The sequence below is a fragment of the Chlamydotis macqueenii genome, chromosome 2 (assembly GCF_036417535.1).
Source record: "Chlamydotis macqueenii isolate bChlMac1 chromosome 2, bChlMac1.mat, whole genome shotgun sequence".
Taxonomy (NCBI): Eukaryota; Metazoa; Chordata; class Aves; order Otidiformes; family Otididae; genus Chlamydotis; species Chlamydotis macqueenii.
This window is the reverse complement of record NC_141557.1, coordinates 15,169,627-15,241,715: the sequence shown is the minus strand read 5'-3', so window position 1 is coordinate 15,241,715 and position 72,089 is coordinate 15,169,627. Positions and strand designations below refer to the sequence as shown.

The 72,089-nt window shown below is 39.7% G+C and overlaps 1 protein-coding gene across 2 annotated transcripts; it reads right to left on the bottom strand.

Moving 5' to 3' along the window:
* Positions 1 to 18,106: 18,106 nt before the first annotated feature.
* On the bottom strand, positions 18,107 to 53,629 carry KIF5B (kinesin family member 5B). 2 transcript variants are annotated; one of them, XM_086742021.1, is made up of 26 exons: positions 53,279 to 53,629; positions 44,023 to 44,110; positions 42,256 to 42,329; positions 41,682 to 41,786; positions 41,231 to 41,279; positions 40,851 to 40,906; positions 40,655 to 40,742; positions 40,088 to 40,212; positions 38,427 to 38,531; positions 37,843 to 37,988; positions 36,779 to 36,927; positions 35,252 to 35,445; positions 33,903 to 33,971; positions 32,593 to 32,799; positions 30,676 to 30,819; positions 29,727 to 29,915; positions 28,731 to 28,848; positions 28,317 to 28,378; positions 28,117 to 28,226; positions 27,824 to 27,925; positions 25,869 to 25,929; positions 25,684 to 25,755; positions 25,400 to 25,504; positions 24,662 to 24,878; positions 22,731 to 22,863; positions 18,107 to 20,676 (listed from the first exon to the last, which is right to left on the bottom strand). In XM_086742021.1, exons 1-26 carry the CDS (start codon positions 53,402 to 53,404, stop codon positions 20,670 to 20,672), a joined length of 2,901 nt encoding a protein of 966 aa, XP_086598147.1. In that variant the 5' UTR covers positions 53,405 to 53,629; the 3' UTR covers positions 18,107 to 20,669. The 2 variants fall into 2 exon arrangements, with proteins under 2 accessions (XP_086598147.1, XP_086598148.1); XM_086742022.1 differs by having other exon boundaries at positions 29,727 to 29,912.
* Positions 53,630 to 72,089: the final 18,460 nt, after the last annotated feature.

Here is a 72,089-nt window from a genome sequence, read left to right as displayed (position 1 = left end):
TCCATAGATTTATTCTTGTTAATTCACCATAAGATGCAGATTATTATTTTATTATCCACCTGTGTGCTGGAGAGTATACGATGAAGGAAGTGGAGTACTCAGAGTTGTTGGCATTTACAATCTCTACTGCTGTGAACAAATGATAGATACAACACAGGAAAAAGGTGGCTTCTGTGCTGAAGAACTAATATTAGATAAAAGAAAAAAGTGGTGTAGGGAGAGAAGAAGATGGTCTAGGAAGTGGGCAGCCTTGCTGCTGCAGCCATAGTGTGTGACAGAGAAACCTACAGCAAAGGGCTTGGAGCTGCAGGACAGCACTACGCTTCCCCACTCCCCTCTTCCCCTCAGGGAATCTATGGCTGATTGTGGGCACCACAAAAAATACTGCGGTTGAATGGCAGCGTTGGTCTTACTGCTTGATGTGGGGAATGCTTCACTGGAGTCTTTGATTGACTTTTAGCAAGAATTCATCAACTTATGTTCCAAAAGCACACCAAGCCTATCCTGCTAGTGGTCCATTTAGAGGGGTGATTTAACTTTTTTTTTTTATTTTGGAGTTACTGATTTCAGAAATGCTTTAGGGTAGGAAGTAAGGGAATGTAGCTGATTCTCACAATTTTATTTGTGTTCATCTGATGTAGGGGCTGGCTTGGCTGATGCAGAACTCTGTGGTACCATGGCTGTGCGCAGGTGGGTTTCTCCCTCTCTCCCTGCCCACCAGCCCACAGGGTGCCCTCCTTGGCCCCACTTACCATGTAAGGGAGTGGTTCTGTCCTCCCACGCAATGCCCAGGGCTGGGGGGCTGGCGAGTGCCCTTCAAGCCTCTTCCCAAACCCTAGAGGAGATCCCAGCAGGAAGCTGCCCAGAAGCCAGAGGAGGGGGTCCTCAAGCCCACTGCCCCGTGTTGCCCACACACAGGATGGTCTCAGAGAAAGGCTTGGCTGAGGACACCAGAGGAGGCTCAGCTGGGACCAGTTTCCCTGCAGCGAAGGAGAAGCAGCAGACGGAGCTGGTGGTCACCTCCTGTCAGGGGTTTCCTCTGCCTCTAACCCAGGAGACCACACAAGTTTCCATTCAATTCTAAACATGCAAGCCTTAGCAGCACGAGGCTGCTGTAGGACATGAGTTTAAGACAGTGAAGACCTTTTTTTTTTTTTACAGATTTACATTTCAAAACCTGAAAGGTTTTATATAGCAAGGTAGAGATTTTTCTGTCAAGTCTAATCCAGGCCAATGCCACGCCATAATCTCCTAATTATACTCTGCAGTAGGATCAGTCTCTCTAATCCCTAATTATATCTGTGCTTGGAAAATGTTTTGCCTCACTTCTGTCACTTCTACCCTCTCTCCACCTGCCCGGAGGATCCTCAAAGCTGCTAATAGTAATTAACAGGTAGATCTCAGCAGTTCCTTAGAAGGAAATTGCAAATTCTCTGCTGATAGTAATTCAGTCATCTCAAAACAGTTCATACATTTGACCCAAATAGTTGTTACTAGGAAAAAAACAAACAAACAAACAAAAACATTATTAATTGTTGGTAACAATTCTCCACACTACAAAGGGTGGATGCTGCAAGATGATCTTGGCCCGGCTCACTCGGAGGCTCTTCCAGTTTGCACCACTGAAAAATACTCACCCCTAGGCATGAGAGACTCGTATCTCCTCCAAATGAAACCTCACCCATTAGGGAGCGTTTAGCCAGTGAGCAGCGATTGCTCAGCTATTCAGGAAAGCGTCCCGAACAAGACATGATTTATTGGTCAATTGGACACAGCGGCAATGTTTTGGGTCAGCGTGACATCCTGGCAGAGCCCTGTCATTCACCCAGCACAATGGGGGCACAGCTGCTTTCTGAGGGAGGACTCGTCAGCATGACGCTGGCTGGCATCGTCCTCTCCAGCTTGTCTCCGTGACCCTCTCTCCTTTCTCCTTACAAAGGCTTTTATTCACAGGATTTCCTGGAAACCTGCTGGGGGGAGCACAAGAGCCGGAGGAACAACTGTCTCTCTCAAGGCATTCGGCCCCCAAATATATGTCTTTCCCCAACCCCTCTGGGCCAGCCCACTCCATGGAAGTCTTCACTGACATTAAATGGCAGAGAGGTGTTTAAATTTTCATTCTTTTCTCATCTTTTACCCCTGCTGTATGAGGTACTGTTGGTGGGGACAAATTTGGGTGTGTAGGAACAGATCTGTGTATGGAGCCTCTCTTTATTTTTATTTTTATAAATGCAAGGAAAGAAAATGTTTGCTTTGTGTCAGAGGGGATGGTTTATGTGGACAAACCTTTTTTAGCCTAAAAGAAACACCTGCAAATTTTACATACTGCTCACTCTGATCTGTTTCATTATTTCTTTTATTAATATTTTGGTTCAGCTGCTGAACTGAAAAAAAAATCAGTAATTTTCTCAAACCAGTTCATAATGCAGGGATGGGGCTGCCTCCCTGTTCAGAATAATAATGGCACTTGCAGGCATCGGTTTAGTGACCTGTGGAAAGTCTGCAGTGAAAATAATATTTGATTCTTCTTGAGTCTTGTACAACTTCCACAAAATGAAAGAATCAGTGGTCTGTGGATCAGGCCCTACCTCTGCAGCAGCTGGTAGAAGCTGCTGGATAATACTGCATCAGGATTCAGACATTTAATAACAATTACTATGTAAAAAAGATGCAGAATTACATTAATCTGCCATTATTCAAAGTGGGAGTAAATATTGTAAGAGGACCGTTAAGGGGCAGAAGGTTAAATAAGCTGATCCAGCAGTACTAGCAGGGCTTGGGGACAGGTTTGACAGCAGCATTTAGTTCAAAATGTCTGGGAAAAACAGTAACAGGCCATATGGAGTTTGGGGTATAGAGGTGGGAGGCATTTGGTGAAAAAAAACAAGTTTGCTTTCTTGAAAATCAAAAAGAAAGAGTGGTGCTAACAAGGATACTGAGGAGCTCACCGTCCCCCTTCCTCTCCTCCCTGACAGGCACGCGGCACTGCGCAGTCTGCACCAGTACCCAGGTCCCTGTTTATTAAGTGCCTTAGCATGTTAAAAGAGGCAGAGACCTGATAGCGGTCTTCCAGTACCTCAAGGGGGCCTACAAGAAAGATGGGGAAAGGCTGTTTAGTAGGGCCTGTTGCGATAGGACGAGAGGTAATGGTTTTAAAATAGAGGGGGGTAGATTTAGATTAGAAATTAGGAAAAAATTTTTTACGATGCGAGTTATAGAACACTGGAACAGGTTGCCCAGAAAGGTGGTGGAGGCCCCATCTCCAGAAACGTTTAAGGCCAGGCTGGATGAGGCTCTGAGCAACCTGACCTAGTCAGGGATGTCCCTGCTCCTTGCAGGGGGGTTGGACTAGATGACCTTTGAAGGTCCCTTCCAACCCTAACCATTCTATGATTCTAAATCCCAGGCTGGGTTCCCAAACCAAACAAGTCTGGCGGTGCCCCTGTGATGCCAGAAACCTTTGACAGGACCAGAGGATGACTGCAGTAGCATCAGTCAGGCAGTGCCGTCCTTCGGGATGTCATTTGCAATGATAAATATTATTGGTAGGTGAATCACAAACTTGGTGATGGCAAAGGTGCCTCAGATCCAGGACAGGTATTTTGGATGTGCACTAATGAAGGTAGGATACCCACGGACAAGCTGCGTGACCCGGTGGTTTCAGTGGACAGCATCGCTGAGCCATGGGTGCTGAGGCAGGCACAGGTCAGTTTTGTTCACACATCTCCAATGGCACAGGCAAGTCTGAGATCTGTTCCCCAGACTGGCAGGTGGCAGGTATGGGCTGCTGGCATTTGTAAACCTGGTGTGTTTGACTTTGAGAGCAAGAAAACATGGTTTTGTGAAGCTCTTAGGCTTCAAGCCCCTCCAGCACAGCAGAGCACAGGACCTGCGGGGCTCACCGTGCTCCATGTTTGTAGGACAAGTGAGGAGGTCTCTTCCCAGGTGCAGTCACGGAGAGAAACTCACCGTCAGTGTGTGCAATACTCACACAGCCTGGTGATAACTGTGGTGGAAGGAAGTGCTGCTTGGGCGCTGCTGTCACTGTCCCCCTGTTCTTGGATGGGTTGGTGGGCTGGAGCCCTGGGCCTCCTGTTGCACATCCGCTCTCTGTTCTCTGTGGAGGAGGAGAAGCTTGCAAGAGAGGGAGGAGGCTCTCGGAGGTTGCATAGGAGGCAATTTTAAGCAAGGAAAGCTGAGCATGAGGACCTTCAGTATCCACTGACTGTTTTTTGCAGGAAGAGAGCTGGCTCTTGTTTGGGCTCAGGGTTACTCTATCACCCAGTGATGTGCTCCAGGACAGAGGAACTGCAATGTCTTTGGAGATCAAGTTGCAAGAGAGTTGCTGCAAAATGCAGACAGCCCCTCTGCCTGGTGCTGCACGATGGATTAATACTGCCCAGGACAACTTGTACAAGCTGAGCAGGATTTTTGGCACAATAATTGCCCTGAAACTCTGTAATTCCTAATTGCCATCAAAACCCTCTCATTGCATGACTGATACTCAGCATGTGACACAGCATTAATTGTGCATTTCAATTTGGAAGTTGCAGCTAATCACTGTTGTCCTGATGAGTCCTTCTATACTTCCTCTTGTTCACATGCACAGGGTTGGTAGGAATACATCAAAGATTTGATCGATCCAAGCCAGTCATTCAAGCAGTATAAAATGACAATGAATTTTATCAGGCAAGTAGTGCCAGCAAAAGGCCAAGGGCCAGCTGGAGGTGCATACCCATGTCACGGTGTGAGAGGGAAATTCATACATGCATTCGTCAAGTAGGAAGAGCAGATTTTGATGCCCTGGCTTGTTAACCTCACGCCTTTCCTGGCATCACAGCCAACTTGGAAATTTATCTAGTGAAACATGACTATGAATAATACTTCGCCGAACAATGTAGTTTCATCGTTTTTAAGGAGGGACGGCGGCAGAGGCTCCTTCCAGGAAGGAGCGTGGCGGCTGGCGCGCACCCACGCGTGCCGCGGGGCAGCTCAGTGGCGGCCAGGCGCCTCGGGGCCGGCAGCACGCTCCACTGAGTCACTGCTCCTGGTAGCACCTGGTGCCACGGGCTCCTCCCGGCTTAACACCTCCTCCAGCACCTCTGGATAAACTGAAACACAGGGCAATGAAGGTTATGGTTCTCACACAGGTGACACCCTGGACACTGTCACACACAGCCAGGAGCACTCCAAAAGTGCCTGCAAAGCAAATGCAGTGTCCCTAAGCACCGGTGTTGAGTCTGGTACGTGCCTGTTTTGCGACAGGAATGGGGCAGCCATGTGCCAGAGCCCTGCTACCCAAGACTCAGCCCTCCCATTCAGTCTCAGCATGCCCAGGGCTGCCCGTGGCATCCATCAACATCCTGATTGAGCCTCATGCCATGGCTGCTGCTCACCGCCACCAAGGACATGAGTCACCCGGGAGCGGGTGAGCAGGCTGGCTCCCTCCAAAGCACCATGCACCTTCCTGAGGTTTGGGGGTTGGTTTTTCTTTTTCTTTTAAATTCCCTTTCCTGTGGGCAAAGGCCTGTTCTCCTTTGCAAGGGGAGATAGGAAGGGCCGGGACACAGCTCAGCTAGCACAGCGGAACCCTACAGGCAGAGGCAAGATTTTGTGTAAACTTGTTTCAGAGCAGTTTACAAGGCAGACTAAGAGCAAGGTGCTTTAGTTGGAACACGGCCCTACCACCCCATGCCCTTTGTCAGCATCTTAGTTATCAACATTAATGATTTAATGCCTATTTAATTGCAGATATTCCACCTCTGCTACGAACATACTACGAGACTTTCAGAAGATCATTCTGTATCCCCGTGTGCAATCTTTACACAGAAAAGAAGTCTGACCTCTGTCAAGTGTTTCAAAAACTAAGAGCAATAAAACCCTTTTTCCCCCAGGAGCTCTTTTCCCTGTCTCAAGCAAGACTTTCACAATAATTGTCTGCTTTTCCTTTTTTAAAGAGAGTTTAAAATGTTTAGCATTAAGAAATGTCATTACAGAAACAAACTGTACAGAGTCTTCAACGTGTGACACTGGGGTAATCTCAGTGACAGTGCTGCAAATGCATTAGCACACACATCAAATGAAAATAACATTTTAGAGGGGAACATATTCCACATCACTCCCCCACAAGAATATTTTAGAGGGTAGGAGAGACCTGCAGCTGTTTGGAAAGCATTAGTCTAATTGCAGAGTGAGTCAATATTTAGTGACATATCTTTTTCCAAGTAAATCAGAGTACAGGACAAGATCTCCTACTTTACTGATGCTCTGGGGATGCTTGTGCAGAAAGAGAGGCAGCAGCAAACAGCTTCCTACCATCATCCCACTCGGTGCAGAAGTGGCAGCAGCCACTGATGCTACCTGACAGCGAGGTGCCTGAATTGCTGGCTCCCCCCTCGGTCTGCCCTGGCAGGAGCAGCCGGCGCGTTGCTGCCAGCAGCAATGGCAGTATGGCCAGTCACGGCATTAGGAGGACATGCTGCGTTTTCAGGGTGCTGTGTGCTCCTTAGTGAACACTCACTGTGCTCCACGTTCACGGCAGGGAGCCCACAGTGCAGGACTGTTGCTAACGCAGGCTTTGCCTTGGAAGCAGCTATATTAAATAAAACGCAAGCTTTTCTAAAAATTGGCATGAGACCCAGTCTGTGCTGGGTTGGTTTATGCAGCTAATGCCCCGCTGGGGCAGGGTAGCTGCTCCCTTCCCGCAGGCTGGAGGGATGCTCAGCCATGGCAGCTCTGCTCCCTGGAGTGCGAGGATCTCTGGCTGCAGCCTTCCCGGGCACTGGTGGGGCTGCCAGTGACTTCAGGCTGCATGGGTTGGGGCTGCATGCGCAGTGGAGAGCAGCCCTCCCTAACTCCACACTCACGGCGAAAACTGGATTAGGTAATTTCGACCAGAGGCATTTCCACAAGGCTGTCTCTGTATCAAAGGACCAGCAGAACAGAACTATCTCGAGGAATAAGAAATCCAAACACACATATACATGCATACATTCACACACACACGTATGTACATACATATGTACTTAAAAAAATATTTATATACACGTGAATAAATACTATGCATACATTGTGTAGTGCTGTGAGTAGCCTGAGGTATTTGATGTATTAGACAGCAGTCAGCTTCTCTCTGACTTTAATGAGTATTTGTTAATGCGTGTGTATTAAATGAATGCTGACTGAGTCAAATACAAATGATGATATCAGTAATATACAGAGAAGATAAACTTGTCCTCCTCTCCTTCGCTGTCTGGCCTTTTCAGGCTCCAAGCCTAGAAAACAATCCTGCTACAATCATCACACACGACTAGCTACAAACAGGGACTGGAGTCACAGGGATGGTTTAGGCTGCAACAGCACCCTGTGACATTTAACTTTCCAGCTAGCATTCATAATATCCCAATTACCCTGTGTAACTGGGACACTGAAGAGGTAGGCACCTACTCGCAAGATGAAAAGCCAGTGCAGGGAGTGCAGCATGCCCCAGGCAGCTGCTGGAATATCTGCTGAGGAGGGCAGAGCCCAACCCCACTCCCCATGAGGGCTTAAACAGATCTGCGCAAATAATCTTTCTAACCCTATCTTTTAAAAATATGAAGGGGAGGTTTTTCAGTTCTTTGAAGGTATATAGGAAGTGGGAGTAGGGAATCCTCTCTGTAGACCCATGAATCATGACTTTCTTGTTTGGTTATTTAGGTGCTGGGTTTGGTTTCCATTGCTGCTACTTTCACCCACTGGTTTAGTGGTTAAAACAGTCAGCCAAGATGTGGGAAACCCTGGTCCAACCCCTTCCTCCACCCAAAGGCCGCTGCAGGCTCTTGCTGCTCTTGCAGGTTCTTGCTGCCCTCTCAGCTCCACCTGCTGAAGCTCTTGCTATCTTGTATGAAGTCCATAAAAAACCTCCAGCAGAGGTGGAAAAGCCCTTTCCCATCCTTGCTCCTATAATTATTGAATACCAATACTGAAACGTTTCCTGCAGCAGATTCCCTGCAACCAAGACTTCCTAATCTGGCTGTAAGAGAGGCCAGCACCTCCTTTCTCACTGGCTGCGGTGCCTGGGAGGCTCCAGCTGTGAGACAACCTGCCAGATGCGCCCCCACACCCACACAACGTCTGGCACAGGCTGTGGGGAGGCACCCGGCTTCACCCACATGCACGAGGGAGCTACACTACTGTGGTGACAGATATGTAGGGACTTCAGTGACTTCAGGTGTGGAAATGCAGGAGGTGACAGAATTAGATCCTTACAGGATTATGGGAGGTTGCTGGGAGTACACCTAAATGTTGGGTTATGAAGTTGTCTCAGACTCGTCTTAGATGTGTACAGTGTGTAGTGTGCACTGCTGTAAAGAGACAACAGGAATTAAAATAAGAGATGGTCTCATTAATATTTTCTAAAATATCCAAGGTCTGTACAAGTCCAAAACTTTCCCATGGACACTGGATTTTGTGTTGATTATCCTGCCAGTGATGCTCCGCATTGCTAGTAACAGCAGCAGGCAAACTCTTCCAGCTCTCCTCTGTTAGAGATGCTAAGGTATGCTAATACAATAAAATATTTGCTTCAGGTGAAAGGCTTTTCCTGGGATCATATTCAGGAAATGCAGGAGCAGGGGGAGAAATGAAATTGAGGAAAGAAAAGATCTATACATCTTTAATCCTTTCCAGCTCAGCATAACACTCATTTCTCTGAAGGCGTCCCCTTGACTTTCCCCCAACAACATGAGCTATTTTGTTTGAAATTCTCTCCAGCCACATTGTTTTTGTCTACTCTTACGGCTGCACTTTACTCTTCCATTGCTGCTCTCACCATATAAAATTGCAAAATCTTCACAGCGATGCACTCGACTGGCTGAACTCGAAGCAGGGCATCACAGAGCCCATCCTTAACCACGCGACAGACTGGTCCTTCCTGCTGGCGTTGTACCCACCACCTCACCTCCCCAGATTTCTAAGCATTAAAGCAGTGAGGGACCTGCCCCAGCAGGGAGGTGCACTTCAACCAGCAGAAACCGATAACGGCAGAAGTATTTTGCTGCGTCAAATCCCTTGCAGTGCTGTAGCTACATATTTTCCCGATGGTTATCTCCTTTCCTGGGGCGCTCTGTGGGTGCAGCACAGGGGAAACATGTTTCACCAAGTCAGCGCCAATCCGTGCCAACTCACTCTTTTATTCAGCAGCAACAAGGTCTTTGCATCTCTTCCAGCAACCAGCCCTTGGTATTACCCAGAGTGAAATGGAGACACAATTCACCCTCTGCTGCTGTCTGGGATGGGGCAGCACATATTCCCTTTCCCCTCCCCAAGCCTTGCATTCCCGCTTTCCTCCAGGCTCCGGAGGAACAATCCTCGCCTTGTTCCCGTTCAGTGACCTGGCGCTGGGATTAACACGCATGAGCGGCTGCGCCATCTGCACAGGGAAAAAATGCCAGCGCTGCAGTCGCGTGTAAGTGGCCGGGGCAAATGCATCCACTTTTGCCCCAGCCACTTACACCCAGCCACAGCTGTCTGCTGGGATGGATGGAGATTTAACATAACCCAGGAATGACATTGCCAAAAAAACCCCTAATCAACCCTGGGTTTTGAGCAGGATAAAAAGAAGAGGCTGATCTGTGAGGTTTCTTGGATGGAAAGGGCATCTGTAGGGAAAACCTGATGCTCCGTTGCTGGTGGGGTTGCAGGGAGAAGGACTGCACAGAAGTGGGTGTCAAATAAGTGACATTTAGAACGAAGAGCCCCTGGATGACTTGCCCTCCAGCTGCTAGCTTGATTTCAATAATAATAACAATAAATATAGGCCCTTTGTGGAGTGTTGCCAGGAATCTCAGCCCTGCCCAAGGCTGCCTGCCCCAGGGGGACCTCCCACGCCAGGAGTCGGGCTCAGGGAAGGCAAGCGCCAATTGGGGAAACATGTCAAGGCCACCAAAGCCTTTTTTTTGCACTGATCACCGACCCAGGAACTGATGGGAACAGTTTCCAGCCCCTACCCAGAGAGTGGTGAGGGGCCCCAGGGAAGGAGCCTGCCCTTCACTCTCTGCTATTTTCTCAGGGCTGTGCTCTCCAGCACTTTCAAAGAGCTATTTTTTTTCAGCTGCTGAAAAGATGATGTCAAGCGTTGAATCTCTAGAAATTTTTTCGAAATACCATTTATACCCTTACGTAGTTTTTTGCAGACCTGAAAAAGGCAGGCAGCCACAGCTGGATCTGACTTTCTGCTCTGGCTGGAGGCTGAGGGCGGTTCTCCACTTGCCTTTCTGGAAAGCCCAAAGGGAAAGCAAGGGAGGCAACAGCATCCACCCACTGCTTCATTTGACTGTCCCAGCATCACCATTTTCAAGTGCTAGCAGGATGCCGCTATTAGATAGCATGAAGAAACACTGCTCGGAATGCTCTCAGAGCCAAACATCAGAGATGGAAGCAGAGAGAAAAGCCATCCCGCAACGCAGGCCAGCTTACCTGCAGATCCCTTGGTTCAAAGGTGGCTTGTGCCTACAGAAAGGACTCTTGAGACACTATGTGCATCCATGTTATTCTTTTTCACGAGCTTCCACAGCAGATGTAGCTGTCAAAAGATTTTGTTCCTATCTGTTATTTACTGTATCAAATTAGAAAACTCTGAATTGGTTACAGGAAAAAAGAGTTATTAGCTTCTCAGTAATTTAAATTATCTGCTCCCCCTTACTCTGCTTTTTGTGGAGTTGTGTTGACATTTGGAAAAAAAAAAAAAGCTCTGTTGCTATAGCTACCAAGATGGGCTTCCAGTCATGAGATTATGATCAATAAAACATGCCAGATGTGGCTCCAAGAGCTTTCATTAATAAAAAAAAAAAAAAACAAGTGTGATGAGAATCTTTAGAATAATTCTAGCGGACACGAATGAGATGCTTTTAAATAACTAATCTGATGAAAAGAAAAAAACAACAAGCACCCGTAAGATTTAATCCCAAGCACTAACTGAAGCATAGCTCTCACTGAGAATACATACAGCAAACTAGCCTTTCAGAAACATGCAGCACATGCAGCTGAGCACAAGTGAAAGGGGAACCCCCGGTTCTAAGAGGCTGCTGCCCATCCTTCCCTTCCTGCAGAACTGCTGATGTGCAGAACAAAGCCCTGGGGCAATAATAAGGCTGAATTCCCTGTCATGCAAAATCTCTCCTTCTTTGCAAGTTGTCTCAACATCTCAGTATCTTGTTTCCTCTAGAGTACCTACCCATATTTATTATAAATTCAAAAGAAAGATGCATTCACTGTTGGGCCTAATGAAGACCCACCAGCTATGCATCCAGCAGGAGGGGGCAAAAGCAGCAGAGGAGAAGCAGAGAGAGGAGCCTCAGAGCCAGGCCTTGCCAGAGGGCCAGCAGCTCCCTTCCCAGCAGCATGGCAGGGTGCTGAAGGGCTCGGGTCACCATTCCCGTTTCAACGGCCCTTAGAGTCTCTCTGCTGTGCTCTTGTCTGTTGGAACTCTTTCATGCAACAGTTGCCAAACACCTCTGGGTCTGGTTCTCTACAGTCTTGCCATATCCTAGGTTGCCAAACTTTCACTGAAGAACACAACAAAGTCAAACTCCACCATTCACCAGGCGGGCAGCCCGATCTCTACTAGCTTCATCAACCAAAGATATGAACCAAGGATCCTCTTCTTCATCTCCACGCATACTTACACTCCTGCACTTAGATGTGGTACAGTTCTCCTCCCTCAACAGCTCCTGCACAGGTTCCAGTTACAGCTGGATTAAGAATAGAAGGAAAATCTAAATTTTTATTAAAGTTGACTCATGCTTTTATGCTTATTTTTATGCACTTTGGCTCTTTCTTAACGCACATTGTCTCATTTCCCAGTTCCCAGCTCATTTTCACCAGTGTGTCTCCAGGTTAATAAACTCACTCCAAGCTACACGGATGCTTTGAGTCCAATTTGAACGCTCTGCATCTCTGATTAGCCCATAACAGGCGAGGTACTTGTTTGCTGCCATATTGTCACTGAATTACCCTGCGCTGGAACTGGGTGCCACTGTTTGTCACTATGGGAATGAAACATTAATTTAATGCTATCTGCATTTATTAGAGAGCAAGCCCATTGTACAGGCTGCCAAGGGAAACTGACAGTGCTCTACAATAATGAGCGTGGGGGGAAAAAAATTCATTTCTCATCAGGGATGACTCTTCCCACCTCTCTCGTGCTGCTCATGTGCCTGTGGATCAATGGAGACAAGTCAGCTGGAAATGAAAGAAAAATACAAAAATGTCTCAGAGCTTCACCTATGAGTGGGTTTGACAATGATTCACCCACTGCACAGGTCTGACGTTCTGCATCTTACATTGCTATTTTGCAGTTCAAATAAAAGTACCAAATTTTGTGACATTTCCAAGTATCTTCCTGGAAAATAAATGGTTTAAATAAAGAGTGGAAAATGCCTGGGAGAATATTCTGTTACTTATTCAGAAATATAATATGCAGCTTTTCACAATATTTTAATGTCAAATTCAATTCTGTGCAGCTCTGTGGGATAGAAGGGTTTCACAGTCACCGCTTCACGTATCAGGATATAGAAAGCCACACACAGGATCTGCTCCTAGTGCATTTCTTTGTGATGAATGGCACTTGTTCTGCACGACAGCAGTATAGTTGGTTGGGTATTTAGCCTAAGTATGAATTCTACAGGTTTTATTTCAGTGACTTTATGAAGTTCACACATCAGGGGAGTCCGCAATGATACTGCACCTGAAGAAAGTCTGTAGGGCTTCTCCCCACACGTTGGTGGATGTGTCAGGAGGGGCTGGGAACCACGATGCTGGGGGACTTCCACAATGCGTGGAAAAGACAAATGCCCGCTGAGCTACACCGAGGAAGCGGGGGGCAGCAGGCCCCGAGGAGTGCGTGTTCTTGTAGGCCCAGCACCCAGGAGGCCAAAGGCAGTGCTTCTGCTACCTGGGGAAGCATCCCCTCTGAAATCAGAGATGGGGACGAGGTTTGTGGGATGGGAAAGACCTCTACAAAATATAAACACGGCTACAGAAAGAAAAACAACCGGCAACTTGAAGAAAGCCAGTAAAGCCTCAGCCGTCTGATGAGCCAGCCATGCCATGGCCTGCCGCTGCCGGTCTGCTGGCCAGCGCATGCGAGAAAACACAGCTTTTTGAAGGGAGAAAGAGCCACGGAAGTACAGGCGGGTGAGCAGTAGCGCACAAGAGCCCCGGGCTGTTCAACACCAACGATCCCAGCCGCCATTCCCGGTGACCAACGCCTGGAAGCCACAACAAACCCCCCTCCGCAAACGGCGAAGCCCCCGGCCCCTCCCCGCCCCGCCACCCGCCTCCGCGCCGGGCCCTGCGAGCCCCTGGCGCCCCCTAGCGGTGGCGGGGCGCCGAGCAACCCCCGGCTCTGGGGCCCTCCTCAGGTTCATCTCCCAAACAGATTCGGGGCCTGGCTGCCAAATGTAGGTTTCAGATTAAGGGCAGAAAAGAGGCCCAAGCCAAGGGAGAGAGCAGGGGTTTGGTAATCCGTCAGTTTCAGGAACCGGATCCCTCGACCGGTGCACGAGACTTCTCTCCCCTCTCCCCTCTCCCCTCTCCTCTCCTTTCTTGCTCACATCCTTGAGGTCTGTAGTTAGTAAAGTGTCTGCAGAAGGGGCTTGCATGGGGTAGTTAACATTTCTGGTTGTTAAGAACCAGCTCTGCGTAGCTGAAATTTTAACCCCAGCTGGGCAATTCTGTTTTTGCTGTCCCAAGTAGCGATGTGACAAGTGTGGCTCACACTTCACAGTGACCTTGTAGGCTCATGAACAAAATAGCCCTTTCCTGGGCAGCTGGAAAGACCTCAGCAACGACAGAGGAAGAACTCTTCAATTTTTTTTATTGTAAACTGAGCTTCCGACCTAGAAACTGTCACACACCAAACCTGAAACTCATACTACTCCACAGCCTGGCCTGTCCTTCTTCCACTTGAGGATGTGCGTTTCAGCTCCTCTCTTGCTACGTGGCCCTGTGGCACGGCCTCACAGAGGAGAAAACAGAGACCTGTAGGAGCAGAAATACAGATTTTATTTATTTTTTTTTTTTCCAGGCGGAGCAGGCAGCACGTCCCTTCCCTCACCACAGTGCCAAGTTGCTCGCTCTGGGGTCTCCAGGTGGGCAGGGGGAAGCCCGCCAGTCTGCAGGGGAAAGGTGGTGGGTGCTGAGGCTGGCGGAGGCAGGACCAGGACTGCTGTCTGACTGCTTGCGAGCGAAGGGAGCTGTGCTGCCTCTGCAAAATAACCCACCAGGATGTGGAAACACCATAAGGCACAGCTCTGTGAGCGCATATGAGAGGATACCCTTTCCCAAAGGAGCTTCCTTTAGGAGCGGGAGAGGGTCACCCTGCTGCAGTCCCCGCTACGCATCAGGCCCTGGAGACCACAGATGGTCACCGGGCTGCTGCATGCAGCGGACACTAAAAGCAGAAAGGCCCCGCCATAGGCTGTGGTTCAAACAAGCTTTCCTGGGCAGCAGACTGTGATCAGTCATGGTTTCTGCTGAAGGGTATTTCTTGCATTAGAAGCATTTAAAGAATCGTTTACACCTCCTCAGGAAAAGACCAGCACAAAACACCAACTTGTTAATGGGTCGAGGAATGATCCTGTAAAACATCTATCCTGGCAGCACACCACCTCCCCGGGCTGATCAGAAGTGGACCTGGCAATGGAGGCGATAAGCAGACAGGTTAACACTCACATTTACACTTTGCTGAACTAATTTACTTTTTAACACACTTTTTAACGCTGCTGCTGACGAAAGCCAAATCAAGCATCCACTGGAACAGCAAATGGCTTCACAGATTTCTCCAATATGGTGGTATCAGCTGTGAAGTGTATTCATCTCTGTTTGCAGGAGACAATTTGAGCTGACTTTCTGAACAGGACAGCTCCTCTACGTACTCGTTACTCACAGCAGACGCTGTGGAAGCAGCCCTCTGAAATGCACACCTGGGAGCACCTCCGAGTCATTTCCAAACCCAGTTTTGTGGGTTTAGGAATGTGGCGAATGTGGCTTATGCTGCTCTCCTTACTTGCTGGAGGTATGTATCAACACTTCCCTTGGTTCTTTAGGTGGAGGACACAGTTGATGAATCCATCAGCAATACTGGTAAGCCTATGCTGTGCAGGGCACAACAGATCCTATAGCAAGTATCCTGCTGAAACATACACCTACAAGGGATCCGGGGTGCAGATACGCCACGCCACATTATGCAACACCCCTTTCTTTCCCCTTTGTAGCCATTAGCCTCTTACTTTCGTTTTCAAAAGTAAATAGGATAAATATGGTCTATTACAATATTCTCATTGTATTTTCCTTCTTTTCTTTTGCATTATACTTTTCTTCTTCGGGTAACTCTTTCTCTCCCCATTACACTGGATAGCCTAGCTGACTGATAACTTCTGCACCTTCAACTTTCATAGTGAAACACTAAAAGAAGTTAGCTCAAATTATGAGGCTCAAAAAAATGAGTTAGCAGCTCTCCTTGCCCAGTCCCGCTTCACTTGTCCTTCCCCTCAGCAGGCACTGATTAAAGATAAAACGATGAACAGTCCTGTAGTGAGTGAGCTCAGGAAAATTAATCAGCTCAAAACTCCACAGGCAAAAATTCTGACATACCCATCAGTCTTCAGTAATCATCTTCCAGACATGCTTTCCGTGTTGTTTAGCAAGGTTATGTTATGTTATGTACTTAAGTGACTCGAGACAGTTTTGCACATAACACATATTAAATACAGTGATGCATTCTGATGCTTCCTAAATTGGTGTTACAACTTCTTGGTTCATACAAGAGAGAAGCCACTCCAAGCCAGTCAACAGAACAAACTTGTTCTGTCAATGAATTCCTTAGCAGTTTGTGGGTTACCAGTGCAGGTAACTGCTGTTTTTCCTTGTCAGAGATGTAATAATATTTTTTTCTTAATTTCAGAAGTAATATCAGGTCATGCCATTGCTCACAAGAAACTCCAGAGTGAAAGGAGATTTAATTTGCCTTTTTGAGCACCACTTAGTCCTTGTCTGCAATTAAAAGGGTTTGAGTTGGTCATTCCCCAGTAGAGATACAGATCCATTCAAATATGAGCACTCCACTGCTGTGACTGAACCAACTTCTGTTAATAAGATACACTACAAAATATTTTATAGTATCAGATTAGCTCATTATTGAGCAGTTTTACAGATGCAATTTCTTCCTCCCAAGATCTTTTCTTTTACATAACTGTACTGGCAGACTTATATATATATATATATATAAAAGACCTATCAATTTAGCTAAATCTTTGTCTGAGAAAATTATCTAGAAGATGATTGCAGCCTCACATAACTAGATTGCTCCATAAAACCCATCAGTTCAATAGCAATCAGAAAAAAAAAAAACAGAATCAAGTGTTACAGATTACTGGGAAAGAAAAATGAGTCTCAAGAAAGACAGAGGTCTATAAAAGTCTGGGTGGCACCAAAATGCTGGAAAGGGATTACTCTCTCTGAAACAAGAACAGAGGGTCACCAAGTCAGCAGTAGCCAAGTTAAAAAACAGAAGTTCATTAAGTAAGTGGTAACTCACAGGAATTTCTTTCCAGTAGAAACCAAGACAAGTTTACATGCACTTGAAAGAAGACTGTCCAAGCATGTGGATAAAAGGAGAACTTTGAGCATCTGAGCTGGCACTTTTAGAGATGACTATTGAAGGGAATCATCACATTTGGCTGATTTTCTGGGCAACCCATAGATATGGCACTGCTGGAGACAGATTTAGCTAGATGAGCCCTTGGTCTGAACCAAATCAACCATTTGTTCTGTCAAATGGTCCAGAACAGATGATCTCAATTTCATTTCCCTCCTTCACTGGCTAACCGGGAGTACATAAAGCACAAGCAGCTACAGCTTAAGCTGAAAATACAGTAGGCATCAGGTGCTACAGATGAATCGGCAGTTTTCGGAATTTGTAATCGGCAAGCAGGCACTCATTCTTCAAGCATCTCAATGCAGGTAAAGTGCATTGTCATCTTATGAAGTCTTTAAAATTGGACTTTTCAGGAATTAAATCAAATGCACATCATATGCCCAAACCCTTGAGCAGCTTCTACATTGTTTCCTTTCAAAGTTCCATTTAAAAAAAAAAAAGTAAAATAAAATCTAAGTGCATCTACAGTTCCTTGATTGCCAGTAGGCCCGAATTCAGGCCTAATCTCGAGTTCTTAAATTTCCTTCTCCTGGAAAGAAGAATGTATTGTTGTCTCTGACCTGACTTCAGCTTACCCTAGAATGCTTACTCATTAAAAAAAAAAAAAAAAAAAAAATCCCTTGATGAATAGGATGTATCAAGTCTTACATCTCTAACTCCCAATTGCAGCTAAGAAATAACTACATGTAGACATAGTTTAAGGAGAGTAGAGTTGGGTTTGCAAGTGAAGGTTTTGGGGCTTGTTTTTCAGGTCTGTTTTTGAAAAGCTAATACTAAAATAGATCGGTACACTGCAAACAAAACAGCTGCTTTGAGCGAAAGAGGAAACCTCTCCTTTGAGAGAAAGAATTCCGACATCTACACCCTATGCCAAGGCAGAATTTTTCCAAGTGTGTAACTTATTGTATCCAAGATAGATAGGGTGAAAGTCGATGTTTTAAAAAAAAAAAAAAAAAAAAAACAACAACGGAACAAAACATACACAACCAAGAGAAGCTATTAAAAATGGATACTAAAGTTGGCATATTTATAAGCTACATAGGGTGTATGCCTTTGGGAGAGGTCTAAGTAATCCCAGATTGAAGGGGTTCAAATTCTGATATACTGTGGCTATAATCAATATCTGAACATTTCCACACGCATCAAGTATTGGGGTTTTGTTGTTGTTCTTTTGTTTCCTCTGGGGATTTCTTGTTTGTTTGTTTTTTCTATCATGAACAGTCTTTTGAAAACTAAGACTTAAATATTCATATTTGTGTGGGGGAAAGCTTATTTGTATTAACAAACACTGGAATAAGAAGTTAGAGACATCAAGTGATCATGATTTACAGAGAGGTAACTGGTCAAGTGAAAAATATTATAGGGAGACAATTTAACAAAGAGGGGTAGAGACTGAATAAATGCACGAAGTTCAAAGATTTTTCTTCTCTTTATTTAAAGACAAATACATTTACAGCATGCAGGTAAGTTAAAACTATATGGCGTCTTCCCCAAACCAATTGTTTTAATGCATCTTAAGTGTACTGAAGTTAAACCATATTCCACAGGTAGACTTGTCCTCTCATGTCAAATTTAGAGTTACACACAGTAGTGAGTCAGCATTTAAGTTACGTAAATAATTTAGTTGTTCACCAGAAATAAATATTATTTCACCAAGTTCCTATCCTAAACCATCTTTTAAAAAATATGATCTAGAGGAACATAAAAAATAAGAACCATTCAAAGACTGCAAGTTGAAACAGCAGTGTTGAACATTCCCCATACAGACTTAATTTACAAAAACAGTAATTGTCCTGTCTGGCTGACCTATGACAGCCAAACAAGAAAACAAAAAGAGGTTGTGGTTTTGTTTTGTGTTTTTTTTTTTTTTTCTTTTTTTTTTTACATTTTAAGAGGCAGTTCTTGGTAAACTTCATAACAGGTTTAAAATAAAAAAAAAGTTTAAATATAAAAAGGTGATGTACACTGAGCTACAAGCTAGTTATCATCTAATGAATTTTTTTAAACACAGCAATTTTCAGCACCAAAACCCATGATAATTACCTACAGGAACGAAACTCCCATTCAAAGGCATGAGAAAAAAATCCTGCTTCATTTGAACGTAATTAAAATAAAGTGGTTTGTTTTTTATGATTGCATATTAACAAATGAAGGTCTGAAAACCTGTAGTTAACACTGAGGAAGATAACAGACAGTGTTGTTTCCACTATGAGAAATTTCAAAGTAGTTTGCTATTCCTTTATTTTTCTTTCCTCAGTGTGCTGTCTTTAACCATGCTCTAAAACAACTGCAAGTTTGGAGTGTTTGACAGCCTTAATGAACAAAACAGCCTTAAAAGCTGAAAACTCCAAAATAGTGAGATTTCCGACTGATACACTCCACCTTTAAATATCAAACTATTAAAAATTCAGACTACTGTAGATATAGAAAAAAGTGGTTTAAGGTCTAAAATCTGACTATACTCCATCATAATATAAATATTTTGTCTATTTATAATATAAAAGTTGAAAGTGATTTGCTGTCTGAACAATCGTAAGAGTCTCTGCTTCCACAAAAACTGATGAATACTCAGCAAAAAATTCAAACCAGCAAACAAAGTGGTACCAACTGGGCCTGGAGAGCTAACTGGATTCTTTCAGTAATACGAAGTTCCTTCTTTCTCAAAGACTTGGTAACTAATTTCTATCCAGAAGAAGGCTGTTCTAAAAATCATAGTGGCTAAACCCTATGAATAAGTTAGGCAAATTATGCTATAAAATTTTAAAACGCAGGTTCAGCTCAGTGGGAGTACTGGAGCTCAAAGACAAAAAACATGTTTCATTTTGTTAGCCACTTTACAGGACTTTATTGCAAAGAGAAGAAAAATATTCAACAACTACTACTTTGGACATTTCATATACCTACTTACAAACAGATTACAAATACAATTCAGGGTAGCACTTTATTTATTTTATTATTTTTTTAAACACGTCTCTGGGATTTCCAGATACATCAGTTTTAAAAAGTTGTATCCTTTATTAGTGTATCTGAATTCATTGGCCAGTTGCTGAAATTTCTTTTTAATTGAAAGTTAAAATTTTAGCCATAAATTCCAGTACTGTGTATGTAGTGGAATATCAAGTTAAATTTTAGATTGCGCTCATTTCACCATTTTAAAATAGCAAAAGTGAACCATCACAGATACAGACAAATGGATCCACAGGCTCATCGGAATGAAGCAGAATGTTTTCACTCCACCAGACTGCACTGTGTGTAGAATCATGAACAGGACAGATGGCATAATCCATTGCCAAAGTCTTTTTTGTAAACTTAGGTTTACTTTTATTACTGTACAATATTTAATTCTAAATTACCCGATAAACGGGCATGTAATCAGATAACAGTTAAACAGCCTTGTCCATATTGAACTCTTCAGTTGTGTGGTGTAGCGATCGCAGTGCCTTATGGCAGCTGTTGTAAGCACACTTCAGTATTCTTACACTGTACAAATAGATTTAGTTCCAATGCTTTATGTAGCATTCCAAAACAAAACTGTAGAGTGCTGTTTTAATTCAGTGGGACATGTAGTGTTTATGTGAAGTGATACAAATGAAAAGCATACTTAAACACTGTTGCACATTTCCTAAGACAGTAAGATGTACAGAAATTAAGCTAGAAAATTTGAACTAAGATTTTCTCAACATACATTCAGCTTGGCACAGTGCAGACTAAATTTAAGACATGAAAGACAAACTGTGTAATGAGCAGAGCTACACTTTAAGTAACATGTCATTTTTCAAGACGCCAAAATTGCACTCTAGTTTTTTTTTGGGAATCAGTTAGCAGAATTCGTAGAAGGGGGAAGAGCTGTACAGGCCAGGTATAATTTATACATTTTCAAAAAATAATCCTACAGTCCCCAAAGGGAGAGATTATTGTCATGGAATGACTCCCTCTACATGATATCCAATCCTCCTCACGCTGCATATATGTTTCAGCAACTGTAAATGGGAAAAATAACAGAGTTAAGCACATGTACCTCATAAGCCAAAAGAGTCAAGTTATTTACATTTACAGTAGATCTCATTCACTATTTACACAGCCTTTAAGAGCCAAATTCTTAGACCACTCAGACAAATGTTAATAAAACATCAGCTTTAGAATAAGAAGTTATGCAACACAAAACATTTAAGCAATGCTGTCTGTTACCAACAACTTTACAGCACAATAAACTGACTGGGTATCCAGTCTTGGTTGCCTTAACAGAGTTAACATTACAAACACAAACCAATTTACCATTTACCATGACTGGTGCTACTTTTACAGGCCAGTAAGAACTGTATGGATACCACCTACTCGCTTCTACAAAGTTTTGACTTTGCTATTTTTGGAAGATGAAATGGGAATGAAGAGATGATTTGGAATTAATCATCCTTAAAAAGTTTGACTTGCATAGGGAAATAAGAGTTTACTATCTCTGTATTTAATGGTCCCAGAATAATTTGTTAAACAGTGGTCTCCAAATGTAAAACAGTACATCATGTTCGTAGTGTATCAGAAATTTGGTTTGTTTGTTAAAAAGGTGTTCTAGCCAACACTTAGCAATTTTCCACTCCTTCGTGACTTAGCTATGCATAGTTCAAAAGTCAAAGTGCTAAGTCTCCTATTTCAATTGCCCAAGACCAACAATGAAAGCTCCTCTCTGAAGCAAGATGTAAGCTCAAAGTTCAGTTATTCATTGCTGATTATATCAACTATTAGAAATACTCTTAAAGAAGTATGAGACTAAACAGGCTTTCTTCAGTTAGAATTCTAGTCAACAGCAGAGCATGTGCAAACTCATGCTAAAGTAGGCATCTAAAATAAATTACGTCAATTATACCTCGAAATGTCTCTACATTAGACAGCTGAGCTAGCTACTTTGACTACAAAGGCAATCTATCTGAAGAATAATTTCACCATATCAACATAATATGATAATCAAGAATCCATGAATCCTTGGTCATTCAAGGTAAATGTTATTCAAGGTTAAAGTACATGTATCACTTCAACCTCTCATTTACTAAGAGACACTACAAACAGAATCAGGTACCCTAACTAGTACTACAGCCTGATTTTCTCTACATTGGAGAAAGCTTTGAAAAGTCAGTCAGCTAATAAAAAGAAACAAATGGAAACAAGATTAACATAAGCTGCTTTGGAGCCCTACAGAAGGGAAGCACCCAAGATTCAAGCACCACACAACCATTTTAGGAGTGTTTTCAAACTGAAGATGCAGATAGCCTTAACTAACGGAATGCCTAGAAGACAATTACACAAACGCTCAAAAGTGAAGATGACAAGAGAATGCAGTGCAGCATTATTCTTAGGTGACCCACAGACCAACCATAACATAGACATTAATTAAAAAGAGATGATTCTGTGAGCAACTTAAGCGTATTAAGTATCAGACTACATGTAATTACTTAGGAGATTACAAGTATTTTCAAATAAGTGCCTATATTAATTTCAATTACTGTAGGTGTATTTTTGCTAGGCTAACATTTTAAATTTACCCAATGAAGACATGAATTTTTCTATTAAATACTTCCAAATTACTGACACATGAAACAGTATGCAAATGTAGTAACAACAGCAAATAAACAACATACAAGAATACAGTCATTTTTTATTTAATCGCTGAATGTTTTCTGAAGAAAACCTTATTTAAAAAGATACTAGCAAGCCAAAAGAATTTAAACTGTCCACTCCTTTCCCAAACAGTAGCTATTGGCTGTGACTGGTAACTATCTCCAACTGACTGTTTTCACATTTTGTTCTACTCCAGCAGAACAATTTCAGAACTACCATTTTACAACAAACTCCAGTTTTGTAACAAAAGCAGCAGCAGCATTAGTCAGATGTACATGTATACTGTTCCTCTAACTACAAAATTCTGTAAAAGAATAAGTTAATTTGATTATTCAAATGATTTTATGCCACAGAATGAACTATAATAAAACTAATACAAAGTCATTTAATCACACATTTTAAAAACCCTACAAGACAAACTTACACTTTGTCTTGCCGTCCTCCACCTCCACGCAGTGCAACTGGCTGGCTGTTCTGAGTGAACGCACCTCCGCCACGAATCGCACTTGGATGAGTTGGAGAAGCTGCTGGATGCTGACCAGGACGGATAGGCTTAGCTGCATGAAAAGAAATATGACTTACAAATATATACATCACAATTTTACCTTTCATTACTCAAATTTACTAATGCTTTATTTTACAGTATCCCAAATGCAGTAATCAAAATTAAATGCACTCTGAGTAAGAAAATAAGTTTAGGAGATTGTATTCCGAGAACCTAACGGATTAGTCAGTTGTAACAAGCCCTGAAAAATAGACAAGAATTAAAACTAGCAAAACTTTTGATAACGATTACCTTCACACATATTATCTTCCCCACCTAATATATTTCCCTGTGAGAGTCCTATTTCTTGGCAGTAAGAATTCAAATAAGACAAATTGCTAGATAAAATCTCATGAGGGTTATGTTCCTGTAAGGAATCATTATACCCTGGTGTATTTCCCACATCCACTTCATTGATAAGCCACTAGTTATTCTGCTCTGCAAGTGGTTTTCCATACTAATTACCCCAGAGATAATACTGCTTCAGCAACTTCTTACCACTGTATAAAAATAAAACTTGCTCTATTACTGGATTAAAAAACAGTGATTCTGACAGGCAATTCAAAGCTGCATAGACTTTGATAAACAAACTGTATTTTCAACCAGATTTGCACTAGGTCTTAACAGGACATGCACAATAGTATGACTTTACAAAGTTCTGTAACATTAAACAGAAGCATTTAAAGTTTCAGCAGGTAAGAATGGATATAAAGTACCTACAGGTAGCAACTGCATCAGAGAAACACTTCCCAATTTCTACCTTATAGGAAGCTGATCTCCAGTAAGATATGACTAGTTCATCTAGACATTTAAGTACAAGAGGCTTTATACTTGTGGTAAGCTCAGTAAAGAATTCTGTTTATCTTCTTGGAGATCACTGGAGAGAAAGCACCTGTCTTCAAATTGCCACTTGAAGCAACTAAGAAAAAAATTATAGCTTTATTCTGCAACAGCTCTTTGCAGACCTACAGAATATGAGTGAAGCTTAACTACAATGCTCATTTCAGTTGCATTAGCATTTAAGAGAAGCGTATTGATGACTTTGTCAGGACAAGAGAAAGGCTGGAACACAGTTACTTCTATGACAATAATGTAATAGTCACAGTTAAGTCCTCCACAGGTCACACTCTCTTGGGCATCAGCACTTGACAGTGTAATGGCAGGAGGAAGTCCAAGGGAATACGACTGGTTTTCCACCACACAATAAGAAACACTACTAGCTACTATATCTTTCTTTTTTTTTTTTTTTTCCCATTCTTTTCCCCTACGGGGTACTATGGAGTACTGTATGTTTTGGAACAAAGAACCAAAAAGGTAAATAGGGATTCAGGATGTTAGTTGTGAGTTTCTGTCTGCCCCTCTCCCAACAAGATCAAGAGAGAGCAAGACAGTTTTGTTGTTCAAGATGATGGCTTAATCTCTCTCCTTGCTCTGGAATACCTACTTAGTCTTAGAAACTGGAATGCAGTTACAGACTTAAGATTCACATTCAGTGTATTGTTTTGTTCTAGGAAACAGAACACACATACAGGCTAGAATTCTAGGTTGGTAAGCCTTTTTCACCGTGTACAAAAATCCAGCTACCAGGAAGAGCTCTATTTAAAATAGATTAAAAAAAAAAAACCCCAAACAACCATACATCACCACTCTCAGACACTTACAGTCTATTAACCAAAATATAATTCATGGCAGAAAATACATCATGTTCACAAATGCAGTTCCAACTAGGGTTGAAATATGTGCACATGCACAAAGATCAAAAGAATCAGGAGACAGATGAAGCTTTAGGGGACAAGGGATTCTTTACTAACCAATTTGTGCAGAATGTCCTCTTCTGGCCATGTTCTTGGATCTTACAGCTTCCTTTATACGATCTACTTCTTGCTGATACCGCTTGCGATCACGAGAAGCATTCTCTTTGGCTTCCTTCAGTGCAGACTCCAAAGCTTTAACTCTTTCAGCTGTAGCTCTAAGTCGCTTCTCCAGTTTAGGAAGTTCACAGCGAAGATCTGCATTATCACGTACCAGCTACAAAGACAGAATCAATTATTTTCTTGGTATCTCTCTTCATAGTGAGAGCCAAACACACACCTTCCTTCCCCTAAACAGGCAAAGCAGTAGGTCTACTATATTATCTTTGCTTAAGCTTTTGGTAAATCTAGTAGTTCATCAGTAAGATTGCCATGTGAAAGTCAGTTACTGTGGAAGAACATGCTACTCAACATCAGCACTTAAAGTCTACATTTTTCTTCAGTCAGAGACAGGCAATCGTCCCCGAGACTGACAGACTAACTCCAAACACTAACTTGGATCTTCTTCAGTTTCACTGCAGCTATTTTGTTACACACCCACATGTACTTAAAATAGCTATAAATTTACTTTACAGGAAAACTTCAGTTTATTGTTTTATATCAAGAGACATGCCCAAGATGTAGAAGTATTTAACTATAACAGTTACTTTATGACCAATATGCATTCAGTAACTTCTATAATAATGCACCTTAAGTAGTTTGTTTTTAATTAAAACTTGAAATTAAGCCTCATTGTACCTGCTTGTGAACCTTTGTAAGCTGTTCAAGATTATTCTCAAGGAAGGAAATCTTCTGTTTTTGCGCAGCACTGCCTCCGGTATCATCCGAGTCAATCTCGGCACTCTGCAGTAACAAAGGAATGGGGAGGGAGAGAGGAAGCCGAGTACAAATCTGAACTTGCATATTAAGATCAAGCCAGAAAAATTACAACGCGTAAAGATCAATTCCTAATTTAGCTCTAAACTGAAATTTATGTAACATTTTCAGAAATACCAAGTTTCACTACGGCACCATGTTATTACCTTTTTCACTCTAGTAGCCAGATCTTGAACAAACAACTTCCGAAGATTGTGAAGAGTCTGAAGTTCTTTTGCCTACAGTTAAGGACAAGAAATTAAAAAAAAAACAAAAACAAAACACAAACCTTAGAAGGGTTAAAAAAAGCAAGTACTGACATTTGCTTTAGAATATATCCTGACTATCTTACCACAGTCTCTTCCAAACCCTTTAAATCTTGCCTTGCTTGTTCCCGTCTGTCCTGCATAACCCTAAAAGAAAACAAATTCATTCTGAAACATCCCAGCAAAAATGGAAATTTTAATGTTCTAGGAGACTAGAGTGATAAACACTATATGGAACAAATGAAAAATGTCTTTCAGAAATTGTCAATAAAGGATGTAACCAACAGATGACATCACACTCAGAAATTCGTCTGAGGTGGGGCAGGAGTAGGGGAGTTGCAACAGGAAAAGACAGAATTACTTTTAATATTGAAGGAATAGAATCAAATACATTCAGATGCATAAGTTTCTAGAATACGTAAAGAAAGACTCTCAGAGTCAGGTTCAGGATGAATACTTGGGGAGATCTTATCCTACAAATATTCTTAGCTCTGACCAGCTCAGATGATAAGTATCCCGTGACAGATTAAGGATTTTTTTCTTTGTTTTGTTCTACCACCTCGTTCCCAACACATGTGCCAAAGTTAGCAGCATAAACAACAATCTCAGTTTACAGGAATATAACCTAATTATTACCACTTTACAGAGCTTCTGTCTTCTTATTTAACAAGAAAGCCTTTACTGTACTGCTAATATTCTCTCTCAGAATTATAAGGCAGTGCAACTACTAAGATAACAGGATACAGGAAAGGTATGCAGATTTTCTGACTCCAGGTTGGAATAGGAAGGCCAGTGACTGCAAGAAAATGAAGTGTTCCCATTAAATAGCCAAAAATCTTTTTTTTCCTCTTGAAATTCTTCTCACTCTGCCAGTTCCACTATTATTTCACAGCTAAATGATTAAACACTTGAGGTAATAAAATATTCTAAAGAACATCTCAGCATCCTATCCATTTTTCAGACCTCAATGGAAAAGTAGTTCCAGGCATCTTACACAACTCTCTAAATAAAAAGAATAAAATGTGAATAATCTGCATTGTTTCTGGTCTGTTATTTGCCACGCGCATTTATGACACACGACGAAAAATAACTGTATTTAAAAAGGCTGGGGAAGGACACAGAACACCAAACTGATTTTTAATGCTTCTTTGCAAGTCTTTTGAAGAGGAAAGTTTCTAATATAGCAAGTGCCTTTAAGGGATCAATGCTATATACAGTTTAGCCAGCAAACTGAAATAAGAAGCAATAATGTAGATCAAATCTTACAAGACAAGAAAACCTACTGTAACTAATGTAACTTCTGTAATGACTGTGGCATATAAATAAATCAGAATAATATGGATTCACAAGTCACTGCATGCTTTTAAACATGGCCAAAAAGCATGCACTCCTGACAAAGGTGTAAAGTATAATATATTATACAGAATATATTATATTCTGTAAAGAAATTCATCTATGCCAGAAAGGGGTTGCTATTGATACCCTAGAAACATTTCCAGGAGATTACAGGCAGAATCCTAGAAGTTGAGATCTGTTTTTCAGCTTGACCCTTGGATACTTATTTGCCAGAAGAATTAAATTCTCATGCTTTTATTAACTTTTCAGTCTCTAGTTCACAAATACACTGTGTTTAGTTGCTCAATGAAATATGCAGCTGTTTAATCTCAAGAATAAGCCATTTAGAACCACCTAACTAGTTAAATCGCACAAGAACCAAGGGAAGGGTAAGAGAACCGTTATAAGCCTCTTCCAGTCTTACAATATGCAATACTTAGCTGCAAATTGAGAAGTTTATTACTCCAACCTTTAGCATATTAACAAAGAAAAACTTGTGGCCTTCAGATCTTTCATAATTTTACTTCCAATTTTAAATATTAAGGCAGTACAAAAGTTTTTTAAAAGGTTAAGTTCAGTAAGGTTCTGGAGCCTCTCTATTAGGCATATCATACAGCGAGAGCCATTTCATCACGTTACATCACTAGTTTTTAAAACTTAAGTGTTCCTACACACATTTGTTTTATGCACCATTATCATCACTTACGTAAGTTCATGCAGTTTTCTACTTTTCTCCTGATCAGTTGCTTTCAATTTCTCATACTCAACTCTAAGACGTTCCTGTTCAAGCATCATCTTCTGGTTTTGGCTGAACATAGAAAGTAAATATTATATCAACCCAACCTGTCAGACAGGACATTCAGACATTCAGTAAAGCAACACAAGTTAAAAAGACACTGCTGGAGGAAACTCTTGCCATTTCCTTCCCACCATACTGTGCTTCTATACTCACACAGTCCAGAGATATTTGGCGCTACTAAAATAATGACAATTACTTACTCTTGAAGTTCAGTGATAAGTTTCTCCTTTGCATCAACTTCATCTCTTAGGCTACTGATTTGTTTCTGATGCGTCTCACGATGGCTCTGAATTTGCTGTTCCACAGCTTGCTATTAGAAAAAACAGTATTTATTATACACTTTAAGAAGTTGCCATACTTTCCTTTTTTTTTTTTTTTAAAAACAATGAAATTAACTTACCTTGACTTCATTTGCAGTTTGAACCTTATTTAAGTGCTCTTTCTCCATCTCATGCACTTTTTCTAGAAGGGATAGATGACAGAAAATACATTTCAGCCAGGTAACTTGGCGATCATGGGGACAACGGAGTTAATTCCCTCTTCCCTACCCAATATATTCCCACCTTAGAATTTGGAAAGTGTTCCTTCCCACCACAAAGATAAATTAAATCAGTAACATCTTTAATTTAATCATATCCATAGCAGTTCTTTCAGCCAGCAACCATGCCTTCCCGTTCATTCTACACGTTCAGTAGCAAAAAGCCATTCTAAGGCTCTGCCCTTCAATCTAAATAGAACTGAACAATTTCCTGTTTATTGCTATATACTTTAAATGGTGGTGGTGGTGGGTGGGGTGTAGGGAGGCAATTCCTACCCTGTGCTCGGAGTTGAACTAATTCTTCATTAAGGGAATCCACAGACTCTTCCAGTTGTCTCTTTTTTTGTTCCACGTTCTGAAGATATTCAGTCAAGGACTTGATCTTGGCTTCATGCTTGTAGAATGGAAAGATTAATTTACTTTGGAACTAGCTATCACAGAATTACATCTCCATCAACAGTTTATACTTATACTTTTAAAACACGTAACCTGATCTCAAAACAAAAATGGTGCAAACTAAACTAAGAATAATATTAATATCTACTCAAGTAGTTCTGTAACATAGCCTGTAAGACAATGTCTTTATTCTGGATTGGAATGACATACATTTTTGCCTGGGAGAATAGATGTTTTGAATATTAAATACTATCAGAGGCAAGAGAGGCTCACTGCATTTAGAAGACTGCACTGAAATATGCACCTCCTGATGGAGGGGAAAAAAAAGAAAAAAGTTCATCACTATGTAAAACAAAATACAGAAAAACTAATTTGCGTATGTACATCACAATTTTCGTAAGTGCTAGAAGTCACACTACTGATATTTTCTAACAATTGCATTAAAATGGCCTTTCTCATATTAGAAGCAAATTTAACCTGCTATACAAGCCTACTGTAATTTTACTGTGCTATTGCTACCTCTCCCACTTCCAACATGCTGCACTAACAGGCAGAGCGCTCACTAGCCGCTGCTTCTGTAAGACTTGTATTTGTAAAGCATCCTGCGACAGAGAACGTATGGACCCCAGTATTTAACATAAGTGCTACAAAAGCATTATCAGGCTACAGACACTATTGCAGAAGTTTGATATCCTGTCACACAATTACACAGAAGCATCCAAACTGAAGAGAGTATTGAGTATACAGCTGAGTCTTGCAGCCGTTTGATCACAATGTACTTCATTGGGTGTCAAAAATAAAAAGCAACTTCCCTCCCCCCAGCAAGTTAATGAATTCAAAATAACATTTAGGAAGTTTCTGTAAAGAAACATTTACCTGTGAGATGCGGAGCTGGCAGGCAGCCAACTCCTTTTCATTTTCTTCCATTTTCTTATTGCTTTCAGCTTGCGTGCCTTCTAATTGTTTGCAACGTTTTACCATTGTTTTTACTTCTGATTTCATTTTACTAATGTACAGTCTCGCAACTGTGAATTCTTCATCAATCATGCCAGTTCCCTCAGGCTGCTGAAAAGTGTGGAATGACATATTTAGAAAGCTCAGATAACAAAACAGAACTAAAGATGAGCTGGAGCAACTTAGTGCCCAGCACACATCCCCCACCTCAACTGATAATAGTACTTAAACACCACAATATAACTTTTGGGTTTGGTTTGGTTTTTTTTTCCCTTGGGGTGTTTTTGTTTTGGTGAGGTTTTGTTTTTTTTTTTTTCTTCCTTGTTTTGTTGGGTTTTTTTGTTGTTGTTTTAGTCTTTTGTTTTGGTTTGGTTTTTAAGTTTTCGGATTATTTAGATGTTTGCGCAAAGGTAATGAGTCACTTGAAGAGGGAAATAACAGTTTGTTGCAGATTTCTAAGACTGCTTACATTCTTGTCCTACAGTAATCTTCTATATTTATCTTTTATTTCAGTTCCTCATTCCATTTTTAATATAAGTATCATCCTGATTGTCACTGCAGGTCAGCATTAGATTTCCAAGATGATGCTGTTGATTATGACCATTTTACAGAGCAGTTTAACAGTATGAATGAAAACACTATTTCAGGGGGGAAAAAAACATAATACCTGCTTTTCCTTGTCTTTGCATAATCAAATTTCGTTTGAGATCTAATTAAGTCACATAATAAGCAATGGATAAGCTTATGCCAAATTATTAATATACATGAGGCTTCCTATGGTGGTTATTTTTACCATACTAAGAAAACTGACCACACATATCCACAATATATGTAATACATGGCATTAAAAATTGCACTGACTAATCCTTACCTTGACATCATTATTTCCTACCGCAATTCCTATCTCTGCAAGATCTTTTAGTAGGGAGGCCATCATTTCTGTTGCTCGTTTCTTCTGATGGTTGGTCATTTCTTTAAGTTTCTGAAGCTCTGCATCTATACTGGCTAGAGTGACCTACAGTAAAAGAAATTACACTTTAATAAAAAAAAAAAACAAAACAACAAAACCACCACACTCTTGTTTTTAGAACTAGTCTAATACTATTTATTTAAATACAGCAACATGTTGTTGCCTACTGAAATATCCCATTTTTATGTCTAAAATCAGACTGGTATCAACCTATGTGAATATACCATAAAGTATAAATTTAGAAGTCCTAAAGTGACAGTGTTTATTCTGGAAGAAATGTAAAGTACTGGGGACAGAGGCCTTCAGCTCACAAAATACAATCTTATAACTCTGCAACAAAATTCAAGTCAACATTGTTAAACAGCATTCAGAGTTATATATAGTTAAGTATCACAGGAAAAAGGTACATGTATAGCAGGTCTAACACTTTTCACCATGTTTTGCTAAAGGAAAATAAATTTCAGCTTTGCCTGCAGAGCTCTTAACTCTTTCCTACTTGCAAACCAAAAAATGGCACCCAGTTCCGAGAGTTTGTAGGCACGACACTTACTCTAGAGCAGTTTTTCAGCTAGTTTTAGTAGCTGTGGTTGTAACGGCTGCAGCTCAGCAGCTTGCATACTCAAAAGTTGTCTGCAATTTGTTCTCCAGTCTTAAAAAATGCTGAAGTTTTACAGCAGGAAAGTTTCAGCCAGTGATGCCAAAGGTTGCTTACCGTATGGGTTAGCCATGACAGACTGAGAACACTGAAATGTCTAAGTTTTACTACATCTCAGAACAGTTGTTGCTTTCTTGTGGGTAAGTTACTCATGACACTCAATGGACATTAGTTATAATATCTAGAAACTTGACTATCTATAAACTAATTAAAACAACAAGGCAAACAAAACCCACCGAGAAAAACCCCAAATCACATGCTTCAGAATCATACAGACATACAGACAGCTGAACTTCAAGTGATATAAGTTACTAATAAGGATTACTTAGCTCAGAGTACTTGGAACACTGTCATCAAAACTGACGTTCACAACATCATGAAACTTCTCTTTAAATTTCTGTCCAGTCAAATCTTACCAACTGAAAACCACACTCACTTGAAGATCCATACCCACTCAGTTTTCGTCTTCAAGAACAGAGAAGAATGTGACAGACCATCGCATATTCTGTCTGCAACGCCAGCAAACATGCTCATCCTTTCCAGTACTTAGAATTTTAGGACAGTGAGTAGAGTATAAACTTTTAAAAACTGATTCAAGTCTGCCTAATAATTGGCTAACAAAACTGTCAGTCAGTTCAGAAACTATACGGGTATGTGACGATGCATATGGTATTAATCTTGTGGGACTGATGCTGCATTTGTGATCTTTTGGAATGTGTCATCACTGTTCAGAAAGTAAAATAAACTGCCTATTTTTGAAGGCATCAAGACAAGTTATATTTATGTGCTGTAAAAGAAAAGCTGCAGCACGCTCACTGCAGTTTCAAAATTGGAAGGAGCAGATTCTTAAGTGAGGATTACCACAACTGCATCAGCATGTAATGAAAGTATTAAACTTCTGACATCTAGTATTTTTCTAAATATTCTTCAGGTAGTAAAATGCCATAGGTACTAAAAAGATGAGAGCAATCACGGTCAATATTCACTGTGCATTTCTCTGAACCTTACTTGTTTTAGAAAATCATCCTTTGCTAGAAGTAAAGAAGTTCCAGACCTTCCCTTCTGAAAAAACTTCAAAAAACTTTAAATGACTTCAAGCAAGAAATACAGGTAAGAAAAGTTACACTGAAGACTGTCAGTAATTTCTTATCCCAATTTCGTACCGATTTTTGATTGAGTTCATCACTAAGCAGTTCGTACTCCTTTGCCTTATCTTCTACTTCCTGAGACTTCTGATCATAATTGACAGCTAATTCTTCAAGGGCTTGTAGCACCTCTTTCACTTCCTCTTTAGAGGCATCATTTTCAGCCTGAAGGCGATTCAGCTCTGCTTGCAGGTTGTCTTGGTCCCGCCTGGTCGATGCTAGAAGCTGCAACATTGACAGAGATTTATTAAAAATTACAACAACAAATAGTCATCAAGAAAATTCCACGTAGAAGTTGAATCTTATTAATGCTTTTAGCTACCCTCATAGCTTAGATCCACATTTTTAGTGTCCAGCATAATGCAATAAGGATGTCAAGGACAGGTACAGTGAGAGTCTAATGAACAATTAAATTTATCATCTGTATCCATAGGTCTTTAGCTTTTAAAGTATTTTCAAAATGGAACTGAATACAAATCAAGACACATACGGACAGCAACTGGAAATGCACACAGAATATTGCCAAGTTCTCAAAAAAGCCCCTAAACACTCACAAGTCTGAAATGGTTAACAGCCTAGGAACTAAACTTCCAGCACTTTAACACTGTTAGCTGCTGAAGAATAACTAGGCAAAGTGAAGAGCTACTAAAGAGGTAGTTATTTATTTAAATAAGATTAAACAGTAGCTCAAACTTCCCAAGTCCTCCACCCATTCCTTCTTGCCATGTACAGAAAGATTATATTTTTTTTCATCTTTGCGCTATACAGAATTATTTTTTCTAATCTCTTGGTTAAATGGAATTAACAATTTCATTATTAATAGGTTACTCATTTAATTAAGTTACATCACTGGTATCGTGTGCATACAAATAATGTGAATACTTTAGCAAGTATGGTCTTAAGTAGATACTTCATTTTTCATTATGGGCCATTACATTTCCCTCCTTACCCTTCTCTCTCTGTACAGCAACTGACTAAAAGTATACCTTAAAACAGATTTCTTACACTAAATCAAGATATCTTCAGTTTTGATAAACTGCTAACTGCATGAGGAAAAAAAACCTGCTAATATTTTCACATAAAATATTTAAATTCCTTCAATCTTCATAGAGACTTAAGGTTCATGTAAAGTTTAAGTTCAGCCACTGGCACAGTGTAAGTGGGTGGAATGAATACACAGAACATTGAAGATAAGGAATAAGAGAACTATTGTACAGTAGTAAGCCATCACTCTACTTCCTAGAATCTGTGACCTATTCAAAACATCTCCAATTTCTTTAAAGGAAAGACAAACAAAAATAGAATAAAGATGCAACAGCAAAACTCACCTCTTCCTGATCCAACATTTGTGTCTTCAGTTTTTCTACTAGTTGGCTCTGCTGATTAATTTCTTCATCCTGCAGTTGAAATAAGACTGTGTTCAATAAACTGACAACTGACAACTACCACTCAGGAAAAATAATCAAAAAGACAGTATATGTTAGGCATCTAACTTTTTCCATATTCTGAGACAATAGCGCAACTGAAAGCAATAAAAGTAAAAAAAAAAAAAAAATTATGTTAATTTAACTGGCTGATCCATTAGGCTCTTACACCTGGCATGTATGTGTAAAACACCCTGCTTCAAAGACAAAACTCTTACACCTGTGCTTTTGCAAGTCATCTCCAAGTTGTTCTAACTTCCAAGAAACAATTTAGATTTAATTCAAAGATCTTTTTTTCCTCTCCAAATTTAGTACTAATTTAAATTTAAAATTTAAAATTATGTTCAAATAAAATATGCATAACATGAAATGAAAAAAGTGCTGTCTTCAAATTTTTCTGCTTTCTCATTATTTTCCTTTTCCTGGTACAATGTTATTCCAAACAATCAGCTAGGAATGTTTTATACCTAGAAAGTAGAAACATTGTTCAAGATTCTCATTAACTTTTCCTTCCTAACTTTAATTTTAATCTTTTTTTCCTATGTACTGATACTTTAGTTTTCAGGACATTTTTCAGTAGTTTCAGCAAAGGAAGAAGAGCAACTGAGAAAAGATACTCATTTAGCATCAGATAAGGCAATTTCGATTTCTCTTAATTAGAGCTTTGGAATTAGAGTAGGCACTCCTGGAAAATACTTATCAAGCTGTACTAACAAGTTGTCGTAGTTCAGCCCCAACGGGGACCAGACTACGCAGTCTCTCTCTCACTCCCCCCCGACTCTCCGAGAGAATAGGAGGAGATTTGACAAACAAAAGAAAACCAGGAGAAAAAAAAACCAAACACGCAGGTTGAGATTGAACAAAAAGTAAATTTAACAGTAATGACAGAAGAAAACAATAGAGTGATGGAACACAAATACAGTATAATAGCTCACAACAGATCTCCACATCCAGTCTCTTCCAACTAGGAGGGCCTCCCTTCAGCACCCTCCTCACTTATATACTGAGCATGATGTCAGATGGGATGGAATAGCCCTTTGGCTAATTTGGGTAAATTAACCCCAGCTGTTAGCTAATTAGTTAACTATCCCAGCCATAGGGGCTACCAGCTTCAGTTCTCCACCCAGCTCAGGTAAATATTAACTCTATCCTGGCCAGAACCAGGACACAAGTGAAGACTGATAAATTAAATATTACATAATATAGTTCAAGATTATTTCCAACAGGTCTCACATTAAATAAGAATGGCATACCTTGTCATCCAGTTGTTTGTATAGTTTGGCAATTTCTTCCTCACATTTTCTTCTCTCAGCATCAGTGAAATTGCCAGTTACTCCAATTGTGGTAGCTGGTTTATCATTAATAACAGTAATATCCTTGTCCACTGCAAAAGCTTCTAAGTTGGCCTTCTCCTTATCAAACTGTTCATCAACTGGTACAGTCTCCCCTTAAATAATATACTTAGTTTTAGTACAGACATGAAGTATCTTCCACAAAGTTCACCTTGAGAAGCATTACATACTCCCTACTAACAGTACTGCTCCACCGTTACTAAGTAATTGAGTTCACATGATTACATGGTAAGAAAATGACCACTAGATCATCCATACTATCTCCTGCTTACCACAGAACATTATATTTCACCCTGTTACTCTGCTATGAGCTCCAAATCTCACATCAAACCTTATCTTCTAGAAAGGCACCTAACTTGTCCTGAAGATAGGAATTCCTTTCTTTTCCCTTGGCTGTCTGTTTTGCTAGGTAGCCGTATTTACTTTTAAATTTCTTTGCTTCTGGTTTAAAATATTTTTTTTCAGTTATACTTTTATCCTTTTACGTTCATTAAGCCTCTTCTGATGAGAACACTAAGTTCATACCGAAAAAATACCACATGCTAATCAACACACTTCTCTGGTAAATTAAATTCCTTAGCGTCTTACTACAAGAGATTTTATGCAGTCCTTGGAAGGTTCTTTCCAACATTCCAGTGTCTTGTGTCAATATTCTGGCAGAACTACACTTGGTATTTCAGGTGTGGCCTCATGCCATATCTATAAAAGACTTCTAAAAAATCATATCCTACTAAACTTATTTAAGGGAGTCCATTTTTCCTCAGATTTACATCAGGATACAGTGCAGTTGTCTACAAGATCGCAAAATCATCTTCTATAGCTGCCAAACTCCAGAATACATCTGTAAGTATAACCTATGTTCCTCCTTTCCTGAATTTAAGGCTTCATATTTAACTTACATTTTGCCAGACTCTTCAGTTGATAAGAAGTTAATTATGCAGGAAGAAAGAATGGGGACATATTCTGTACTGTCAGCAACTTTGGGTTTTGGGCAGGTTTTTTTGCCTATTAACATATGTTGGAGTTTTAAATGAGGACAAGATCTTGTGATATCTATTTGAATTAGAAAATCAAACCAGAGGAAATATTTTACTCCATTTCTGCATTTACAATTAAAACTATTCGTTCTCCCTCAAATTAAAATTTTTAGAATGTATGTAACTCTAGCTCTGCTAGTAAATCAAGTGTTGAAGAGCTTAACTCTAATATACTTTCAGACTTTTTTTGCTATTATGTGATTATTAGAAGTTGTTCCAGTTGCAATATAGTGAAAAATACGAAGTTACAAGGTCAACTTAGTAGCAAGAATATTAAAGCTAGGATATTGTCTTGCATAGTGCTCTTAGTTATTTTTGGTATCCTGAAGACAAATTCAATGTCTGTTGCCTTGCCTAAAGTTTGCAGAACAAAAATATAATTGCTTCTCACCGTTCCGCCATCTGTTCAGCTCATTTTCTAGCCACTGTATGGTGTTACGTAGAGTCTTGTTCTTCTCTTTTTCCTTCTCATACTTTTTCTTCCACTGTTCTGCAGTTAGCTCCACGTTGACGCAGACTGTGTTCTTAATGGTCTTTGCTCTACATAGAAAGAGTAAAAAACTCTGAAACTTCATTGTTAAATAAAGGAATTAAAGCCTATTAAATAAAATTTCTACATATCACTGGTGAAAGTATAAACACTCCCATCTCTTCCAAAAGCTTATTTCTACTCCCTGTCAACTTACTATTCTTTCAATTGGATTGATAGAAAAGTTAAAGGACAGAACAATGCAATAAACTTTGGGAAGGCTGGAAAATCTCAAGCTAGTCGAGTTGGAAAAGTTCAGCTGCATACTTTCACCTGAAAGAATCTGAGTCAGGATAGTAGTCACAGTTTTGAGCAAAGGGTAGCATTGACCACACCTAGCAAACATTTATCCAATGGAGGGCATAATACTTTTAGGGTGTAAACCATCCAACTTATTGAAAAAAAACCAGCTCATTTCAACCTAAAAATCCAGTTACTAGATCTCCATTAACCAGAGGAAAAGGCATACAAGCTATGAAGTTCAGATATGATTGTTTGCATTCATTCAGGCAAATCTCATCCAAAGACATGGACAGGCTCTCAGAGGAAGAGCTCTCCCAGCAAATAAAGGATTCAACTTAACAGAGGAGAACTCTTTCCTCCCTCCTTCCACTTTAGGGGGTGGGGGAGGGAAAGGAGTATTAATTACCCTCCAAGACTATAAGTTGTCACATTTTGAACCAAACTATACGCTGCCCTCCTGGAAATACAGAGTCTTCAGGATTCTGCCCACTTCAAGTTTTTTTTTTTTATATAATACGAGATAAAAGAGATTACAACACTTAGCCATGTGTGCATTGAAAAATTACAGAAGAAAGTAAACATTCTTATTAGTTTGGTTCAGGAACCTTAACAGAGTAATTTATTTCTCACTCTGCATTTATTTCTGAGCATAGTAAGAGTAAAATATTAAGTCATTTACTCACCTTTGGCCAAACAGAAGAGTAGATTTAGTTTCAGATTCATTGTATGAAGATGGAGAACAGCAAATAACAATAGTGGTTCTGCAATTACCCCCTAGTGAATCTTGAAGGATTCTGGTCATTTTGCTATCACGATATGGAACGTAAGTCTACCAAGAAAATTATTAAATGAATCAGGCACAGTTTTTCAGACACAGCACTTAATTTGTTGACATAAGAGCTACACTTTTGCTAAGTAAAACTTCATTAGTAAGACAAGAAATTCTACTTTTAATTCATAAATTGTAAGACTGAACATGCATGGGATGACATAAAATGGTACTTTTATGTTTGGTTACTTTTAGAGTACAAGAAAGCTTTCAGTATGATGCCTAGGTCCTTCGTATAGGTCCTAAATGTAACTTTAGTAATCATCAGTGTCAACACAGTACAAGACTAACAGCTATTTGCAATGCATTGATGCAGCTGGATTAGTTTAGAAGATTCCATACATATCACTGAGATCAGTAAAGAATTCCTGCATAATACCATGTTCAGAAATGCAAGCCTTTAACCTTAAGTATAAAAATACAAAAGAGAACACTTACACTGCTTTCAGCCAAAGCGGAGATTACATTTCCAAGGGCAGACAAAGACTTGTTGATGTTCTTGGCCTCATCCAGCACAGCACCTTCTGCTCCAGTTTTACTAACCTATACAATATTTCAGTAAATTACCAAATGCATCTTCAAAAGACACCTTCGATATTTTATGTAAGACTTGAGTAATCTTCCCACTTTTAAGTCTGTCTCCCTGACTTTACGAAGTACTCATAAGAAAGTTGCATTAGAATAAGCAAACTGCTCCTCAGACTCTTTCCCTGCTTCACCATCAATTTTTCATTCAAAACTCAGTTTGAAAATTTTTCTGATTTTAACTGAAATATGTATTTTTCCCTGCAAAGTGCACCTTTTCATAGAAGATAAACGTATAGTTAAAAGCGTCTGTCAATAAACAAGTTCAAAAGTTGTTTGAAGTTTGTCAAAAAGTCTGCATTCCTTAAAGTAAAAGGTAATAAGCATTATGACTAGCTTGTTCAGAGGTCATCCTTAAAACAAACAAAAAACACCATGCTACACTCCCTCCTCCAGAACATACAGCAGTGTCTTTATTAGCAAGAACTCGTGAGAACAGATTTTAGAGGCTGACTCTGACCTACAGGAGTGCTCTAGGAACTTAGGCAGATATCAGCAGAAATGTGGGAAAAAAAAAAATCTACCCTGACACCATTCTATTTACCTTAGCTCTTCTGTCTCAACAGCGGAATTTGACTTACAGTTCTATAACCCTCCCTTTACGGTTCTTCTCACCAAGCTGTGATCATGACTACCACTAAGCAATTCTATTTGCCTATATTTAAACCAATCCAAGACAAGCCATCAGAAAATCTAATGTATTTCCAAAAGTCTGGGAGAAGCACAGAAGCAAAGTTTGAAATAAACAGTGAAAGAAACAAAACTACAGAGAAAGGAGACCTGCAACCCAGCCCTTTTGTTCTCACTTTAATGCTTCCAGTTTCACTCTCATTAAAACAGAAAAAAAGACAATCACTAAGAAACATATTTCAGAATAAACACAAGATCAGAGACAACAGTAAGGCCACAGAACAACGACATGAGGAAAGACAACAGCAAGCAGAAAGGACTAAAAAAACTGGAGACAAAGATGGGGATAAACTCAGAAGCAAACATGAAAAAAATGTAAAAATTCCAGCTCTTAAAAGGCTAATTAGAGTCTCTATGAAGTGATACAGAATAAGCAAACTGGTACATATTTCCTCCCCTGCTTAAAGCCACTGACACGGGAAACCAATCTGTCATTTTAAACAATCAGAATCTGAAATTATGAAACTTGGTACCACTACATAAGAAAATTCAGATGCTCCACATCCATAAAATTCTTTCTATTCCAGTACCTGGCTAGCCAACGCATCTGTACAGGTTTTTGCTCTCACAGACACCGAGACTGAACTCTAGCCTATTTCCCCACTCTATTCCATAGTTATAAACCCTCACTGCAGAAATATGTATAATCTAAGAGAGGTAGTATCTAATAGCCAACCCAGTCTACGATTCAGAAATCACATTTCAAAGTCAAAATTAAAACACCTCAGAGATGACAACTGAACAATCAGTACTACATTAATGTAAAATACTTGATTGTGAAGAATAACCGGAACTTTTCAGAACAGAAGGAAATTTAGAATTACCTTTTCACTACCTGCCAAGTCCACAAGGTAAAGTTTTCCACTTAGTTTCTGTTCTGTTTGAGTATTCTCTTGTTTTACATTAATAAGAAAAATACTATGACTTCGGGAGCTGTGTTCATTCATATCTATAATTCAAAACATATAAATTGTCAAAAATATTTGTACAACCAACTAACTTAACAAAACAGTATCTTCTCACAATGAAGTGACAGATCTAAATCTAATGAAACTGTATAAAGTAATCTCTCAATGAAAATAAAACTAGAGGCAGCAAAACCAACAGTATCATCTAACTGAATGTTTAACAAAGATCCAGTCTCCTTTGGGCTTCTATTAATATCACATAAGCTCACTGATAAGATTTGCTAGCCTGTCAACTATGGATTTCACACTTTTAATTTACTTTATTAGAACAGAAAGTACATTTACATTCTGACATCAGAAGCTATTTTTCTTTCCTGTAGGTTTACATGTATCAAATTTTATCCTTTTGTGAAAATCTACTTTTTAAGGCATAGCAGAAGCAAATCGATAAAGCACTAAATGGAGACAAAAGATAATACTTACTTGTAACTGCTACATGTCGGTTTGATTTTCCTTCATCTATAGTATCCATAACTTCTTCTGGACTACATACAAAACGCTCTGTGCAACCCTTTTAAAAAAAAAAAAAAAAAGCAAAAACCCACCACATCAACAAGCTAGAAGTAAATGGTGTACACTAGAGGAGTGCAAGATGAAAACATATCAGACTGGTGCTCACCTTTACATATGGAACTCTATTTTTGTCCTCATGAACAGAAAGATTGGTCTTTGAAACTGGAAGATAAAAAGTTCTAAAGCTAAGGTATGTATGATTTCTTTGCAAAGTCAATGAGCTGTGTACAATGCACGTCTGAGTCATAAATACTATTTCTCACAACACTTTATAAAAACTTAATATACATGAAAGAAACACTACTGCAGCTTTAGTAATATTATCCAGATTAGCTTCATGCTTTCCCATTTTAATGTATCCTTATCATGCATAGGTTATTAGCATACTGCATACCTATCTTCATACCATGACAAGGTGTTTGGATTTTTTTATATCTTTCTCTAGAACAATTTACCTTCTATGCTCAATATAAACAAAAGGCTTACCATCCAAAAGGTCCCTTATTTTATCCAAGTATATTTCAAAATATGACACCTAGAAATGGGAAGGGGAATAAAGATACAGTGTAAGAAAGCAGAAATGCTTTTCGATCAGAAGGATCCAGCATGATTATTATGACCTCCCACATAACACCATATGTAGCTCAAGGCCTTAAGGCTGAACTAAAATCACCTTTAAGATGAAACTATTTTGATCAAAAGCTTCAAGCACTATCAGCAGTGCCACAGGTTATCAGGATAGCTACCGTCAACGTTTAATGGAAACAAGATTAAAGTGTTAACGTAATTCTTCTTTAAGAAGAGTCAGTTACTTAGGAAATAACTCACATTTAGATTTTCCAGGTTACAGGTGAAACAGACACAGAACATACGTTTAACCATAGACTACTTCCATTTTTAATATAAATTAAATAAGTAACAGTGAAGAAAAGCGTACCTTAATATGAAACTCAAGATTCTCATCCATAGAGTAAATATAATTAAAAATATCTTGCACTATTCTTGGAATAATACCCATTCCATCTGGGTCATGAAGCTTCCCCTTATTAGAAAAAGACACAATAAAATTAAACATTCATACTGAATCCAATATCACAAACAGTATCCAAAGGCAAAACAAACGGTTAACAAACAAATTAGTTTTAAAATGCTGACAGGTTACAATGCACTTATTTTATTGAAAAAGAAAAGTCTTGACCATTCATTTAGGCCAAGCATTTGCCAGGATTGAAAGGAACAGAATCAGAAATCTCCCAAACTACTAAAGTGAAAATGTACTATTAACATTATTCCTGTGTTTCTCATCCCACTACTGAAGGCTGAAAAAATACAATAATTGCCATTGTCAGTCCCAAAAACCCGTTTTAGGTATCAAAATGCTCCAACAGAAAGGGAAAGAAAATTAAAATTGCAAGATGAAAGCAGGTATCTTATTTCTAGAAAGATAAGACTATTGGGAGGAAGAGAGGTGACAGTGTCATGAAGAGGAAAATTATTTTAAGATTTCTTACTTCCATAGTGTGTGTTTTTCCAGACGATGTTTGCCCATAAGCAAATATGGTACCATTGTATCCCTCAAGTACATCTAAAGGGAAAGAGTATTTTCATTAGCGTCCACTTCCTTCTTCTAAAGTCAAGTCAAATGAAATAGAAGGCAAGCAAGCAGTTTCTAAAATGTTCAGTAAGTTAAATCATTCCATATTTGGGAACTCTGTGCTAGAGTTAGAGGGAGGGAGAGGAGGGTGTTCCTCCCTACCCCTTTCAATGCATTAAGTCAACATCAACTGCACTTTAGAAGTTTACTGTATTACATGCATCTGTTTCTTCAACCAAAAGAATCAGGAACTCAGAGTCACAAACAAAACAGAAATGGATAACAACTGCCAGGCTGAACAGTCTTTAATAATCAGAAGAAGAAATCATACACAAGAACACTAACACTTTCTGCCTTCAGGAAAGTTTAATTGTCCAACTGCGAAGAGAGTGGATTATGTCATAACTTTCAAGCATCTTACTCTTTGGCTATAAGCTTATATTTCAAATTTTGAACTAACTAAGTCAAAATTTCAGATTGAGAGGTGAGGGGCTGGTAAACTGGTTTGTTTACAAGTCAGTTACTGCAAAATCACATCCTGCAGGCAAACTTTTCTTTTCCAAAAACAAGCATGAGATGCTCCAAATGCAGAAGTCTTTGCCACCCCATCACGCACATAAGCTGTTTGTACCACCACTAGAGATCATTTGCCACATGACACGGCACAGCATAGAAATGCTGCATGAAGAAACAAATTAGATTTTCAGATGGAGGAAAGGGGCAGCATTACAATTCTTAGTTAACTCCAGTTTTTAAGGAGCAAACTTCTGATTACTACTTAACTCATTAAAGGGTTAAATACTTGCAACAGCATGGATTTTCTGCAGCAATTCACTTGCCTAATGATAAAAAACAACCCTACATTTTCCCAATCTTCTCTTGTCACCAACAGTTGGTATTTCAGGGGTTTCTCATAAGGCTTTGTTAAAGTTGCTTTGAAAGTTGTGTCAATTAGAACTTATTACTGATCTCCTCAAGAGAATAATCAATTTTATTTTCAGGAAAGTAGCTAATTACTTACTACAACTTACTGTGGTATAGCTTTGTGATAAAATTTGATTTTCTGAAGTCACTATGCCAATTCTGACAATTCGCATTTGCAGAAACTGTATACCCTGACATGCACAGCAATAATTCGCATTTAAACTTTTAATTGTGAAGCTAAAAATCACATTATTAAAAAAAAAATCCTCCTTAAATTCTGTATTAAATAAACAAACAAATAAACATAAATTCTGTATTAAATAAACATAAAAGATTTGTAGCATACACATGACTTAACAAGTTTCCTTTCCTCATATTTCTTCAAACTAGTGCAGGATGTTTTCACCAATAAGTTTGAGGGGGAAAGAACTCCAAACCTATTCATAAAAGTTATTTTGATTTATTTCAGACAAATTAGTTTAAGCAATCTTTTGCAGAGAACTGCAGAAAAAAAAAAAACAACAAACAAAACACGACAGGTAAATATTATCAAGTGGTGCAATCAACTGAAACAGTAGGTTAAGCACTGACATAATTTATCAGCTCAGCTCCGGAACGATTTTATACTGCTATGATCCACATTGGCTCTTATTAAACATTCAGAAGGTAAAAGGGAGCAACAGAAGTATCCCTTTTCAAAACTGAAATTCATACTAATAGAAGACATTTCCTTATGGTTAAAGTTGCTGTTCCACCTTACCTTTGACAATCTTTTTAGCACAATCATTGTATACTTGTTCCTGTGATGTGTTTGACTGGAATACACGGTCGAATATATATGGCTTGGACTGGAAAAAAAAAAAAGGCACAGCTATTAAAGCTATTAAAAAAAAAAAGATACTGGAAGCAGAATTGGAAGGTGTTTGTTCATATAGGTTTAGAAGTAGCCTATACTGTCTCAGCTCAATCTTTTGGGCTTTTTTAAGCACTTGAAGACTGCAGCAAGGAAATCAGCTTATATAGTGTTGCCTAAATCTTCACATGCTTGCCTATGAATAAGGTCTTGAATTAAATATATTTGGTTTTGAAGTGCAATCTAAATACTCCTCTAAAACTACTTGGCCACCTCAGTTTACTTGATTTATAAGGTAAACCAATGCCTAGTCTATACATGTGAAAATTCCTTATTCTCTTCTACTCTGATAAACTCAGATTATTAAAAACAGCTTACACCACATCACACAGAATATCTGTCTTGGTAATATTTTTTAAAACCTCAAACCAAAAAGAAACATAGAGTCAGCACAAGAACTATCTCCTCATACATTATATCCTTAAAATAAAGCTCCATAAGCAGAAGAAAAAGGCCACTTTGGAGGAAGGGAATCGTTCACTGAGAACTCATTTTGGAATACACTATAAGAGGAAGCTCTGATACAGCTTTTTGAAAGGAATGTTGGATTTCAGAATCATAGAATAGGTAGAGTTGGAAGGGAACTTTAAAGGCCATTTAGTCCAACCCTCCTGCAAGGAGCAGGGACATCTCCAACTAGATCAGGTTGCTCAGAGCCCTGTCCAACCCAGCCTTGAACTTTCCCACGGATGGGGCATCAGCCACCTCTCTGGGCAACTTGTCACAGTGTCTCACTACCCTCACTGTAAAAAAAAAAAAAAAAAAATTAAAAAATCCTTCCTTATGTCTAGTCTAAATCTACCCTATTTTAGCTCAAAACTATTACCCCTTGTCCTATCGCAACAGGCCCTGCTAAAAAGTTTGTCTGCATCCCTCTTATAAGCCTCCTTTAAGTACTGGAAGGCTGCTATAAGTTTTCCCCAGAGCCTCCTCTTTTCCAGGCTGAACAACCCCAACTCTCTCAGCCTGTCCTCACAGGAGAGGTGCTCCAGCCCTCTGATCATTTTCAAGGCCCTCCTCTGGACGCTCTCCAACAGGTTCACATCCTTCTGATGTTGGGGGCTCCAGAGCTGGATGCAGTGCTGCAGGTGTGGTCTCACCAGAGTGGAGCAGAGGGGCAGAATCCCCCCCCACCCCCAACCTGCTGGCCACACTCCTTTTGATGCAGCTGGCTTTCTGGGCTGCAAGCACACATTGCCAGCTCATGTCGAGCTCCTCATCCACCAGCACACCCAAGTTCTTTTCAGTAGGGCTGCTCTCAATCCCTTCACCCTCCAGTCTGTACTGATACCAGGGGTTGTCCTGACCCATGTGCACGACCTTGCATTTGGCCTCAGATACCATTGCTAAGCTCACTACTACTGTTAAGTGCTTCATTTTGCTGAAATTTAATCCATTATCATCCTCCCTCAAGGATATTCTGGAACTGCCTCCCTGGTAAAAAACATAAGTGATAGCTTCCTTCTTTCACCCGCCAACCATTTTGTGTTCCCCAGTCTTACCTTCCATTTGTCTTTTAATAACATCTAGCATAACGCCAAATAACGCTTTTTAAATTCAACACATATCTACTGTGAGGGCTTGAACTCAGGTGGATGAGCTCCCTCTTAGAAAGAAAAATAATTACAGCGTTCACTGTGTAAACAGGCTCAAGTAACCACAAGACTCAGTAGGCAGAAAGTATCCCTAAGGTGCTGAAGTTTGTCAGAACACTTGTTTCACAGCAGGGAAATCACAAGCCTTCTTGATTACTCATTTTAGCTTCAAATACACCTCAAATTCATGTGTGTTCCACAGGTAGAATTGAAGCCATTATATACACCAGAAGACAAACAACTAACAAGTTCAAGTTACCCTGAGGTAAGAAAATGAAGACTGACAACACATTACATGAAAAGGTAAGTCACTGTAGAAAAAAATAACACTAGCTATACATTTTCTTTATCACTGGTAGTTTCAAAAAGCCTCCAACTTCACAGGTATCAATCAGCTACACTGCAAATCATCTACATCACAAAACATAAATCAGATCTGTTTCATGCTGAAGTTCTTCTACATATTTGCATGCACTGAAATAATACCACTTTGGAGGACCACATTTACCACAACACATTGGAAAAATAGTGAGAAAAGTGACAGCGTCCAATGTCACTGCAAACAACCCACGCAGCATTAGCAATTCGTGTGTTTGTACTTGCAAGATTTAAACTCTTCTCCAAATTATTGCTCCAGAAAATAAATTGATAACCACTATTCCAATTAAATTGAATTTAGAAGAATTGGGGAAAGTTCCTGGATATGATCTTCTAACAGTCTACAGATTGCAACATATCTGATCTTCGCTGTTCCCAGCAGAGTATGACAACTGTGAGAACAGAAAAATACATCAAATTGCAAACATTAACTTGCAGAGTATACGTTTGAATGTATGCAAATACATTATTGTGTATTTATGCATTACCACAGAATACTTCTGATGTCAAATAGCACATTTTTTATTTACTTCAAAGAAATCCAACTTTAAAAAAAAAAGATAAAACCTTCTCCAAGTTTTTAAATGGTATTTAGAGGGATATAGTTTCTTTTTTAAATTCTTCTGCCAAGCAGAAGTTGACTGAATTGAACTATTTTTCTTTATCTGTATAAAAGGAAAACTATGTTTACAAATTTGAGAGTAATCTGTAGACACAGAATACTGTTATACTATCTGCTCTCCAATTGCCATTCAAATGCCTTCATAAGAGAACAGAGCCAAATTACAGTATCGCATTTAATTACAGCCTCTTATTTTACAAAATGTTAATACAAAGAACAGCACATATGATGAATGCCACGAACTAGCAAAAACAGGAAACCAAGCTGCAAGGACTTCACTCAGGCAGTAATGCCTTTAATTGATATTGTTTATTTATACAGTGAAAGCTGCTAGGCACATGACAAATTTCAATTTCCCTCAAGTTAACAACTGCTGCCAACGTACCCACAAATTTTAGCAATTCTGACCAAAAGAATCCTCACAAGGGGTCCCGTTTATACCACCTGTCACTTCCCCACTCCTTACAGGTAGATAGTGGAATATTTGTTTACACGTCCTCAGTATTATAGGTTCCTAGATTAAGCCACAATACAACTTCAAAGCACCAAAAAATCCAATGACATACTTCTCTCCCAGGCCACAGTATATTTATCACACCTATGAAAACCCACGAGAGGCATGTTCCAGCTCCATCTCACTGAATCAGTATCTAAACAACTAGGTTTAGCAAAGCAGGTTCCATGATAATTATGTTTTAAGAATACAAATTACTCCCACTCAGTATGGTTTAACATCTTTGACATTTGCAATGCTATTTCTTATAACTTCTCTTTACAGTCTACTTTCTGCTGTAAACAAAGCTAAAACAGTATTACACAGATTACCCTGCCCTAGAAAGCCTCATTACCTTTAAGAGATTAATCAAGAAAGATTAAAGTGTCAGATATTTTTCTATACCAGATGCCTTTTCTTCCTCAAGTAGTAAACAATCAGATATTACAATGGAACTGAAAACACAAAAACTTCAAACAACATTACCACAGTGTCCACAACAGCGGTAGTGACAGCATCGCCACCGTGCTATGGTGCTGCTTTGACACATCCCAGAAGTTTTCAGTATACATTACTCAAATCCTAATAAAAATTAAATACATATGACCTATAAGCAACATAAAATATCAAGCAAATAAGCAGAGCTTCTGATTTCCTTTCTCCAAATAGAGGGAATTCAAGATTTACATCCACTCCTTGCCTAGCATTCGTTCTGCCTACAAGATGACTTCAGCTCCCATAGTTGCCTGTACTGAGGGATGCAGTCTCACAGCAAAAATTTTGCAAGCGCTCTCACAGCCCTTTAAAAAGTAGGTCTGCCAACATGATTCAGTGGTAGTTAAACTGAACCTTAACAGAGGGTTTATGTTCAAGTACACAGTTCCACAGTTAACAAAGGCTAGTTACCAGTTACCCTTATATAAAAGGATGTCCAGCCTATCTAAATTATAAGATTTAATTATAAGATTTAGAGCACATATGAGAGTTTGTTTTTCAGAAAAGTTAGTTTTTCTCAGTACCTTCAATGAGGACTACACAAAAATCTGTGATCACAACTAGACTGAAATCTTACCTTAGAAGTCCTAGAAATACCTAAGGTTATCTCCATAGAAATAATTTAAAATATCTTTCATTTTCCCCACTGTAGCCTTCTGTAAGCCATGGTATTGGTTACTTGTAACACTACCTTAGTTCACCTTATTTTCTGTGCATTAGTATCTGAAGCAAAGCCAATAGTGAAAATTTACTTGAACATCAGTAGCATATTTTTTTTTCACCACAACATATCGAGATGCTCTTTACTGTTTTGTTTTTTGGGGTTTTTTTTTTTGGTTTTTTTTTTTTTCTTCCCTAGAATGGACCACTAGAGCAATATTATACCCACCCACAGTTAGCTTATTCTTGGTAAGAAGTTGAAGTAATAAGCAATGGCCTTACCTCCCTTCAAGTTTCACATCTTTATTAAAGAACATTCTTCCAATCAGCACAAAATACATTAAAAGAAAAATCCCACACCAAATAATTTCTGGAAAGTATGATGTCAAATACTTGACTCAGTTCTTCCTATTACTAAGCTAAGGTGTTGCTGCTTTGACACACCTAACAGAGTCCAATATGCCAAATGAGTGAAAAGGCACTGTTCCAAATCATTATTTTTAGGATAAGGAAAAAGGATTTTCTTCTTGCCCTAGCTTTATGCATACAAAACTGTAGCGGACAAAACAGTTAGTAGATCTCAGCTCTTTCTGCTCTACTTTTCTTATTTTTGTGCAAACACTGCAACTCAAGTATCAATGTTTAGAGCAGTTATTTATTTATTGTTGTTACAGAAGGACTAAACTACGTTATTTTCTTTTTTAAAAAATTGTGACTGGAAACTCAATTTCCAGCATCAAAACAGAGAGAAATTTTGGAACAAGAGTTTCAGCCAAGCTTTGCTTTAGTTAAGAGTTTCTTCTAAAGAAAAAAAGAAAGCATTGCTGGCATAAAAATGGTCACTGAATTTCAGAAAAACAACCAAGTATGAGATTAGTGAGTTGCTCCTAAGCGAGTGGTACAGTAGCCAGGGAGTACAGCTCTCCCTTTACAGACTACTGTAAGCTAGAATATTTGCTTTCTGTTAAATCATCATACCAGTACAGTCTGAAAAACTTCCCTATTATCCACTGCTTCATGGAATTAAATTAAGAAGGAAAAAAACAACCAGAATAACATTGAAAGAACATTACTGTTTCAGCTACAGATTGCAATTTCTCATTTATGTTTAAATTGCACTGTACACATTAAGCATTTTTATTCACGAGTTTCTAATTAAATGGTGCTTTCCTTCATAGTAGCAAAATAATACCAAAAAGTTGTTTTAAGAACGCACCTTGTTTCTTGCATTTATACAATTTGGCACAGCCTTTCTTTCAGCAATGCACATGAATTACATTTTCTTTTCGAATAATCTGCTCCCAAAAGCTGCGGTAATAGCAAGTGATCTTCATTAATCTGACTGTAACATAACTTAAATGTAGCTTTGCTCTCATTTACTATCCAATACTAGTTTAAAAGGTAATGAAAAAGAAAGCTTAATGTCTCAAGCTCTTTCCAGGATCACAGAGGTAACATCTTACATACAAAAATACAGTACTCTAAACAAATATGAAAACACAGGCAGGTAGCCATAATTCTTTCTTAAAAGCCATAGAAATAAGGAACACACTGTGATCATTACTGGAAACATCGGGACAACAGAGGGATACTGCCCGCTTGTGTGAACGCCCATTACACTTTGCCAGTTCTGTCATTTGACAGTACTGTTTTCACTTCAGGCTTCAGTCTGAAATCCTCAAGTGTCATTGTATTCAGTAATCTATCTTTTGGACAGCTGTAAGATGAATAAGATAGGTATAGAAATGCTTTTAAAAAAGAAGTACAGATACATTACACAGAACTATAAGCTACTCAGTTGCAAACAGTTTTACATTTGAAAAAATAAAGTACATAATCATATATAAGCTTGCTATTCCTCCCTGTTTCATCTTATTTAGGAGTCTGAAATCCATGAGCAAATTGCTACCAGTTTTTGAATATACATACATTTTTTATGTTTAACATAAAAGCCATATACTCATAATAAGTCACCCTATTACCTGTTTTAACAAAACCTGCATATTTACTTAACAAAAAGTCATTAGAAAAAAAACATTTAACATTAAAATTGAAAGGAGGCCTCTTTAATTAATAATTTAAAAGCTCTTTACTAGTTAAAAAAAGTTTAATCCTGTGGAAGGAAAATACTTTTTCAAAGTCTGCTCTTTAAAACAGACTAACACTGCATGTCACCTAAATTGCTGTTACACAGTAGCTACAATTAAAACAAGTATTTTATCTATCTCAAATCAAAACAACTCACTTGTCCAGAAAGACAACTGTGCCAGCAATTACATGGGAGCTAGGAAGAGAAGGGAGGATAGATAGCTCAGCGTTGACAAGGGAGTCAAGAGAGTTTGGTTACAGTCACTGACTTCCCTCTCCACCCTCCTCCACCGAGGAGTCAAATCCGCAGCCTGGTAGAAGTTCTGCTTCCACCGTCTCCTAGTTTTCACCTCCCTCCTATCTACCACTACAGGCAACTCCCAAGTATTACTAAAGAGGCCTTCACTCTTTCAGCATAGACCAGGTGCACACAGAAGGCACAAGTCCTTCAGGCAGCTGAGGAAAGCAGCTATTAAAAAAAAAAAAAAAAAAAAGAAAGAAAAAAAAAGTGGCTCAATTACTGTTCAACAGCCAGCCAATATGACATGTAGCAATACAGACAGAACTCAAATAGCTGAAAGTAACCAAACATATAACTTATTGAGGATGTTTTTAGAAATGTTTCATGAGAAGGACTGTTTGTTACTACCCTCCCTTGGGCAATTCTACAACACGTGTGTGCGCGCACACACACATGAGGTGGCTGGCTACAGCCTCAAGTTAGATGGTTCATAACTTTGTCAAAACAAAAAAAAAAACCAACCAAAACCAAAAAACAAACACAAACAAACCCCCAAAAAACACCCCAAAACAAACAACTCACAAGTTATTGTCTCAACAGTTTTAGAGAGTCAAGTCATAACTTTGTGAACATCAATCTTGTAATATATCCACCGTTATAAAAACAAGACCATAGAATATCAATCCTTTATTAAGATTTTACGAAACAGAACACAAATATTGTCACTGCTACCCAATCTAATAATTTTGTGGGGCATCCTTCCCCAAAGTCAGACAAAGCAAGTCCTGGACCTAGGACCACAGAAGGATTTTTTGTTGTCATTTTTACCAATGCAGAAAACACCCAAGTACAGTTGTAATACTAAATATTAACTCTGAGCAGAAAGCCTCACATGATCCCTCAGCAGCATGCCATCAGACTGTTCCACTCAGATATAGTACTACCTCAGCCCAATTAACATTTTCGATATTTTTAAAGCATACTTAAAGAGCATTTAAACAATATAAGTTTTATTTTAGACTAGAAATACTGGAAGAAGATGTGGAAAATTTATTTTTAAAAAGTCAGAAAGCATCGAAGTTTCTCAACTTCATAATGGATTTTAAATAGAATGTATAGTGTCACACTGAATGCGTATTCACTGAAGGAAGTAAGATCATTTGTTCTAGCTAAGTTCCCCATTTTCCAGGTTTGGTTCCTTACTCTGAGGAATTTACCTGTACAACCTCAGGAAGAAGAGACATACTCCAAGATACTAATTTGCCAGCTGACATAAGCCCAAATTACCTCATTTCACAAGCATGTTATCATTCTTGTAGCTCCAGACTCAGGGAATTCCATATTTTATTGACAAATTCAGTGGAACATTAACAGATTAGAGCACTAGTATTTAGTAAGTCATCCTAAAAATGTATTTTATTAAATTGTCTCCTTCAACTTTACATACTGTGTGAAAAAGTTATTATTGGTAGCCTGAAGAAACAGAACATAAAAAAACAAAATTTGAGAACAGATAATAACTGTCATCTGAGTTACTTTCAGCAATGTAGAACCAGCACTGTCTCTAGAGAGAAAAGTATTTCTATGAAAAACACTAATTGAAAGTTATAAAAAAATAAAACAAACATTGGAAATAAAGTGTGTTTGTACAATGCCAACCAAACCAGGCAATAAACTACTGTACTTTCATTTTATATTCCAGTTCGACTTTGTAGCTAAATACAACACACTGAACCAAAAGGAAAGGGTTGTCTTTTCCCCTGCAACATCCAGATTGTTTTGTAACAGGCCTCATACTTTGCAAGGTGAGTTCAGTTAAAATACAGTTACAAGCATGTAATAAGCGAAACGGTCTGTTTATTCTGATTTTTTTTTTTTTTTTTAAGTTACCAGTCAAAAACTGATTTACAGATCCCAAGCACCGATGCACTGGAGTCTGCAATGGTGTTCTGCATTTTATCCCCAGAAAACTCTCTAGACAATTACTTCTAATGCATGCATTTCGAGCACATATTTAGCGGTCAAACCCATCACGGTCGCCAAAACCGGGGACAGCCTAGCCGGGGGACACCCTGCAGGACTCTCCTATTACTCTCCACCTCATAATTCACGCGTTTTCCGTGGACACTGAAGTGCGCCCTGTGGCCAACGAAACCTCACGCAACGCCCCAAGTCGCAAGCCCTTAGCTAGAGCCTTTGTCAAAGGCTTCCTCACCTGCTACCACCGACGTGTCCCTACACCCCAACGCCCGCCGCTCGGGGACCTCTGCCCTCACCAGCTCCCCGCTCTTTGCCCGACCATGCCCAAGACCAGCCGGCTCCCTCCGCAGCTCTGCTCGCCCTCCTCCCCCACCCCAGACCCCAAAAGACTACCCCTCTTCCCGAGGCATCCCCGCCCGCGGGCGCTCCCGAGCGCCTCAGCCCTGCCCTCTCGCCTCACGCCGCGCCCATCCCCGCGGTACCTGACCCCGCCGACCCCTCACGCCCCCCGGCGCTTCCTCCCGCCTTTCCCGTGCGGGGCAGCCCCTCACCGCGATGACGACGGTGTCTTCGCCCTGGAACTTGGCGATGTACTTGTCGCCGCGGGTCACTTCGGACTCGTTGAGGGGCCTGAAGCGACACATCACTTTGATGTTACACTCCGCCGGGTCCGCCATCTTAGGCCAACGCCGCCTCCGGGGCGCTCAGCTCCGCCGCCGCCCGCTGCTGCCTCTACGCCGCCCCGCTCCAGGGGTCTCGCAAGCGGCCGTTGCCGGGAAGCCCGCGTCCGCCCAAGCCGAAGGGAAAAGGGAAGGGCTCCTTCCTGGCCGCCGCCGCCGCCTCCCGCTCTCACTTCCTCCCCAATATGGCAGCCATGGCGGCGCCTGCAGCCGGCAAGCCCCGGCCCTCCCTCGCCGGGCAGAGGCGGTGCCGGCGGCGGGGCAGGGAGGGTGACGTCACCCTCTGCAGGGCTCATCCCCGCCCCCTCGGCCCGGATCTGCCGCGCAGGCGCGCCGGTGCGCGGGCTGCTGGGCCTCGCTGCTCCGCGGGAGCTTACGGCGCAGGCGCGAAGCCGTTGCTGGGGCGGAGGGAAAGCTGCCGCCCGTGGGCTCGGCGCCCGTGGGCTGAGGGGGCGGGGCCGTGCGGGGCGGGGCTTCCCCGGGGGTGGGAGGGAGGTGTCATCGGGGAAAAAAGAGGAGAAAACGGGTTCTTAAGCTTGGTTTATTGCAAGTTTTATTTCTTTATTACAGAGCGCTCTAATTCTAGTCAGTCAGAGGTTGCGGGCTGTATCTGGGCTGGAAACGCTGTCAGGTAAAGCGTTCCGATCTCTTGAGTCTCAGGAGTTTACAGCTGTACCTCTTCCGTCCAGGTATGAACTGGGCCAAAGTACAAACACGCAGCTTGGCTACGTTAAGCCTGCTTCCTGACAGAAATCCCAGTTTGTACTGAAAAATGTTTCAAATAACCTTGAAGTTAACTAAAATTTAAAAAAAAAAGGACCCTTTCCTTTAAATTAGTAAATTTTAGTAGGCCACAATGGCTCAGAATAGCAATGTCCTCTTAAAAGTACTCTCCTCTTAAAAGTACTTTCCTTTTTTTAAAAAAAAGGGGAAAGATTGTGAATGTTAGCAGAGACCATCTGAAATCAGGCATCCTCCATTTTGCAGACTTCTCAGCTGAGGGATTTCAGTGGTGTGTTTTCACTTAGGATAAGTGCCCGGGGTGAACACTGCTTCAAAACTGCCACATGACAGAAGAATTACCTGATAATCTAGTTTAATCTACAGCTTAGTTTCACACAGCAATACAAAAAATATTTTTGTGCCTAGTTTATCTTATGAAGTAAGCTAAGTCTTCTAAATTGAGTTCATGTTGTAACAAGTTTATTTTTCCTCTGTGGTTAAAAGTTCTGCAGGACTGTGCTGTCTTATCCAAGGCAGTAACGATTACACCTCCCCACCTATCAGTGTGTATGGAAATAGCTGTCTGGGAAAGCCAAGATATATACTCAGTGCTTAGAAGGTTCAGTTCTGCTCCAGAACATGTAGCATATAATGCATATAGACCATCTGTCTACAGTTCTGTTTATCTGTTTTCAATAAAATGTTTTAAACATCATTATTATTAGCCTTTAAATGACAGAAAGCCTATTTTTGTTGATTACTATTTCAGAAATTATTTATTTGTATCACAGTCAGTAGGATGTATTAATGCTTCTAAGAACTATTTCTGGGATTATTCACGTGCTTGCAGCTAGGGCTGTTCTTATACAGCTGCTGGATTTGGATCCTCGTAGATTTCCTGTGACAGGAGGTTATTACTTTTGTGGAAGTTGTGTAAATTATTTACTACTTTTTCAATTAATTTGCTTTCATACATGAGGAAAAAGAAATGCCAGCTGCAAAATGAACAACTTCATGATTATTACTCCCAGAAGTACTTTCCAGCTACTGAGATGTCCTTTACCTCAGTCTATTTAAGAAACTTCTAGTCCATAAGCAAAGGGGATCATCAGCCATGCTTGCTGACATGTAGTACCCAATGTAAGAACATCCCAGTAAAGGAACAAACCTCATAAGGACATGATTGTCAAGAAAATAGATGCTTGGGCTTGCTTACTTTTTCAATGTTACAAACAGCAGACACACAAAGACAATATAGGCTTCTGAATAAGTAATTACTCATTTTAACTGTGATGCAACAAAAAATACCAGGATGTGTGTACTATGTAGAAGAAACTGCCCACTTTGAAGTTGTTGGTTCTGTGCAAACTCATAGGAGAACTGACTGATGGTATCTCTCATCCTGGCTGTCAGAGCCCTCACTAAATGTGCTCTGCTGGAACGTGTGTGCTCTCATAACCGTTTCAGGTATTCTGTCGTGAAGTTTCTCATATCTGATCTGCTGTTCAAAGTACTCAGCAACCGTTCCTTCACATGACCTGCTTAAAGTCTGACACAACGCTGCAGTGTGCTCAAAGAGGTCAGTGGTTTATCTCTGTTGACACTAACGTATGTCAAAACAGCAGCCTTGAGGATTTGTGCTTAAAGATGAGGTGTCACTTTCTTGAAAACAGAGCAGAGGCCAAACATCCTGGTAAGTTTCCCATTTTGTCACAGTTACAGAATACTTCTTTGCGAATTGGAAATACATTTACTGTTTTCTATATTGTTATGTAACGTAATGTATGTAATTTTTGACATTTAGTAAAAGACTGTTTAAAAGTAGTCTATTGTAATGAGAAAAAATGGTGTATCAGTTGTCATAAAAAGTCAATCTTTTTGTTTGGTGTTTGAGTCTAGTATGACCATATAAATCAAATACTTTTTGTTTATCTGGCAAATAAGTTTGGTAAAGTTTCTCATTAAAGACCAATGTGTTTTATTAAAAGTAATTTATCTAATTAATTTGTGTTTCTTAGTTCACTAATCATATTTCTTCCCATTTAAGATCTGTGCAATAAACCGCTAGAAATTCTTTTACGATTTACAGCTCCTTTAAATCTCCAGACTTTCCCAGCAATAAAAGCATGTTAAGCAAAAGGAATTGGCAAACCTGAGCCTTACAGTAAAGCTATATCTGGATAATGGTGTAATTAACCATCAAAATTGTTCCAGCAGAGTAAAAGTGATCTTGATATGGTCTTAAAAGAGTATTACATATTTGAATAAATCTTTAAACTAGGTGTTTGTGGAGAAGCAAATTAAAGTTGCTTCCTCCTGCCCTTTAAAGAATTAAATTCTGAGATTCATCAGTTGACAGTACTTGTTGACATTCAGTGTTCCTAATGTAAACACAAGTGCTCTTCTCATTTCAATTTGCAATGTCCTGGTAAAATATAGCACATGACTTCTGCGAATTTAAGGTGCATTCCAGGTCAAATTTATTCCAAATCCATAAGTCAATTTGTAGGACAAAAGAGTGATCAATCTGCCAGATGTAGTGTACCTCAAACAATATTCTTTGTTGCTTATAACACACTCTGTAAATAAAGGCTATTAATATGATCTATGAAGTCTAGCATCATTGCCTGACACTGGACAAGCCTAATTAACAGTAACAACATTTTATGGTTCAGACAGCTTACTCACATACATTTTAAAGTCTCTTTACCAACAGACTGTGTGTGGTCAACTCAGCCTGAAGAACTCAATAACTAAGTAAATTACTGAGATTAGCAGGTTGGCTGGTGGAGTTTGGTGGCCTAAGATGCTGTTGAAGTCCAACAAGATTATCTGAAGCTCTCATTACGAAATTCTAAAGGTTCTTTTCACTCCAGAAAACAATATGATGTGGAATGTATCTCCTGTCCCAACCAAGTTTAGGCTTTTAGGTGCACTAGAAGCATGAAACATACTTTGGGGGTGCATCTACTGATACACATTAGCTTCTTCTTGACAGAAATATGAGTAATCCTAAAAATCTGTTTTATTTTTACTTTTTAACTGGAAATGCATAAACCCTGAAAATCCTCTCGTTTGTGCCAATCACTAAGATCATATTTAATTATTTCTGTTAGTGTTAGATGAATTAAAAAGCAAAAGCAAGGACTGGGAATAATATCAGATTTTAGATGTTTATTTTGGGTAATTTGCAAATTCATGCAAACATTATGTCAGCTCGCTGCCTAAAGCATTGACTCTGAGTTCCCTTTGAAGAAGGAACACGCTTTTGAACCTCATTTATATTTTTAATCGTTAAAAACATCCGGCATCTGTTGTCTGATACCTCTCATCATAAATCCCTCAGTTGCTTGTCATTGTTTATAACCCTTACTAAACTTACCACTGGATTGTATCTTAGCTTGCTGGGTGCCTTCCTAAAGCAATTTTTTTACAGTTGTGGCAAAAATGGTTTAGCTATTTTGAAGAGTGAGATTAGACATGCGTTGTTTGCCATTGTTGCTAAAGGAAAACTCTTATAACTGTTTCGTGTGGGAGTTACCATAGAGAACCTAAGGATCAAAATTTGGTGGGGAAACCCATGTCAGGGCTCTGCTTTTGATTATCTAAAACTACTCAGAACTCACCTAGGGGCAAAAAAACCTCATATGAACATATTCTTTAGAGTCCTGCTGAAGGTTTTACTAGAGGTAAAACCTCCATCCCATCACAGCTACTGTCTGTGACTAATGTAGATACATGAATCACTGAAAAAAATTAACTTGCTCCATGTCTGGGCAACAGGGGTTTAGCAAGCTTTCCTTTGGCATTCTGTCTGTTTGATCTGGGAGCTGGAGCTGAAGGCAAGGAGCATGACTTTCTTGAATTCAAGAAGGATGCTTTATCCACAGAAGATATTGAGAAAAGTAGTTCAGATAGGAAAGGCAAAGCAGAAGAGCCGAATTTGGGACCATAAAAGAACCAGGGATAAAAGTCTGGGATCGCTGCAGGAGCTCCTTCAACATCAAGAATGGGATCTAAGATCACTCACCTTCTACTGTCAGCAAACAGATGTGGAACCCTTCAGGGAAGCAGGTGAAGCTTTGCACACGCAGAGGGACACCACCTTGTAGCTACCATATGCTTTGTTAGCAAAAGGGGTGGGAACAATCATGAGAGTCTCTGTGTGGTAACTGAGGTACTCCAGAGAAGCGTTGGCTCAGGTGCTGCAGAACAAAATTTATGCCAGTATGGTGTAACATAGAGAAATTTCCAAGCTTTTTAGAAGACAAAGAAATTGTGCACTGGATAAGCTCTGCAAAAATTAGCATCCAAATGTTTAAAAAGGACACAAAATCATTACTGGCTGATCCAACCGTAAAGATATGGTATTGGCAGGAGTGGTGGTCTCACAACAGCCTGTTTTCAAACCACTGATGGCTGTGAACATCATTACTTTGCATCTCAGGTTGCATCCAGAAATGACAAGAAATCCCACTGAGATGATCATCCTGCCACATATTTAGCTGGTGGTGAAACTATAATTTTGTAGGAAGCAGGGACTACCTTTCCCTTTTGTGCTTACCTGAAGTGCAAAAGGGAAATCAGCCTTAACTATGTAACACCAGTGTATTCAGAATGCAACATTTTTCTTTGTCTCTGTTTTAGAGTTGCATTTTTTTTTCTTTTTGTTTTGTTTTGTTTTCTCTTCCTCTTCACTGCAGTTTTGTTTTCTCTTCCTCTTCACTGCAGGATTGCTCTTCTGAAGGAGTATATCCCAGTAACCTTGCCTGGAAGCAGCAAAAGTGTGAATAAAAGATTTATGTTTGAAAATATAGCCTTGCTTATCTGTTCACTTGTAAATAGCAAAAAAAAAATTAGGAGACACAAGTTACATTGTGTTACAGAACTTTACAATCCACAATAGATCTAAAGATTGTTCATCCTGTAAAGTGTCAGTCACAGCTCCTCACTGATATGATTTATAGATCGCCTTGCTTTATTAATCTAAGTGCTTTTATGCACCAAAATCCATCACTCTAATGTAACCCAGGTTAGGTGGTAGCTAATTCGTCTTCCTTCGGAGCCCAGACTCGGAGAAAGGAGCGAACAGAAAGTAGGTTGAGTGACAAGGGAATGTCAAGCTATGTATTATGATGATGCATCTGTATGGTATGCGTTATCTATCAAAATACATTAGTGGCATTTATCTTGTGTACTTTAAAGCACATCACAGTGTCTCCAGGGGTCTCATATAGCTGACTGTGAGGGTGTCAGGAGTCATATGCAATGTCCCATCTTGAAAGTGGAGAGACAAATTCCTGGGTCTTCTTTTTTGAGAGCTTCTGTCTTCCTTGAGATTGTGCAGGTGATTCAGCAAGATCTTATGTTCAGTGATTCAAAAAAAAACTTTTGATGCAGTTTATGGAGTCTTCTCTGACATGTTTGCCTCCACTGTGATTAGGAGTAGTTCATCAGGCACTTGCAAAATAATGTCTAAATTCATTTATTTTTCTGAACTTGAATTTACAGGTATCAAAGGAATAAACCAACCCTAAATGTAGCAGTTGAACCTCATCTTTTCTTATGTTTCATCAAAATCTAAAGCTCAAAAGATATTAGTATTTGGGGAGGTCTAGTTGATTTCTTGGGGAAGGACCTAAAAAGCTTGCTTGAGCAGAGGTAGCATCTTGCCTTTTTCCTTGTGTATTGATTCTTGCGGATAGCTGGCTGAGCTTGTCACGCTTCTATCAGCCAATGAAAGAATGACAGAATCAGTTTAAGATGTGTGGGGTTTGCCTCCTACTGATATTGTTCCAAAAAGTTATACCTGGCTGAATGGTTTTGTCCAGTTCATGCATCAGAAAACATCAGTGTCTGTGACTGTTGAAGGTGTTTTTCACAGTCACTACACAAACACACACAGTGATTGTAAAATCCATATTTATTTTTAAAGTGTCATTCTGTTTACAAAAGTGACCATACGCAGCTTTTCATTCAGCAAATTTGAAACATGCTCGTACTCAAAATCATGTCTGAAATCTATTGGCAAAAATATATTGTATGAATCTCTACTGTGTAAGCTCTGCAGAAATAATGCCAGAGGAGAGGAATCCAAACCTTTTTCTGATTCTTTTGTCAACAGAATTATCTCAATTCTGACATTAATTGCTGGTGACAGCACACGAGATATACAGAACAGAGCTGACTTTCAGAATCCAGTTTGAAATTGCTAGGCTGAAAGCACTTTTTCAGGTTCTATGATGGAGAAAGTTCTCTGGCAACGGTAAATAAACCATTCATGGAGGGTGGGAGGGTGGGACAACTGTGCTTCAAAATTAACCTTTTATATTAAGTTCCTGCTGACGTCACATAGACTCACCATCCTGACTTCCAGTCTTCCCATAAAGGGGTGTCTGCCTTGCATGCAGAAAAGTTAGAGAGTCTTCATTAGCTGGGGAGCTGCCCTAAGTGAAGGGAGTGGAGTGTGTGTGTGTGTGCGCGCGCGTGCACGCACATGTATTTGTCATAGTGCAATTCAGACAATTTTCTCCATCTCCTCAGAGTCATATTTTCATCAAGCTCATTTACCGTGCTATCCACAGGATAAAGCAGAGAGGTTTCATCAGCTTTTCAAGATGTTTAGTAAAAGTCTTTCTTTTTTTTTTTTTTTTTTAAATCTGAATGTTTGCTGGATCTTACAACATGGAGTTTCTATGTGGGAAAGGAGCAGTTCTTGGTGGTTATTCAGAAGCTTTGTTGCTAAAGTGCTGATTTAGCACACTAAGGAGTGGCTGAGTAAAGAAAAAAAAATCAGGTAAGGGATGAGACAGGTACTCATCACTTTCTGGCAACATCTAAAGAGCTTTTGTCATCCTAAGTAAGCTTCCATCCCATCCTATTTCATTCATGTAGGTGGTCAGTTTTCAGCTTTTATATAGCCATACCCTGTCTATCCAGCCCTGTAGTGGTTTTCCCTGATGTATTTTTTGCTTGCCCAATGTCCAGCAGGCATCTCAAGCAGTTAAAAAAAAGGACAGCTACTAATACAACCTTTCTTGCCTCTTGCTTTATTTATATTTAGTTTTCTCTTCCTTAAGTACTTCACAGCATTAAAGATCATTGGGTTTGCATTCCAGGATTTGTATTACTTTGGCGCTGTTTGTTTATCTGTCCTTGCCTCTGCTCATGGCTTTCTTCTTTCTTCTGGTAGTGATGACAGGATACAGTTTTTCTCTTTCTCCCAGAGTTGCCACAATACTTTCTACTGCATCATTCCAGCAATCAAATCGTCTGGAAGAATAAGTTCTGTCATGGTACCTACTAAAATGATGAATAACATGGGCAAAGACAAAAGAACAGCGAGAACAATGTATGAAAACTCTTTTACTTCTGCTATTAAGAAGACATGGATTCATCTTCAAAGCTATTCATCCTTTTGGCTGTGGTACTTAAAAATTATTCTTCTTCTTTACTAGACATCGACAACCTTATTGTTTTCCTAATTGTTTGGAGAACTTTATAAAGCATTACCAGAAATAAAGAGAAAATATGGAATAGTGGAACTGAAATTGCCTTTGTGATTCCCACGCCTCTTAAATAATTGTATTCTGATTTGTCCATCTGCACCTCTTTCAGAAACAATGGTATCATCATTCCTGGCAAAGAATGCTTCCTTCCTTGGTTACAGCTGTGAAGATAGGGTTTATATTATTTTGTGCATTTATCCTTATATTATTCTGTGCGTTTGTCATTAATCAAAACTTATTTGTATTTAAATACTTTGTAAATACACTGTCAATATTTTATGTGTGATAACTAAATCATATATATATATATTTCTCACTGTTAATAAAATTAAGTACTGATGATTGAGTATCCAGAGCAGATATAATTCCCCAAATTAATTTAAAAATGGAAGAGGAAGAATACTTCTTTAATCCTTTCATTATTTCTAGAAATCCTCCCTCTCTAACATTATCAGCATCTCATGGTTCACAGTGGTGTGGGTTAATATGAGACCTAGTATGCTTTGAAAAAAATTATGCATCTATGTGTTTTGCATTTAATCTACGATTTGCAAGGTTAATTTTTTCAGTCTGTTATGCACGAACTGACTGTGTGGAGCAGCTGTCCTTTCTGTGTAAGGATTATAGACTACACTGATTACATTGGTCCTGCTTCTATTGCTGGAAGGTACAGCCTGGTCTACAGAAAGCAGCACTAGTTGCTGGTTTTTTAGATGTATAGTATTTAGCAGAATAATGTAAGGGTTAACACACAAGTTCATGTTGTTTTAATAGAAAAAATATGTTAGATTCCTGATGTATTCCCCACGGCTAGATTTCCCTGGGAAAGGATAAACAACAATGGTACATTGTTATAAGAAACTCTAAGTGTTTTAAGATGGAGGTTGATTAAGTTCATGGATGGGGATCACAAAATAAGATAAGAATGACTCTGAAGTTAGAATTGAAGTTTGAGATAACTGTTCTTTTGTATGCAATTTATTGGTAAGCCTAGTACCAAAATACGTGTTATAGAGGAGGCTCTGTGTGTTTGCAATGTTTTAGCCTTCCATTAAAGACTTCTTTTGCTTAGCTATGGGAGTCAGGTAAGGGGTGGTGGGCTTAGTGCTTGGTGAGATGCACTGCTGTTGCTTCTGGTGTTGGAAGTTCTCAGAACATCTTAGGATCTTTTAGTCAATTTATTTCCAATTCTTACTACTGTAAGTATGCTGGGAAATGATCACTCCTGCTTTCTTCTTACGGTACCCCGGAGGTACAGCTTTTGTCCTTTTTCTCTGTGTCTCCTGTCTACAGGCAATCAGGAACACTGAGGTATGGGATTGTTCTTGGAGTACTTGTATGGCTCTTTTAAGACTAAATATCTGTTGCAGTGGTTCTTGGATTGCCTGGGACATCATTCAGTGACCTGTCCCTGTCTTTTTCAGTCCTCTGTTGCTATGTTCTAGACAGTGCTAAGATCTGAAGCCAGAGAAAGAGAAGCAGTGCTTGTAAGCTGGGAAGTCTGGCCATTTTTAACTCTGGGCTGCTTCGGACTCTTCTCTCTTGGCCAAATAAAAGATTTCTTGAGAAATCCCAATGGAGTATTTTGTAGATGTTGAATGCGTAACAAGAGCTGTTTCTTGTTCTGAGTACAGAGTACATTTTTGCTTTCTCCTATTTGCATGTAGATGTCAGAAGTGGCACAGCTCTTTCCCTGAGAGGCAAGGATTCCCTTTCTTTCTTTTACTTCCCAGCTCAACAACATGACTTGGTCTTTAAAAAGGGACAAGTACTAGCATGCTGATTGCATCACTTTAAAATTAACTAAAAAAATCCATTGTGGTGTAAATCTTCATGAAGATGACTGAGGGCCTTATGAGATATACATGATGTTAGAGGAAACCCTTTCAGAAAATTTTGTAAGTATTAATGAAAATATGGCAAAGTCCTCATACCGGTGTGTTCTGATGCATAGAAGTTTTTTACTTTAACTAGTATTTCTGTTCTGAGAAAAAAATTACATGAACATGACAAATTTTTACTTAGCAAATCCATTTCTTTGTAAGGATTTTTTTCTGCAAACACAAATGACAAAAGCAATTTTGCTTTGGTTTTTATTCCTGTTAGACATGGTAATTATGTGTTAGGTAATAAGCTGCATTTTGTTCATTTCTATACATGGCCAACAGAATTTACTGCATTGCTAGCAAGTATATTTATGTGACTTAATAAAAATACTGAAAAAGGGGGAAAGGTTTGGTTTGCTTCAGACAGGCTTCCCGTGAGATTACCAGTGTTCATGGCTTTGATCTCTCGTCAACGTTCAACATTAAAATAAACAAAATCATATAAACAAGACTTTGAAGTTGCTGTCAACTGGTTAATTGATTATTTATTTCTCCAGATTACTTTGCTCCTACAAAGGAAAAACAGCCCAGCTGGGAAAATAGTCATCTTTTATCTGTTAGTTCTGCTAGTAAATATTTTGGAGAAATATGAAGGGAAAACAGATTGTCTAAGGAAACATCATGTCTAAGGAAACACCTTGGTATTCATGGTAGGCTGATTGGTGTCCAGGAGAATCTTTTCAGCATTTTGACTGGCTTAAGGAGAACTTAGAATCATAGAATCATAGAATGGTTTGGGTTGGAAGGGACCTTTAAAGGTCCGAAGTCCAACCCCTCTGCAAGGAGCAGAAACATCAATTGGATCAGGTTGCTCAGAGCCTCATCCAACCTGGCCTTGCATGTTTCCAGGGATGGGGCATCCGCTACCTCCCTCAGCAACCTGTGCCAGTCTTCAGTCTTCAGTCTGCTGGAGAGGTGTTATGTTCTTTTTTTGATCTTGCCTCAGGCAGGAGGCTTCTCAGAGTGTTAAACAACCAGAACAATTAAAACCTAGAGCAGATTTCACTTAACCTATCATAAATATCTAGAATCTAGTCTAGCATCTTGTTTGGTCTTCTTAGTCTCCTCTTATAGTCGATAGACAAGTTTACATACCCTAGAAGATGATTTATGTCATTGTAAGACAGGTCAGATAAATCATGCTTTGGAGAGGTCCATGTACCTTCTGTTGACTCTGAAAGAGCCAAAGTAAACAAACTTAGCTTTGGACATGCAAATCTTAGATGCCTAAAGCTTAGGTAGGATGAATACTGAGTTGGGCTCTTAAATAGGGGAATTTTATTCAGATGCTTAAATTTACTTATGGAGCTCTCATCTGTAAATTTGAATCCACCTTAAGGAGATTTCCAGAAAGCTGCCTGTAGCAGCAATCCATCAGTCTCAGAACATTTTTTTAATTAGACGACAGTCTCAGATGTGCTGCTGCACATATTTAGTACACTTTTTAGAACAATTTTTCCAAAGCAGGGGCTGTATTTGGCACTTACTTGAATGAAAGTGGTCAAATGCCGTAGAATCAGATTGATTCTGTCTGTACTTCAAAGATCAAATAGAATCCATTAAAATGTTATTGATTCAAATTTTATCCTGAAGTACTCTCTCTAAGAGCTCTGTCATTAGCCCTCTGAAAGGCTGATTAGACTCTGACATGAGTTACGAGCGTATAGAAGCTACCAAATGGTATTTGTGTGCTTAGTGAAAGGCATGGGATGTTAGCGGGGGGGTAGGACTAGACGATCTCCAGAGCTCACTTCCAGCCTCAGCTACTCCACGATTCTGTGATAACTGCACGGCTGGCACGCACCTGTGTACATCCCCTCCCCTCCTCCTGCTGTGACAATGACTTCTCCATTGTTCTGGCCACTGTATTGTTGCACCTTCTCTATTAAAAAAACTCCAAAACTGAAACTGGCCTTTAAAATGTTTTAAAGAAACTTTTTATTTTTATGTCAAAGAGATACATTTGGCAAATCTCAAAGAGAAGTAGTGAACAGTCAGCTTCAAAACTGAATCCTTTACAGATTGACTAAACAGCCTGCCAGTAGTGGACTGTTATGTGCTTTTCCCACCAGATGGGAACACAGACATTGGTATAAATGAGCACATGTCAAATTGAATGATAAATAGAGTTAGTTGAATGAAAACAAATCCTAAGCTCAGAATTGTGTATTGAAATGATCTACCCACACAAAGTTAAAATATTTGATCTACTGGTGTACTATGTGTATTTAATTGACACTTTGCAACTATTGAAATCAGATGTTTCACTGGCAGAGCACAACATACAATTTTTCTTTTAATTTATGTCTTGTTTTATGTGGGTATCAGAGTGATCATCTTTTTTTTTGGAAGGGACAATAAATACAATCGCATGTAAAATAAGCTACTATATGTTAGGGAACATCTTTGCTATTTTCTTTTTGTCTCTAAATACACACTTCATTTTCACAAGCTCCAGCTTATGAAAGCTTATTAAATAGTCCTTATTATCATGCAATGTATTTAAATAATTTAGACTCAAATCATAAAACTCGCAGCACGTGCAATCAAAATCAATGCAGTATTGATATTTTGCAAATTTCTGCCGTCTTTTCAAGTTCATTTTTTCAAGTGAGAGAAAGTTTTCATGGTTGCAATTGAGTTGTACGTGAAAATAATGAATTCCACGTAATTCAAGATGTAGCATTTGAAGACAGGAAATGGTTTAGTATTCTAACACCAGACTCCTGAAATAGGTACTCACGGACTGATTCATCTGTATGCAACAGGCCTCATTCAAACAATCTCTAAGGTTTTTTTTTGTTCAGTTTTAACCCTGCAGTGATGCTTATGATTTCCTAAAGAACTGGGCTGAGAGAAAGTGATTAATAAAGCCGTGGAAATTTAATTTGCTGAAATAAAAATATGAAGCAATTATTTTTATTGAATGAATTCCCTTTTGATTTTTTTCTGCTTTGCAGTGTTGTGGTTTTAGACAGGGTAACTTGATGACTGAAGAATAAGTAGCATCTCTTAACATGACATGCATATGATGACACACTGCCAAAATTCAAGCTCTTCGACTGCATTACACTTGCTTATATTTTCAAATACTGTCAATTGAGCTTCAGTGCTCTCACAGAGATAATCAATCAGATGATGGGTGATTTGCCTTTCAACTGTGCAAATGGGTGTCTATCATAAATGTTTTGATATTTCTGAGGTTGCCAGAATAAAACATCCTTTCCAACTGAATGCTTAATTATTTTGTCAGAGGAACAAATGTATCATTGACAAAACTTCAAACATTTGCCGTAGCAGGCTGTATAGTTTTAAGTCTCAAACATTAGGTCTGTACAACTGACTGTATTCTATTGTTTTCACAATATGCTGATTGCCTGCTGTCTGGCAATCGACCATCAGCTATTCTGCATAAACTACTGTGAGTCTGTGCAGAAAACTTCCTCATTCACTTTGGAAAGGACAAACTGTTTTCTTAGGGCATGTATTTTTGCTGCTCAGTGTGAAATTATCATTGTCATCTATGATCTTGCAATTCAGGTTGGGAATGTAACCAGGTAAAATTGCAGAAAGAACATGTAGACTCAGCCGAACTCATAATTATTCTGTTTGCTCTGCATCCACTGTATTTTGCACCAACAGACTCCAAGCGTTGTCTTTACAGCTAGCTGTTAGCTTGGGATGCATGTAAAAAACCCTTTCAATATCAAAATGTTAATCAATAGGGCAATTCTAGCTGCAGATCAGTCTGAGCTCTTTTGCAGATGCATTTTAATCTTACCTTGTATGTCTGTATAAATTTGTAAAGCAATATAGCATCCTTCAGTGCTGAGGCTGCCTGAGTATTCACCGAATCTTTGTAAAAAAAGCTTTCCCAGTGCCCATACAAGGCAAGATCTGCTATTTACATAGCCATCAATGAGCCTTTCCAGCACTTGTCGCTCTTGCGTGCCATTTCTCTGCCTGGGTTACAAGTGCAAAGGCAAAGTCCCAGTGGCACTACTGGTAAAGAATCAAGCACAGAGCCGTACCCCAATCTCTAGTTCCAGACACAGATTATCTTATTTTAATCCATTTATTAAGGCTCATACTTTTACAAATGAAGTCTTTCTTCGTTTTTCCATTTCTCAGTGATTTTCTGCTCAGCGAGATAACATCCAAGCCCATAAGCTTCAGAAACAGTTACAAACAGTTCTGCTTTATTTGATCTGCAAATACAAGCCATTAGGCACAGAGTTGTTGGGGGGGTTTTTACATTTTGTTTTACTTTTTGCCTTTTCTGCACTTTACTTTGGAGAGCAAAACGTCTGTATTACCTAAACAAGCAATGAACTGAAGGAAGGGCACGCACTGTCTGTTCGTATTGAGAGAGCATAGCAGGTCAGCTGCATGTGAAGTACACATGGCAGTTCTTTATTCTGGTTTATTTAGTTTTATTTACATTATTTCAAGGTTTTTATCAGAAGAGAGATGTTGAACAGGAACCAGCTTTTGTTTTTGCATTGTAAAGCAAAGATTAGGCTCCCTGTTCAGTGACTGAAACAAAAATAGGCAGAGGTTTGAGCAGTTTCCTTTCATGTACCAAAAAAACCCCATCCAAATTTCTCTAATGCCCAGGTGCTTTGCAATGGGAGGCGTAATCTTATGCTTCTGACAAACAGTTCAGTTCAACTCTCCCATCATCAGCAGCATACTGCTGCCCGATCTTTGCCCGGTGTTCTGCAAGCAGCAACAGGCCAGTTCCCACACGGAGGTGTCCTCAGGGCCCAAAGGACCATTTTTGTCACACGTGTAAGCAATCTGGGCAGCGGCGAGTGGTGGATGATCAGAAAAGTGATAAGTAAAAGTAACTTTTGCGTCCTACCAGTGGTCTTTTCAAGTCAGGACTGAGATTCCTCAGCAGTGGGAGAAAGCTTGCGCTGCTGCTCCCTTCAGTCACACAATTGCAGCTGTAATTGCAACGGGTGCAGAAGACCCACACAGACTATTATTAAATTCCCCTTAAGTGTTAGTTTGGGCACAGTGGGACTGAAAAGAATGTAATGTAACTATGTGCCTCAGAGCACAGTACAGCACCAGTCTAAGGAGCAATGCTTTTGCAATTGTCCTCTAAAAACAACGTTCTCCTCCAGACCACTATCCACAGTAAAGTACCTTAACATCTTGGATGGGATTTATCAGCTGAGAAGTGGAATGAAACACTAGAAGTTCTCATAATATTTGGGGCTTTTTTTTTCCTGTCCTGTCTTCATCCAGATTGTGTCCAGGTATTCTGCTAGCACAGACAAAAGCAGCAGAGCTCCTGTCCTGCTCTCTGAAAGGAACCCAGCATTGCTATGCTGAACGTGACCAAAGTAATGCGGGGAACTAGCCAAAGCTAGAACTAATTTTTACTTGAAAGAAGAAAACAATTACTGCTTCCTTGGTGACAGAGTTATTCCTTCCTCATAATGCTGAAAAGTATTTGAAGGAAAATGCATCTTTAGGTAGATTATGGAAGCCATAAAGATGTTTGACTTTGTTGACAGCATAGCCGCAAGAAAAAAAAGATGTAAAAATATCCTGAGCAGCTTGTGTGGTAATTATAAATGCACACACACAGAGTAAGCTTCCCATCGCTATCAGCCCTTCTTTTGCCAGCTGACGCGCCTGGACATCATGAAGGTCCTCTCATGTGATGTTTGCATGAAGTGTTGAGGTGTTTTCTGAATATTGACAATGGTCTCTTTGTACGCTGAGCAGAGCACGATATACTCTCAGTCAGTCAGCTGATAGGGGTACCCAAGATAAATTATTTTAAAGTTTTTTCTGGGTTGAAAGTTGGAAGAAATGTTATTGTTAGAATTTTATAAATAAATGTTTTTTTTTCTCTGTTCAATATAACAAAAGGGGGAGAAAAAAACCCTGAAAATTAATCATAAAATCAGTGACATTTGAAGTTAAGTAGATATATTCTAACCCCCACAAAATTTCATAAAGTATGGCTTTATTCATGAAAAGAAAGATAATTCTTCCAACAGTATCATGTGCTTTCCTTCTTTCCAGAAACAGAAGATGAATTTGCTTTCTCTAGTGAACCTCATCTAATTTTTCTCTAGGAGTGCACAGGGACTACAAATTAAAATGGACCAAGGAGGCCAAGCAGTGTTTTGGTACCCCTCATCTCTCATAGGAGTGAAGAAATGAGGGACACTGCCAAAAATAAAAGAGTATAAGGACTCTCACTGACCTGTAGAAGTGTCTTTTCACAGAGTCCAAAAGATCTTTAGTCATGAAGCCTGGGTACTGCAATAACCCTGCATCCCCCATTGCCACGGAGAGAGCAGTCAGCAGGGTGAGGGTAGGGATACACGCCAAGCCCTCCCGCTGGACCCGCATCTATCCTGAGACTATTTAGCAAACAGCCAAAGTTAGCTGGGGACAAATGCTGCCCTTGCCCACAGTGTCTCCTGTCCCCACCCGCTGAAAGGAATCCTGCGCTTGGCACCAGATTGCTGGGAGCACGGGATCGCTCCCCTCTGCTTGTTTCTCAGCCCATTGTAGTGCCAGCCAGAGCAGAAGTCAGCCTATGGAATTTGGATTTTGGAAAATAAGCGGCAGTAATTCAGCATTTTGCCTCCACCCTCCAGCAAATAGGTCTTTCCAAAGCATGTTTTTTTAACTTTAAATTCTGCCTTAGTGTCTGATTAGCAGAAGATTTCATCTGTTCAAGATCTCAGGAACTATTTTTGACCTCAATTAATGCTTTGAGGAACGAAGCTAATAAGTGTTTGAGACATTACTTTACCATCACAGGAATATCTGTATATTAGAAACATGTGCTTTGCTAAAATGGTCTTGGAATAGTTTCTGCATGCCTCTGTGTCCCCTTGGATCATTACTACCATTCTTTCTGTGCTGGCATTCCAGAGCTGCTGATTCACAGCCTACATCTGGTTCTGTAGCCTTCTTGCCAACTCAAAGCCTGATGCATTATCTGGACACTTAACTTGCTTGAGTCATTCTCCCTCTATCACTGACTTGTTTGTTTTAGCATCCTGTGTGTTATAAATACGTTTCTGCAGGACCTTTCCTCACTATATTTGATTACAGTATTTGATTTATCAGAAATGAGGTGTTTTCTTTCCTTCTTTTATTCCTTCTTTCTTCCTTTGGGCTCGGTTTTGCAGTTGAGGCTAAGACGACAGTTGCTGCTATACATCTGGACGCCTCCTGACTTCAGAAAGGCAAGGGGTAGGTGAGGAAATCTGCTTAGGAAGAGTGACCAGGCCCAGGATCGGGATCCAGCTCTGTAAGCTGTCACTGGTGGGAGCAAAAACTGAGCCTTCCAGACATGTTACTGTGGACAGTCAGTTGGGGTTTTTGAAACTTAACATTAAGATGTTTGTAGACTGACAGATACCCCAGTCTTATGTTGAATTGTATCTGTGTTAATTAATTCATAATTGTTAATGAGTTTGAATCCTTCAGTCACGTATTACAACTTGGGCATTAAAGAAAGTATGTGAGATCCGATAGCGGCTGAGATTTCTACCTCATTTGTAGGCTATAAAGAGTCTGGGAACAGTACAGCAGTGCCTACACCTCACTACGTGCATGCCAGGCAGGATGCCCTTCTTCAAATTCCTGCACTAAACCATATGAACAGTTTAATGACTTGCCATCCTATGGAGTTCATCTTCTCTCCATCAAAAGTGGTCAAGATCCCATCCTAGTGAAATCAATGAAAATTTGCAAGTAATTTCAGTGAATCTGGGATTACTTCCAATAAACATATATCCCTTGCCTTAACCAAGGCTATTTTTTCCTTTCAAGCAATTTCAGTGAGAGTTCATCACTGAAAAAGCTGCTTAGGGCACAAGTGACTTTTATAGTGAGGTTTTCTCCACTGAAATGTTTGATAGGGGCAGCAGCTGTGCAGCCCTCTTCATCAAAGCACTTCACAAATCTTTTTTCCAGCTTCACTAGGCAGAAATAATTTCCAAGGGTGGGATGTGAATTTGGTGTCCATAGCCTTTCAGTCTTTCTCTGTTGGAACTTAGTTATATTGCCAATGTCGTCGTGCAGTCAGCGATAAGGGCATTGTGCACTGAGAAGAGGATGGGCAGCCTCCTCAGCCATTTCAGCAAGAAACACTGTACAAACATACGGTGCTTTCAGTTGGTGCTGGCTGTTCTCAAAAGCCCAAACCAGCTGTCTTTCAAGAGGCCTATCTATAAACTGACACAGAAACTCACTGTTACTGACTTGTTTTGAATGGATGGAGATGGGTTAGACGTTGGCTGTAGTGGTCGTTGTCCGTAGCGTGAATAAGCAAAACAATCCCAGCTCAGCAGGGTCCTGGGTTCCTGCACTATGAATGCTGTCAGCTGCCCCCAGTTTACAGCAAGCTTTGCAACACCAGGTTTTTTTTTCTCCAAACCATGATTCTTGGACTCTTGACAGTTAAGTGAGGATTTTGATTTTCAAGGATTTTCTTGCTAACAAGCATGCCTGAGTCTTTGAAAAACTACAGTGTGTGCACCTCACTGGCTCAGAGCCAAAGGGCACAATTTGTCGGGTTTT

What these genes read in the sequence shown, in the direction of transcription:
- KIF5B (XM_086742021.1), bottom strand. Translation starts at nt 53,404, where the DNA reads ATGGCGGACCCGGCGGAGTGTAACATCAAAGTGATGTGTCGCTTCAGG. An exon ending in GCTGAACAGATGGCGGAACG is followed by an intron (nt 35,446 to 36,778) that starts GTGAGAAGCAAT and finishes ATATTATTTAAG; the next exon opens with GGGAGACTGTACCAGTTGAT. An exon ending in GCCAGCTCCGCATCTCACAG is followed by an intron (nt 28,849 to 29,726) that starts GTAAATGTTTCT and finishes CCATTCTACAAG; the next exon opens with CATGAAGCCAAGATCAAGTC.